Source organism: Pollachius pollachius (genome assembly GCF_949987615.1).
Source record: "Pollachius pollachius genome assembly, chromosome: 1".
Lineage (NCBI taxonomy): Eukaryota > Metazoa > Chordata > Actinopteri > Gadiformes > Gadidae > Pollachius > Pollachius pollachius.
This window is the reverse complement of record NC_136934.1, coordinates 34,026,287-34,085,366: the sequence shown is the minus strand read 5'-3', so window position 1 is coordinate 34,085,366 and position 59,080 is coordinate 34,026,287. Positions and strand designations below refer to the sequence as shown.

The following is a 59,080-nucleotide window of genomic DNA, read 5'->3' as shown; positions in this document are numbered from 1 at the left end:
CACTCTCCTACTCACACTCTCCTCCTCTCCTTTCCTCCTCACACTCTCCTACTCACACTCTCCTCCTCTCCTTTCCTCCTCACACTCTCCTCCTCTCGCTCTCCCCCTCATACTCTCCACCTCACACTCCTTCCTCTCTTCTTCTCCTCTCTTCTCCTCCCCTCCTCTCTTCCTCACACTCTCCTCCTCACATTCTCCTCCCTCCTCTCCTCCGTAAACTCTCCTCCTCTCACTTTACTCCTCTCCCTTTTTCCACCTTTCCCTCTCCTCCCCCTCCTCACTCTCTCTTCCTAACTCCTCGCCACTCCTCTCATGCCTCCTACCGTTCTACTCCTCCTCACCCTCTCCTCCTCTCCCTCTCCTCATCCCCCCTGTTCTCTGCGACCCTGGTGCCAAATGTCGAGAGCAGTGCTCTTAAGTTGTCGCGGTTCTGTCCTTCCCACCGTGGTCCCCCCGGACCTTTGCTCTGCACCTTCCTCATTAGTGCACCAGACCAGACCAACTGTACCCCCTTATTTTAACTAGAATGTAAAAGGTTGCGGTATGGAATATACATTTGGTATGAATGTAAAGTGTGCTGATTATTAGGACTGACATTAATAATTAATATTAACACTTACATGAATTATAATTGTTTATATCCATTATTATGAGTAGCAGTAGTAGTAGTAGTAGTAGTAGTAGTAGTAGTAGTAGTAGTAGTGGCACTGATAGAAGTGGTGGTAGTGTTAGTAATAGTAGTATTAGTAGTAGTAAGAGTAGTAGCAGTAGTAGTGTTAGTAGTGTTAGTGGTAGTAGTGGTCGTAGGGACAGTAGTATTCATAGTAGCAGTAGTGAGAGTCTAAATTTTAGTATCAGTAGTAAGAGGAGTTGTAGGAGTTGTAGTAGCAATAGCAGTAGTGGAACAGCAACATTGGCAAAAATAAAATTAGACCACAAAATGTATATGGGGTCTGTGTGTGTTTGTGTGTGTGTGTGTGTTTGAGGGGCAGAACATCTAGTTTTGTGAGGATGGCTGAAGAATGGGACAGTCTAACACACTATGGCCTTACCTTTATTTATTTCTTCTCTGTTCATTCCCATACAATGTCCTTTTGTTTTTTCTCCCCCCACCCTCCCTCTCGTTCTCTCTCTCTCTCTCTCTCTCTCTCTCTCTCTCTCTCTCTCTCTCTCTCTCTCTCTCTCTCTCTCTCTCTCTCTCTCTCTCTCTCTCTCCCCTCCCCTCTCCCAGGCCTAGGAGCATTCAGTGGTCGAGGATCAATGAAACTCTGCCCGAGAGGGCGGAGATCTCCGGCCCCAACCTGCAAATATCCCGCCTCAGCCAATCACACAACGGCACGTACCTCTGTCAGGCCCAGAACGACTACGGCTGGGCCGGGGACCACTACAGCCTCCTGGTCTACGGTAAGGATCCGCGGCTACCTATCGTCCACGGGTTGACAATTTGGCTACAATTTGCTTCAGATTCTGTGTTCTTATTTTTTAGATCCACCTTTGAGCCGTAGTTATGTTCCTCCGCTCGCAGACCGGCGGGGACTCATTAACTATTGATTGGATATCGCTATGGATCTCCAGGCAACAAGCCCCGGCAACAAGGGCTTTGTGCTTGGTTACTGCGACATGGCTCTCTGCCATGCCCTTTGATGGCCTTACCTAACGTCTGCGTTTCACCAGGGAAGCACACAGGGGAGATCCACCGGGGTGGCGCCCTGATAAATAAACCAGCAGGTGGTATCAGACCGGAGACATCCTGGTAAATCAAAGGGGGCTTGGCGAGACACGCCGACATATTCGGTTGCAGGGGAAGGGTGGGGGGGGGGGGGGGGGGGGGGATTTCAATACATGGATTAGAGTCCGGGCTTCCTGGGGGCCGCTGGTACTCTCTGCAACGATCACTGGGGCTTAATCTTCTTCCTCCTCCCTGGTTTTAGATACCTTGTCTGCGCAATGGAGCAGGTGCTTCCGTTTAAGATGGAGGAGGGATCCAGGGGATGTTTGGGAGCTGCGGCAGTGGGGGTCTCGCAGGAGATGAGATGCGGTTACGTTACAAGAGTTGGAAACTGCAACTACATCCTGTCTCTGGATGCAGTCGGTGTGGCCCTGGGTAGAGGAGCGGTTTGTGCTCTGTGTGAACCAGGGGGATCACGGGTACATTTTTTAAATCTCACTCCAGATTTCCTTTGTATCTAAACCTCAGTTTGTATCAAAGGGAGAGAACGCAGCCTTTCTTCTTGCGTACCTTTATTTTGGCACGCCAAGCTCCTTGATGCATTTGAAACAACAGCGTGTGTAAACATTATTTGCCTTTGTAGTCTCCTGATTTAGGTCAAGAGTGGAAGAAGTTGGTAGTGGTAGCGTCCTTGGTCCTGGTGAGGAGGCAGCCTCATTGTGGGGAGGACTCATCATTACAGTCTCGCAGGGATGCTAATGAATCCCGCAGCCATTAAGGGAACCACTCCTAAAGGCATATCCACCTACAGTGCTGCTTCTACCCCCCTACCCCCCCCCCCCCCCCCACACCCATTTATCCAGGGATGGTTCCTTCTGCCATTACACTCAAACACACCTGATTAACCGAAGAGAAGTAGGCAGAGGATGAGAGCGACAAAATGGAGGTGTGTAATGGGCTGTTATGGCCGAAAGGTTGCTTCGCTGCGCACTCTCCTACATGAACAGACACACACACACACACACACACACACACACACACACACACACGAACACACACACACACACACACACACACACACACACACACACTTTCATCTTTAACTTTCACACACATTTCACACACATTCAGAAGTACAAGAAGGACACAGGAAGTAAAATAGCACATGAATGCAAGCGAGATTTCTATAGAAAATGCTTAAGAAACCCTTTGAGAGAGAGAGAGAGAGTGACAAAAGTGGCGAGATGAAAGGTGACATGCCTTGCTACCCATTGCACCCTCTCTCTTTCTCCACCTTTGGCTCTCTCCAGCTCTCTGCCTCTTAGTCTCTGCACCTCCTGCTCTGCTTCTAGAAGGTTAAACATGTCTGCCTTTGATGTGCACTGCCTCCCCTGAAGAGCCTTGTCTCTCCTCCGCTTCCTTCCCGTCGTCCTCGGTCCTCTTCCCCCCCGCTCTTCATCTTGAACTTAGTTATTTCTTCCCATCGTTATTTCTCTTTACGTCAATGAAACCGCTGAACTTTCCATTTATTTCACTCTCTGTCTCTTTGAAACCAGATCCTTGTTCTTTCTGGTCTCTGTGTCATCTCTCTCTCTCCCTCTCTCTCTCTCTTTCGCTCTCGCTCTCTATCTGTCTCTATCCCAAACACACACACACACACACACACACACACAAACACACACATAATTAAACATACAGACACACACACACACACACACACACACACACACACACACACACACACACACACACACACACATATACAAACAAAGTCCATGCTCTAATTAACATAGCTTTAATTAACTAAATGTCTTAAGTTATAGTCAGTCACATGATTCTGGGAAACATAATTAGAAGCTCCCGTAGCCTCTATAACAGACCCTGCCCCCAGCTTCTGGACTGGGAAGAGGATTTCCAGAGATCAGCTCTTAAATCCCCCTGCCAAAGTCCTGAACTACGAGTGGCTCAGGTACTTAAAGAAACCCGCTCTACCGCTGACCCAATGATATTGAAACCTTTATTTCCCTAAAGAGGTTAAAATCGAAGCTTTGCTTTCAAGTGTAACACTAATCTGTTGGATGTATTATTTTAAAGCAGGTCTTTGTTTCTAAGCTGCGGCTTCGTCTTCCCTCTGTCTTCTGATTACTGATGATGTGGACTTCTGCTGCAGTGGTTTGGGGGGGCTCTCCATGCTTTACACTCTTCTGTCTGAGGTTTCAACACTCAGGACTCTCACACTCACTGCCGCACCAAACCAGTTGAGGAACAGACTGGCAGAGCAGTCAGTACATTAAAAAAGACATTGCATTAAATGAAAAAACAGACACTGTGCCATAAGCAGGTAAACAGCGGTGTAGCAGCAGTGAAATAATGGGCTGGTCCAACGTGAAATAATCAGTCAAACAGCATTCAGCATGACGTCCAGTGCTGTGGCAATAATTGGTAGATGATGGGACTGATATAGTTTATTATCACTGATAAAGTACAGGTGTGTCTTTCTAATATGCGGTACTGCCGGTGGGTAGAAGCAGTTAATGGATCTGGCTCCGTTCTGATCTCCTCTCAGATGGAAGATTGGTGGGAGAGTAGATTGCATTCTGGGTAACACACATACAATTTCAAAAGTGAGCAGAAGAGATTACCAATTATTCGATATCTGCCGTTATCAAACACATTTTTGTGTTGATATAAGATGAACCGTTTTGAAGAGATAGTGTAGCTACTTTGTAAAGATTATGATAATGAAGGCTCGTGCAACAGTGTGTAAGGTTTCAAAGTGAGGAAGATAATTGTTCAGGGCGGGAAAACAGTATAGCTATTTGTTGAGCAGTGGCTTAAAAAATGACTTTGGTAGCATATCATGAGTTTTATGGTAATGTCATGTCTTTTATTTTTTTCAACGTTTGACATATTGCTTTAATAATAGGCTCTGTGTTATGCACTTAGCTCTTTATTCCCCACTAAGAGGAGAACCAAAATAAAATACCAAAATAATGGTATTTTATCATATAGTCCCTGCTGTTTCTTCATCTCATCCACACATTTTTGGCAGTGGTCTCAGAGTAGATATATTTAATGACTATATGGTTTTCACCTTGCTCCCCCTCCCCCATCTCGCTGAACTTTTATTTTGAAGGGCATCTTGTACGCCTCCCCAGCGGGGGGCCGTGATGTTTGACAGGGCGGAGAGGAACGGAATGAGCATTGCATAATGAGCATGGGGAAAGTGTTGTGGGCCAGCACAGCAACACAGACAAGGCGCTAGAGATGGAGGTCAAAGTCAGGTTAACTTCGGCCACCGCAGGCAGTCAGATAAATGGGCTGATCAAATGAGTCATGTGTCTGCCTCCCCCAGTGGGAAATAACTTCAGACACAGCAGGACATGGGAGCTGGTCAAGTCTGTTAGTTGGGGCTTTTTTGCGTGTGTGTGTGCGTTTTTGTGCCCATGTGTGCGCTGGTGTGTGTATGTGTGTGTGGTTTATTTTGTGTGTGTGTGTTTGTTAATGGTAGAGGATTTTCTTCTGAAAGACACATGTTTGTATACATGTTGCTAGAGTTGAAGTTACAGTTGAAGAGCCTCAAAACAGAGAGAGAGAGCAAGAGAGAGAGAGAGAGAGAGAGAGGAAAGAAGGGAAGAACCTTCTGAAAGAATGATTCAGCAGAAACAGAATGATAATATTAAAATCAGCAGGTGCAGGAAGAAACTAATGCTCTATCTGGTGGCTAGGTGTCAAGCTTCCCTCTGTGACGGTTGCTTCCCATCTGGGCCCTACATGCCAAGCAAGGAATCAGCCAAAAGTAACTGCCAATTTGTCGCAGGTGCTTTGGGCACTGTCAGCTTGTGAGGGGAGCCAGACAAGATCGGGCGGAGGAGAACCCAGAGCAAAGCGAGAGACTATAGGGGCTCTCAGGGGAGACTGCAGTATGACAGAAACGTGAGCCATTGAAGCGAGGTGTTATTCTGCTCAACTTTGTGCATTTGTGGGTGTTTTGGGATCTGGATATCTGTGCTGTTGTAGTCCCGTGCGTTTGCGTGTGTGTTTATGTGTGTGTTTGTGTACACTCGAGAGCTGGAAAAAGTAGTAGACGGAAAGGTGATTTGAAAGTTTAATTTTGTTTTCATCTCTGAGAGTGTGTCTGTGTGTGCGTGTGTGTGTGTTTGTGTGTGTGTGTGTTGGAATGAGCATGTTTATGTATGCATACTTTTTAAGCTCGAAACCTTTGCAAAAGCTGAAAATCAGTAATCAGTGTTGATAAAGGCCAAGGATAATGCCATGGTGAGTATGCCTACACACACACGCACACATACACACACAACCACCTCAGGGATGTGAATGCACGCCAAAACCGTGCACATCTGATGTTGCTGTGCACAGTTATTTTATCTCCGCTGTCACCGTTGTTATGGGGAAATGCATTCGGGTTTGTGAGTGTGTGTTTGTTTGTGCACACGCATGTGTGTGTGTGCTTGTGCTTGTGTGTCGTGTGTGTGTGTGTGTGTGTTTGTGTGTGTGTGTGTGTGTGTGTGTGTGCTTGTGCATGTGAGTGTGTGTGTGTGTGTGTGTGTGTGTGTGTGTGTGTGTGTGTGTGTGTGTGTGCTTGTGCATGTGAGTGTGTGTGTGTGTTTGTGTGTGTGTGTGTGTGTGTGTGTGTGTGTCGCCAGAAGAGAATGTGGCTGATAGTCTGAGGAGAGCCCAGAGGAGCTGCTTATGTAATTGAACTGAGCTGCAGCACTCAGATGAATCACCAAGCCAATAGAAACCCATTCAAATGGAATTGTACGAGAGAGAAGAGAGAGAGAGCTAGAGAATGTGTTTGAATCTAACAGAGAGAGAGAGAGAGAGAGAGAGAGAGAGAGAAAGAGAGAGGAAATAGAGGAAAAAATGTGTTGAGGAAGGAGAGCATGCGAGATAGCAAGATAGCGAGTTAACGAGAGCAAACCTTTACACAATTTTGTATGCGTTGGAATTTAAAGTGTGTGTGTGCGTGCGTGCGTTCCCCTTCCCACCTGCCTGTTCCTTCGGAGAGCGTGTGTGGAGAAAAGCTATCAACAAGACACAGCGGGGGAGCGTGGAGCGAGGGAAGCAGATGAATGAATAAATGGTTTAATAGAGAGGGAGAGAGAGAGAGGTTGGAGGGATGTATGGATGAGTCACAGGGAGAGAGAGCCGTGTTGTGACCAGGGGATTAAGGTGTCTGCCCGGCTCTGTGTAATGAGCCATGGGCATAATTGCATTGAAGAAAAAAAAACAAAGACCTTCATATTAATGGCGTCGGGTCTCTTTAGAAAAAGGGAAAAAGGAAAGATTGAATGAACAAATGGGAACAAAGGTCGAGAATAAAAAAGCCTTGATAGGTTGGTCTGGCTGGCTGGGGTTAAAGGTTTACAACAAATAAGCGAGTGTTGAGGGAAGAGCTAAAAACTCCTGTGTGGCGCTGTCTACTGTGAGTTACAAAGTTGGCTCCGGAGGGGAATTCTCCAACCAATCAGCGATGACCTTGAGGGCCCCCGGCTGGCAGACCTGTGCGTTTCGGCCCGCTGATTTACAAGCGGACTGCGGCTGTTGGAATAGGCAAGGCGAGGCCATGAGAGCCAGGGAATGAATCTTGCTTTTAATGGGCTTTTGTGCCTTTATGGAACAGCACAGGGAGACAAGACAAGGCCTGTTGGTTGGAGGAGACAGAGAATGACCTGTAACATGGGACCGCCGGTTGCTACACAAGGAATGGCCTGTACGCAGTAAGCAGCAGCAAACAAGGGAGTTTTACCCGGTTGGTTTGAGAAGTGGTTCTCAAACTAATTAGCTTGCGAGCCCTGAAATTATTTGGGCTGAACCTTGTCTCTTGACCTCCTCCCCAGCTCCTCAGAAATGGGGCAGGCATGTATACAAAGACTCACAAATAAACACACACACACACATACACACACTCACACACACACACATATACACCCACTCATACACACACGTTCACACACCAGCACAGATGCCTACTGACAGAGTAAAATGATTACCCCTCCAGAAACAATGGGGCTTTCTACTATAAAATCCTAAAACTACGATAAAAAAAAAAGGATAGAAATGGAAAATGATACAATTTGGAAGCCATCTCACGCCCATCCCCCTGAGTGGGGGTCAGGACCCCCACTTTGAGAATCACCGGGTCAAGCCAACCAGTCACCCTGGAAGTGGATCCAAAAAGAGGGGCACGGATCGCAGCTTCACACACACCCGGAGAAAGAGAAGCACATGTGGTTTCCTCGGGCGCGCGGAAGGCTGCGGCGACGAGATACGAGGAGGAGGGGAATCATTATCGCGAGCGGCGCCGCATCCATCCTCCAGAAAGCACATGGGCTGCGTGCCTGATTGGCAGCCACACAGTGTTAATGAATAACAATACGATGTTACAGGGGGTGGAGGGGGGAGGTAGGCAGGGGGTAGGGGGTGGGGGGGATGGGGCTATTGGGCACCGCGGTGTCGCAGCTGCACGTCGTTGTCCTTAATTAAGCTGAAGAGAGCGGGTAAGGGGGCGGGTAGGGGAACGGGTAAGGGAGCGGGGAAAAGGAACAGGCTCGTCGAAGGAGCGGTAGAACGAAAGCGAGGAGCAGAGGAGGAGTGCAGAGGCGGTGCGACGCATAGGGAAGTCAGAGGAGAAAGAGCATGAGGGAGAGGGAGTAGAGAGGCAGAGAAGAGTTTTGTTGGTGCAACAGAGAAAGGAACGACAGGAAGAGGGATAGAGGCTGTGAAATAGTTGCCTGAGGAGTAGAACAAGGAGATAGGGAAAAAAAACACCAGCAAGCAATTATTTTTAGGTCGTCCATGTTTGTCCCAAGAAATTAATCAGCGGCCAATTAATTATGATGCTAATCCCGGTCATTAATCCTGCAGTGCAGGTGAGGACTGCCCATGAATACGCACACTTAACCTGCTGCAAACGCGCGCACACGCATACACATTTTCATGCTTGTGTGCGTATAACTGTTGTGTTGGTGTGGTGTTCAGGCTTAGAAGCACACAGAGGCGTAATTAGCGAGATTGAGCACAGAAACAATTAACACCACCCAATTCCTCTCCTCCTATCCACTTTGTCACTCCCCTCCCTTCTGCAGAAACCCGCTTTTCTATCCGCCTCTCCACCATTCCTCTTCCTGCTAATGCTCAGTCAGAATCTCTGTCTTCATAACATTGTGCTTCATTCTCTCTATTGCTCTCTCTCTCCATCCATCTCTCTTTCCCTCCCTCTCCCCCCCTCTCTCTCTCTCATTTGTGTTGCTATTTTTCTCTGTTTCTACCCACCCTCTCTCCCCTCTCTCTTTCTATGTATATCCTTTTTTTATTATTCTATCTACCTTTCTATAGGTCTCTCTCTCTCTTTTTATACCTCTGTCTTTCTATCTAGTTCTCTCTCTCTCTCTCTCTCTTTTTCATATAGCTCTCTTTCTATTTAGCTCTGTTTTTATCTCTCTCCCCTGTCTTTATGAAGGACTCGTGCAGCTCTTAAAACAGCTCTGTGCTGCAGATGCACAGGAGAGAGAGAGGGCGTACACAATGAAGAGGCGTGTGTGTGTGTAACCGTGTGTGTGTGTGTGTGTGTGTGTGTGTGTGTGTGTGTGTGTGTATGACTGTTTGTGTTTGTGTGTGTGGGTGTGTGTGAGATTGTGTGTGTGTGTGTGTGGCTGACTGTTTGTGTGTGTGTGTGTGTGTGTGTGTGACTGACTGTGTGTGTGTGTGTGTGGGGGGGTTGAGGACGGTATAGGTGGAGGTGGTGATGTGGGAATGTTATGCTCACATAAGAGGAGAACAAAAAAGCGATTGATGATCTCAGGGCCAGAGAGTGGAAGTGAAGGGAAGAGATAGAGGAATATTTACCAATAAATTACTGAACAGATAATGCAGCAGGAGAGAGAGAAATGGATAATGTGTGTGAGAGAGAGAGGTGGAGTGTGAGACAGGGAGAAGTAGAGATATAGAGAGAGAGAGAGAGAGAGAGAGAGAGAGAGAGAGAGAGAGAGAGAGAGAGAGAGAGAGAGAGAGAGAGGGGATGTGTGTGTGAGCATGTGGGCTCACACACTCGTCGACCAAACCTGAATGTATGAGTGAATGCTCTGTGACAACAATAAACTTCTGATACATGCTCACACACAGACTTCCACATACACACATACACATACACACACACAAACAAACACACACACACACACACACACACACACACACACACACACACACACACACACACACACACACACACACACACAGGTGCACACATGCACACACCCAGTCCTACCATCTTCCTTTGTCATTCCATTGTACTCTGAGATCTTTCTTCCTTCAGCAACAAAAGTCTCATTCTGATACATCTCCCACCCAACATTGTGTCCACGCCGGACTGTTCAGGTGGCGGTCAGATCCACTGCGCTATTGTTGTGACAACCTTGAGTGACACCCATCCCCGTGTGACCTTCTTCTTCTGGAACACGCATCTGTCATCACCCACAATGCATCTGTCTCTTCCTTCGTGCTATTGTGCTATCGGGTAAAAGTATCTGCATGCGTTGCCCGTATATTTTTACTGACAGCGTATTTTGGGTTCGAGTGTTGCTTTCCAGCGTGGCTTCATTCAGTGCCTTGCTCGTGTCTCTACCAAAGGTAGTAGTAGTGCTAGCCGTTGTTGGGGAGAATGCCATCTGTCCCTGACCTTATCAGTTGTCAGGAAGCGGGATTGATTCCATTTCAACGCACAAAGGATTTGAGCAAAAATAATGAACAGCATTCGTCTCTTAAATCTAAATGGAATCGGAGACCATTTTCTGTTCTATGTCTTTCCTCAAGTGCCAGTGTCCTACATTCTTGACGTCTACTTAAGATAAGGGGACTTCCATTTAAGAATGACATTCTGTTATTTAGGTGGCCCTCCAGGGAAAAAGCAAATCAAAGACCCCGGAGAAGAGGCCCTAATCTCAAAACTTTTGCATTGCATTGAAACGTTTGCTCACAAACTGCCTAATGAAGCCTGTGTTGAAATATATTCTGCATGATAGATAGATAACCCATGTTTGTGTTTATGTGTGTGTTTCATCCCATCCCCTTGTTTGTCTGTAGACAATGTGTCAGTCACCACCACCGTGGTCCCTCCCACTACTACCTCCCAACCAATCACCTCTCACCCTTCAGCCCCAACCCCTGTAGTACCCATCTGGGCCGCGGACCCCAAAGGTAACGTATGTAGACCCCTTCCGCTTCCTTCGCTCCCTTCATTCCTCTCCTTCCCAATCAACCGTCGCTTGCCTCCTTGTCTTCCATTGTTCTCCTGCAGGTAAAGTTTGAAAGATGTTTCGTCGCACCTTCTGTTACATCTGCGGTCTCCAATGGCTCCACACATCATGTTCAGATTCAGGAGCCAAGAGGAGGAGAGACTTCCTTCTCTTGACTCATCCTCTCTTCCCTCGCTCCCTCTCGCTCTCACTCTCTCTTTCTCTCTGTTTCCTCTCTTGTTCTTTCATATCAGTTTTTGGCTCGGGGTCCTTACACACAAACTGCTTGGTCAGCTATTTTGTTTGTGTGTGTGTGTGTGTGTGTGTGTGTGTGTGTGTGTGTTTGTGTGTGTGTGTGTGGCAGGTGTTTTTGTGTTGTATGGCAGGTTGGGGGCTCTGCTGTTGAACATGTGTTTACAGATAATGATTTAGATCAGCTCTTCTACCGTTGACTGGAAGACTCTGGGAACTAATCTCTTACACACACAGAGAATCACAAACACACATACACACATTAACACACACACACACACACATACACACACACACAGAGTAATAGAGCAGAACGTTGCAACGGGTTATTTCCCCTATGTTATTCATCTAGGGGATAGACAGGTATGTAATACTTTGATCCGTGCCTGTGTGTGTGTGTGCGCGCGAGTGTGTGAGTGTGCACGTGTCTACGTGTGAGATCCTGCATCTTTTATCCTTCTCGCTCCACCAAATCTCCACGACAAAGTCACAAACTAATAATTACTCCCTCGGGGAAACACATAGGGACAAATCCATGCACATCCTCACACACCACACATATGCACACTCAAATGCATTGAAATCTTTCTCCCCACTCAGCTCCCCGTGGTTCCTACCTTCTCTTTTAATCTCTGAAGCTGGAGAATGAGGTGGATGGAGAGAGAGAGAGAGAGAGAGAGAGAGAGAGAAAGAGAGAGAGAGAGAAAAAGAGAGCGTGAGAGAGAGAGAGGGGGGGTGAGAGAGAGCGAGAGAGGGAGAGAGAGGAACATTGTTCTTCTCTCTCTATCTCTCTCTCTCTCTCTTGCTCTCTCACTTTCTCTCTCTCTCCATGCCCCTAGCTGCAGTTAAGAGTGTGTGTCGGCTGCTCTGTGTGTTTCTGTGTGTGCGTGTGTGTGTGTCTGTGTATGTATGTGCATGTGTACGTATGTCCATGAATACATATGTGTATTTGTGCATGCGTGCGTGAGCGTTTGTCTGTTCGTGAGCTGGGGTTTGAGTGTGGTGGTGTCAGAAACAGATCAGCAGTGGTGGGGGAGTGTTAAGTCAATGTTAAGTCAATCCTGAGCCGTCGATGAAGGGTGCCGTCGCAGCGCACACACGCCAGACCCTCAGGTCTCGCCCACTCCAGGTTCATCACAGATGGGAGAGCATGGGAGATAAACTGGAAAATGTGGTGTAGACATGGGTTACATTTACATGCCACACAATCACACACACACACACACACAAACACAGACGCACTCCTCAGATGGTTAGTGATGAGAGTCAGCTGTACTCAATCACTGTTTACACTTACAAGTTAGCCGGGCACTATTTATACTAATGGGGTAGGACACACATTCATCGTTTACACCGAACATACACACTCTATGAACCATTGCACAACGACACACACAAACACACTCACAGATGCAGAGACATGGGCCCACCCCTAGAAGGCCCTCATTACTCAGAGTTCAGGCTTGGTGGTGGTGAACGTGAAGCCGACTGCACATAGCGGGACATGCATTACAGGACCTATCTCCTGTCCTTATTTATCAAATCCCCTTTTCCTCATCCCTCCTCCTACCTTCTTGAACCACTCCCATCCTCGTTCCCTCCTTGACTCTCCTATTTGGTCTATCTCTCTCTCCCAGGTGTGGATAAGTGATGCATGATTTAATCCCATTCCCTCAGGGCCTCTCCAGTTCAGTCAATAGGTCGGCCGTCCTTGCCTCTCTCTTAGCCCACTGTCCGTTCACACACTGCGGTTCCTATTGGGTGAACAGCCTCCCCCGGGTCGTCCAATCAGACTCCAGGGTCAGGCTCTGGGACTAGGTTTGGGGTCTAGAATGCAGAGACATTAATTGGGTGCATTATTTATTTCAGCGATGGAGTCTTGGGGGTGATTCTTTTCTCTGTTTTTCATTCGCCGTGCTTTCTCTTTCTTTCTGTGTCTCCTGGTGATTGGACTTATACTGTGACTGATGGCCTGTCAGCATTCAGCCAATCACGTATGGGCGTACATGCATGACTATGCTTACACACACACACACACACACACACACACACACACACACACACACACACACACACACACACACACACACACTCACACACAAAGGCTGGTGTTTTTCTCTTTGCTTGTTGTTTGTCTGCATCTGTGTCATGGAGCTCTGCATCAGTGTCCTGGAGACCTTGGGAATAGTGCTTATTTAAAGTGCTGCTCTATGAATACAATTTCACACAAATAATATACATATTACAATACAAAACAGGGCAGGAATTGAAGATCAGTCTTTGTTTCCCTGTTTGTATACCTCTCGCTATACACACCACTTCATTTTCCCAGAATTCATTGTGGGAAAAAACAATAACCCATACACGACGTGGGTGTGCATACACGCACACAAACTCAGGCGCACAAAGTTGTGTCCCATCCTAAATGCATGGTGGTCCTTTGAAGGTGCTTGGCTTGAGTGGCTACTGCTGCTGTAGTGGACAACACTCTTCTTTAATTGACTCTGTGTGTTGCATTTGTTGACTTGTCCTCTCTGTCTGGGAGTCTGTGATGTCAGTGTGATCATAGGCCTTAATGCTCTCTTTCTCTTTCCTTTTATATGATTAAATGTGTTTCTCTTTCCCAAGACCATCATCTCTCTCCCTCTGTCATTCTCTTTTCTTTCGCATATTCCAATATATTTATCTAATTTGTATGCTCTGTCTTTCCCCCAATACATCTTTCCTTGTCTCTCTACCTCCCGCCCTCTCCCTCTCCCTCTCTAATCAAGTCTTTCTACGTGTGTGTGTGTGTGTGTTTATCTCTGTTTCTCTCTGTCTCTCTCTCTCTCTCTGTCTCTCTCTCTGTCTCTCTCTCTCTCTCTAACTCTCTCTCTCTCTAACTCTCTCTCAATCTATCTCTACCTCTGTCTCAATCTCTCTCTCTATCTCTCTCTATCTCTCTCTCACACACACACTCCATTTCTCTCTTGTCATTTTCCTTGCTTTTAAAATATTAAAATACATTATTCTCAGATATTCCTTCGCTCCACAATACAATTTTGCCCCCCTCTCCCACCCTTCTCTCTCTCTTTCTCTCCACCCTTGCCTAACTTGATGGGTCTGTCTCCCTCTCTCCCCCAGACCCTGGTGCAGTGGTGGAGACACACAGTGCAGTACCGTATGCCGTCATAGGGGGCGTCCTTGCCCTTCTGGTTTTCACAATCATTTGTGTCCTCATCGTCACCATCTGGTGCTCTGTCCGACAAAAAGGTAATACACACTCTCTGTCTGTTGCACACACACACCGACATACAGACACACACACCGAGATACACACAGACACAGAGACAGACACACACAAATTACACTGTGTGAAAAGTAATATAATTTCCTTACGGCAGCTGTGCTCACCTCAGTGGCTCCGCTGCATTGCATATTTATAGCGGTTTTCACAGACGTGCACTCTCATTTCGTCGCCACTTTCTAATAAAACACACCAAGGGGGAAATCAGTTGAAATGCGTTTCCTGGAAAATAATCCTTTCTACAGAGGTGTAAAAGATGGCAGAGTAAAGTAGATAGTACAGGAGGCTGCGCTGTGCCAAGACGCTCGCCCGCCTGATGGACGACCTTGGCCGGGCCCAGACGGCGCGATGGGGCTGGGGCTGTGAAATGAGGGCGTGGCGTCAGTATTTTATGACTCTATATGTTACCACTGAGAGAGACCCGGTGCATTAAATAAAAAACAGGACTATCTCTCCGGCATTCCCTTGCTGTTGGGAAGTGCTGGCAGCTCACCGGCCGCGCACCACACGCTGCCAAGAGAGCACTAGGGAGGGTAGGGGCGGGGGTGGGATCTCAGAACCATTCGGCTCACAGAGTCCACGGCTGTGGCCGGAGCTGCTGTCAATCAAGGCTCCAACGGCCAATCAGGCGGGCGGATGGGAGTGTTACTACGAATGGCTGCGGCGACAGGGGGCATGAGAGCCCTGTGTTGGCGGGGGGGGAATGGGGGTGGGGGGAGACGTCGCTCGTTGCCGGTGCGGCCAGTCAATCTCCCTGGCGCGGAGGAGAATGAAGGTGTCACTCACCTCCGGCAGTGCTGGGGAGCGTGCCAGCACTGTGGCGGGAAAATGATTGGAACGGTTTCTTCTTACTCTCTGCTGAACCACGGCGGTCTGAGCTCATTCATCCATTAATCATGAGGGCGAGAGGGAGACGCCGAATTGTTTTCTTTACGTGGAGGGCGGGGGGTTTGGGGAAGGCAATCTTGAGTGACACAAGCATGCCATTTTTCTCTTGTACCTTAACTGTCCCTCCCATTGTTTCCTGTCAATCTCACCCTCTCTCTCTCGCTCTCTCTCTCTCTCACTCTCTCTCTTTATTCTCCCCGCTTCGCCCTCTTCCTCTTCCCCCGCCTCTTCCTCTCATGCTATTTTTTGTGTGTTTTGTGCGTATGAATTCACCGCCACCGCTGATAGGCTCGTACCGTACCAGAGAGCCTATCCTCGCCTGGTATTGACTCAATAATAATCAGTGAACTAATGAATTAATCCACCACAGGTATGACACTGGATAATATCAGCTCTCGTATTGGTTAGATAACGCTGCATGGCGCCGCAACGGTCATGACACTTTACTACCTAACCCGTCCCCATTTTGTTTCTCATTTTGCTCTCTCCCTCTCTCTCTCTTGCTTTTGCCCTCTCTCCTTCTATAATACTTTCTGTCTTTCTTTATCTCTGAATATCTGGCTTCTCTCTCTCCTTTCTCCACCCCCCATCCCTCTCTCTCTCTTCTCTCCTCCCTCTCCCCCCTTTCCTTCTCGCCCTCCCTCTATAACTCTCTCTCTCTCTCCCTCTCTCTCCTCCTCTCTTTTTCTCTCTCTATCTCTCCCTCTATCTCACACTTTCTCTCTCTCTCTGTCTCTCTCTCACCCTTACTGTCCGTCTCTGCCTCTCTCTCCCTCTCTCCTACTCTCTCTCTCCCTCTCTCCTACTCTCTCTTCTCCTCCCTCTCTCTCTCCTTCTCTCTCTCTCTCTCTCTCTGTCTCTCTCTCTCTCTCTCTCCCGCTCTCTCTCCCCTACTGTCCGTCCCTGCCTCTCTCTCCCCTGCTCTCTCCCTCCAGGCTCCTATCTCACCCATGAGGCCAGCGGTCTGGACGAGCATGGCGAGGTGCAGGAGGCCTTCCTCAACGGGAACGACGCCACCCAGGGGAAGAAAGAATACCTGCTGTAGCACCTCTTATATCTCCTCCTCTCCTCTTTCCTTATCTCCTCTTCCCTCATGCCCTCTCTTCTCTCTCCTCCTCCCCGCCTCCTCGATTCTGTCCAGTCGAAAACACACAAACACACAAACACATACAAACAAACACACGAACACAACAAATGGCCATAAGAGGCAGCCTTCTGAAAAACGACTGTGCTACACAGCTATAGTCAATCCATACCTCTCCATTCCAGCCCACAGCCTTTACTCAATGTCACCCAGGGAAACAGAGAGAGAGAGAGAGAGAGAGAGAGAGAGAGAGAGAGAGAGAGAAAGAACAAGAATCCAGACCCACCAGCCATTACCGACTGAGCCATACACAGTAGGTCAGAGAGACAGAGAGAGAGCAAGAGAGAGGGAACGAGGGAGAAGATAGAGAGAGAGAGGGAGAGAGAGAGAAAGGGAGAGAGAGAGGGGAGGGGTACAAATAGAGAAGAGGAGCGAGAATAGGTCAATGAAATGGAGGAATGAAATGATACTGTAATTATTTTGAAAGAGCGGCAGCGCGGGGGCACAAAGACCCACTGCCTGCGGTGGCATTCGACTGGAAGGGGAGTTAGAGGCAGATGACTACCATCATTCTCCACCCTGCAAAGAAAAATACCCTAGTCCTTTTTAGAGAGACCCATTTTTAACTGGACGAGGGAGGTTAGGGAGAGAGTGAGGTGGAGGAGAGAGGGAAGGGTGGTGGTGGGGGAAGTGGTGGTCAGGGAGAAGAGGCCAGGAGACATTTTGAGCTTGACGCAAGCAAAATTTAATTATTTAAAGTTTTATTGTTCTTAAGCGCCGCAACCCAACATCACAACTCCTGTAGTTCCCCAGCAATGCTGAGTGAAAGCGCAGAGTCTCTTAAGGTATTCATAGTTTATGAACCGGTTAGCGATCCTCCGTATTTTATCATCCCGCGATAGGCTAGCTGGCCTACCCCCCTAGAGGAAGACAAAGCGAGTCGATAACTTAGATTTACTGCAACAAAAGTGCAGGGAAAAGTTCCTGTTGTTGTTTAATTTTGCGGGTGATTCATATCTAATGGCGTCCATCATCTGTGTTCATGGTGGGGTTGTTTACCACAGCAACGCACGGTACGTCACGGTATGAAAAGCGGTCTGATCCCGTGGAAACGGGTCCACTGTGTGGTGTTTCCACGGCTTCAAGCAAACAGAGATGTGAAAGACGGGAGTGGCCTGTGGATGTCTACCTGTGCCCCTATAGCTGGACATAGGACCTTCGACTATATGGCCGAAGTGTTGTATCCATTGATGTTCACTGATTATATTCTGCCTCTTTGTGCTTGTGCTTGCCTGGTCTATTCTTAAGAACTGTTGCTGTGGCAGCCGACAAGGGGAAAAAAATGATCTAATCCTAGAAACTTTGAACGTAAAACTTTTGTGAATGCTTTGTGGACATGATGTTCTTTTCTCTCTCTCTCCCCCCCCCCCCCTCTCTCTCTCTCTCTCTCTCTCTCTCTCTCTCTCTCTCTGTGAACCGTTCTATTATGTTCAAAAGGCTTTTCATTTTATTGTTTTTTAAAATACACTGATGCCCACCCCCCCATGTAAACATTCAGCTGTTGATTTTGACAGTTGTGTATTTTTCCCATTATGCTTTCTTTTCCTCGATGTTGTCGTGTTGTCGCTGTCAGCCCTGTTCGACTCCCTGCTTCTCGCTATATCTCCTCTCTCTCTATATCTCGCTCTGTCTCTTTGCTCTGTCTGTCGGTCTCGTTCTCTCTCTCTCTCTCTCTCTCTCTCTCTCTCTCTCTCTCTCTCTCTCTCTCTCTCTCTCTCTCTCTCTGTTGGCTCATAATAATGGAAGGATTAGTGCTGGACTGCTTTTCAATTGAAGAAGAAAGAATACGACTTGCTGAGGTGTTTAAGCAAAGCGTTCATTATTTTAAAATGTCATTAAGAGGATGAAAAAGGTTCAAAGTATTACAAAATGGCAGTGGCGGGCTCACGATGAGATGAACTCCAATGAAATTGAATTGAGGGATATTTTTCTGAGCGCCACTGCATAGCTACACACCACAAACGCACTCACAAGCAAACACACACACACACATATACATGTAAACGTCATACCAGAACAAGTATACATATCTCTTTATTCCTTATTTGTATAAAAAAGATCAGCAAATATAAATTAAATGAAACTTTTAAGAAGACAGTTTACTATTGACAAATGCGTTATGAAGCAACTATACTAACAGAATATTAGCCTAGAGGTAAAAACCGAACAAACTATTGGTCCCGTGTTCTTTAAAGAAAAAAATGAAAAGAATAAAAAAATGTTTCATTTGTCTTTATGAAAAAAAACTGAGGTCTTATTGTGTTCTTTTTTATTAATTATTATCATTATTTGAACAATTATGATTGTTGTTACTGTTATTATTATTGATGTTGGTATTATAATTGTTAATGTTATTATAATTGTAAATGTTAAATTCTACAGTTAAACTGTACACTTTCCATGTCATGTTTAGTTCAATCTACTGTAGAGAAATTGTTGTCTTTTTCACTATTTCCCACTCTTTCCTGGCCTTTCTATCTCCTTCTCCGTCTTTTGTGGCTAATTGTCTTCTCTCCTCCCCTCTATCTTTTGCTTTCCGTTATTTTAGACTCCATGTGTCATTGTTGATATATAGCTAACTATTTCTTTATAGGGGAAAGATACAAAGCACGACAAAATAAAAAAAACATTCTGAAAAATGCACCCCGAGGGGATTGTCTTTTGTGTTTACAGGCTAATTAACGGGAGGTCTTCTAGAAGAGCTCTTAAAAGGCACAACGGGAGACAGAGCATACGATCGGATCAATGGGTAATAGGGGAGTTATAGGTGGGAGGAAGAAAATAAAAAGGCGGGCCGTGAAGCTGGTTCTAACTTGCTCTACAGCTAGACTAGACGGAGAATAAGCACAAACAGAAGGTGCTAATGAATCATCAAGACAGCTAGAAGCCAATAGAGCGAGCAGCTTTTGAGTCAGAAGCAAGCTGGAGAAAAAAATATGACTCCATCGTTAACTTTCCATGGGATCGATATAGAAGCGGTTCTGTCGGGAAGCACTCAACATGTCCATCTGTCTGCAAGGCCCGAGTTTGAAAAGCCGCTGGAGGTCGGCAGGTGATAGATCGATGTGTTTGTCTGCAATCGATGGCGAGGTTCCGCGGTCGCCTGTCATAAAGACAGACTGTCAAAGCACTATCAAAGTAATGGACTCCCTCAGACCCGCCGCGCTTCAGATGGCGCTCTGGGCAACAACTGATTAAACACACACACACACACACACACACACACACATACACACACACACACACACACCCACAGCTACAGGCCCTAATCTTAATACAGGGAAGATACGACTTCAGTATAAGTTGTCTGGAGATACCTCTGCTAGCTGGTGCTATCCGGCCCAGCGTTGTGGGGAGTAGGTTTTAAAATGAGAGAAGATTGCGTGTCGGTAAAAGCTAAAGCAGGAATTTGACCTTCGTGTAGGTGCTGTCTTCGTTGTTCTGCTGTTTCGAAAAAGACCACCGAAGGCTTTCTGCGGTTGCATCTTTGCATAAGCAATTACTTTAGAACTACACTTGGACTACCCAAAGTTGACCCATTGTTAAGGGCTAAAGCTTTGAGTTCAAGCAAACAATGCTGTATCAACAATGGGGGAAGGGAGCATTTGAAATCATTTGGCTGCACATTTTTAGAAGGCCTTTTTTTGGCTAGCTGTTTCACTGGCTGTATTGCATTCTGGGAAACTGGCCATTATCCGCCCGTAATGATGAGGCCGTTCTGCCAACAAACCTGATGACATTTGGACCACCACTGTGATCATGAGGGTTATTTTCAAATCGATAGACATAACAGAAAATGAGCTTGGAACAAAACAGATAACAGTCAATTATACCCCCCCGCCCCACTGGATTTCATAACACGCAACACATGGACCATAATCCCGCCAAAAAGGACCCCAGCAGAGGTATGACAAACTCTGTGCTTCGCTTCTAGCGCGCTCGCATCCAAATTTTTGCCTCGCAAATACTATAAAAAATGTCTTGTTTACGAGCAGTTATGACGTTCATATTTCACTTCTATGAGGTTGCAGTGGACACGCGAGAACCAATTGGAACATTACCCCCTAACGCGGCAGTGGGCCATGAGGCCGCATTACACAGGCTGTTAGACTCCTCAAGGTTCACCTTGTTTCATCCCCCCCCTCCTCCCGCTCCGGATACAGAGTGACCGCGGTCGACCTTGTGTTATCTTGGTCGTGTAACCCTTCGCAAGGCTCAGAGTGCGCATGGTTTCAGGCGGCAGCCATTGATTGAGGCGGTTGAGTGTGTCAGGGCCTGGGTGTTATCGGGAAACAAGAGCTTTCAGGCGGTCACAACGATTGAACAAACACCAGACAGAGAGCGAGAAGGAGGAGATGCAGGCCTGGACATGTGGCTTTTTCTCCTCACCAGGTGTTTCCATCGACGCCGGGCGTTCCACTCAGCAAGATTGTTTTTGCACCGTCTGAGAACCATCCGATATGATGAATCAATACAGCAACTATATTTCATCTGAAGTGGAGGACAGCCGTGTGTGTTGTTCCCATGCCTACCATCAGGCAGCACAAACACAATCTGTAATAGTTTTTTCTAAAATGAGCAAAAATATATTTTTTTTGTGAAGGCTCTTTCAGTTCTAGAGACGGGTTTATCTTTACTGGGTTATGTAGGATTCCCTTGAATAACTGGCAACTGTCTGATATACTGATTATTTATTGTGTTTAATCAAAGTATTACTTGGTTGGTAGGACAATAATATGGGCTTACAGCGAGATCTCAACAAAGGGTATTTTATGGACACCAGCATCTGTCAGTGGAGAAGTTGGCATTTGGAGTCTCATTTCACTCACATTTAATGTGATATTTTATTATCTACTAGCCTTTTTCATGTTGGATAGAAAGGCCATTTTTCAAAAATTTGTTGTTTACACAAAAAGTTAACTGAATATTATAATAAGCATATTTTATTTGGTCTCCAGATTTATTCTTATGTGAGCCAGCTTTAATGCACACAGAATAGAAGACCCCAACAATTACTTCTAATTAAAATTTTCACCCGATTGATGGAACACATTGCGTGGAGCAGCGGAGACACAATACTTCCAGGGGTTGAAGCAAGCTCAGACATCTGGGCCCAGTTTGGTGGCCTTCAGGGAGTGTGTGTCTTGGCACCAGGGGGCCCTCTGCATGGTGTCACACAGAGCCATACCCAGGGCCTTCCCTCTGGAAGGGGCCACCGCTGCAGATACCTGCGACACACCTAGAGGAAACGGAGGACCTCCCATCCATTTAGTACCGGGGGTGAAGAGCAGCGGAGGCACAAGACTGTACAACTGGGACAGGAACTTTGCCACAAGGTAAGCCCAAGTGTGGCTCCTGGCGTCTGGGCGAAGGAGCCACAGGAGGTGGGTGGTGTGGAGGGGCAGACAGAGCAGAACCAGGAGGAGCAGGGACAGAGCCAGGGAATGGGCAAGAGATAGGTCACCTTCGGTCGGTTCTGATGGATAGAAGTGGATCTGTCTGCGCCTGGTGCACAGGAGGTCCAGGTAAATGGAGAGCAGCCCTAAGAAGGGAAGCAGGAAGGTGGTCACACCGTGGACATACACCAGGAACTGGGGGCTGAAGACGGTGTCGGGGCCACAGACCCCCCAGTGGCTACCGTGGATCTCTGCGTAGGTGAAGTTACTCAAGTCCTCCATGTAGACCTTGGATAAGAAACCGCCGTACGGTAGGTTCTTCCCTATCACCAGGTAATTAAGGGGGTACCTGGGAGGCTTGGGAGTGGATTGAGGAAGAGGAGTAGCAGGGGACAGCAGGGGGGAGGTCCGGTTGTCCCCCAGACCCAGACCGGACGTGCCCCCTTCTGGATCGGCTGCACCCCTCCAGGTGTACAGCATGTCTGATCCCATCAACTGGGAGAAGGAGAACACCACTGAGCCCATCCAGCACAGCAGAACCACACACAGGGCCCGTCGACGGGTGACCACCAGGGAATACCTGGCCAACACAAGACATGGTTCAGTCCTATCTTTATTGTTACATTGATTTCTGAATAAACTGTATGAAATGAAATTATGAAAAGGCAACCCAAGGTCCACAATTGGTGTGAACCATGGCATTTATAAAGTTGTACTGTGACAATCTGAGATATTGTGTTTTTCGGTCGCTATTACATAGCTAGCCTTCCTTGAAAGATTATTTCACTTTCCTTTTGTAATTATTACCTTGAGAGCTCAAGGCATGACTCGCCGCCTTTCTTTTTCTGCTAATGAAAGAAAGTCTCTAAGAAAGTATAAATTATTTTCATTTAGAGCACTTGTTTTCGAATCAGTGATCTTAGACTGCCACTTCAAACCTGTGGTGGGACTGTGCTCATTAGCTGAACAGGTATGTGTCCTTGAGAGTGGCCTAAACAGACACGAAAGGACAGAGAAATTACCACACATTAGTGCATGCTGTGTCTAATTGTCTGGGGCAGTGGCCTTGAGGCCCAGTGCACATTAGAGTCTACTGTTCATTAGCTAAGAAAAGTGGAAAGTTATGGAATCAATTAGGATGTTATAATACAAGGCATGCACCTCTGACATGTGCATTAACCGCCTTCTGCAGAAAGCTTTAGGATTAAGGACTCACACATCTTCAAACCTATTTATGTCTACTCTCTCTCTCTCTCTTTCTCTCTTTCTCTCTCTTTTTCTCTCTCTCACTCTCTCGCCAGCGCCCTAAACCTTAGTAGCTAAACCAGCATTACTAAAACTCTAATGGCATGACTATGGCTATTTATATGTGATGAAGAGCCCTTAAGCCTTTAACAACCTAACTTTTTATGTAGCAATGATCCATACGGCTCACTGATGCATCTGTTGCCCTCATTTTGCTTTGCCTTGCATTGATTTCAACTTTTTTAATGCTTTTAAGTGCATTGCAGGTCATCCAAGCTCACATTTAGCATTTTGCGAATTCCCTGAGAAACCGCTAGCACAAAATATGAGATTCCACAGTTATAGGCCAATGAGCACTTCACCAAGCACTTCACTGCTCACAAAGCCTGAAGACAATCATTCGTTTTCAATCCTGCAGATACCACTTGTCCAACTCTAATAGAAAGGATTGATTGAACCTCTCAATCCATCTAAGAGAGTCAGACAAATCGTACCTGTAGCATTGAAAACTAACAAAACACATTGGTGGACTGTGGTTAAGGATTTGTGTCAATTCCACAACAACAACAACAACAACAACAACAACAACAACAACAACAACAACAACAGCCACAACCACAACAACACCAACCAACATCCCCTCCTCCCCCTCGGCTCACCGTTCGGCCAGGCGCTGCCGCAGGTGGCCGTCCAGGCTGAGCAGCAGCAGCAGGCACACGGTGAACTGCCTGGCCAGCAGAGGGCAGCACACCAGGATCATGCACGTGTACAGGCAGCGCGGGGAGCGCATGTCCAGCAGCACAAACGCAGGCACCTCCAGTGCGCCTCCAAGTGCGCCCACCCAGCCCAGGCAGAGGCGGAGGCTGGAGGAGACGATGCCCTTGTAGTGGCCGGAGCCCCTGGCTGCATCCCGGGACCGGGCCTCTGAGCCGGAGCCGGCTATGGCCATGCACAGCCTCACGCTCACCCCAATCAAAGAGACAGAGAGGATGCACTGGCACAGGGAGTAGAGCCAGGTGTAGTCCATGTCTAGGGGGTGAGAGAGAGGGAGACAATAACACGCACACACACACACGCACGCAGGCACGCACGCATGCACACACACACGCACGCACATGCACGCACGCACGCACGCACACACACACACGCACGCACGCACACACACACACACACACACACACAAACACTCATACACTCACACATGCACACATCACACAAACACAAACACACTCACATACACTCACCCACACACACATACACCCCCCCCACACAGACACACACACACAGAAAAAAGGCACACACACACACACACACACACACACACACACACACATACATACAGAGACACACAATGATAGCAAGCAACAATGAATATGTTTTCAACTGGTTATTACTGCTCATGAAATAGCAAGAAAATCTATGAGGAAAGGGGTTATGGGGCCTTTTGCAAATCCTGTCACATCCACATCCACTCCCACTTCCACTGCCAGCCATTCCCTGTTTCCAATTGACTCCTCCATCACTGGTTACCCCAGGAGACTAACTGGCATTGTCCAGAGACGCAGTCAGACAGAGCGAGCGAGAGAGAATAGAGTGAATACAAATAAGAACACAGGGAAAAAATATTATAAAAATAGGTAGGAGGTAGACAAGTATGTGAGACAAACGTCTGGGATTTCGACAGAATAGTAGAATAGCCTGTGAGCAAGGGAGATGCATTGATGGTGAGAGAGAGGGAGAGAGAGAGAGAGAGAGAGAGAGAGAGAGAGAGAGAGAGAGAGAGAGAGAGAGAGAGAGGGGGAGAGAGAGAGAGAGAGAGACAGGCAGGCGAGCTGGTGTTAGATGTTGTGATAGGTATTGGAGAGCTGTAAACTTGCCTGCAAAGTGAAAAGGTCAGGCCAGCATAGGCTTGACACTACTCCCCCACAGAGGATGTGAGCACCATGCAAACACAGTGAATAAGCGCCGGGCTGGGTGGCAAGCACTCCGTTAACATGTGCTGTGTCCCTCTCCCACACTTTCTCGCTCTCCCACTGTGTCTCTCCCTCTTTCTGTGACTGTCTCTCTCTCCCTCTCACTCTGTATTTTAACACGTCTCTTCCTTTCCCTCCCTTCTCTCTCTTTCTCTCCTCCCCCATCACTCCCCCTGTGTCTCTCTCCCGATCTTACCCTCTCTTTCTCTCTATAGATCGTTACCCTCTCTGACATGCAGTTAGTTTGCTTCTCTAATCTCCCTTTGGCCCCACACAATCATGCACACATATTCAAATGTACATTCATGCTCTAAAAATAAAAACCATCGATATAACAATGGAGAAACATTTCAAGACCGTGGTGAGCAATTTATACCTGCAAATGCATGCATTCAAATATGAATGGCAGGATATTTAATCAAATTCATGGGGAAAAACAGCTTAACATGAGCCGAGACTATGAATATTGAAATAGCAGATTTTCTGCTCAAATATGCTGCCTGTCATTTATAAATAATTTCTTTGACCTTTTCGGATCACCCACTGATGAGCGTCAGTTTTCTATAATGATCCCGACCAGCTGTAATATCTTCTTTATAGCACTTACTCTGCATAATCAGTCACACCGCACACTTCCGCTGTCCTGCCACTTAAAGACCCTTAGCTAAACTCATTTACTGCAATGATTAACGCTATTTAGTCCAGCTCGAGTTGGGTTTTCAATTTGAATTGATAGCTGATCACTCTGTGAAATTACTCATCTAATGAATCAATCATGTGCCACGATGCGCCACGCAACCGCTACTGCGGGTCCAAACCTCTTTCACACAGGTCCAAGGGTCACCTCCCACCTGAGTTGAGGTCTGTCCGTCTGTACCCCCCTAGCCCCCACCCCCACCTGTGGAGCTCACCTGGGAGTCTGACGTTGTGTCAAACACACTTGTTAAAGATGGACGAGGATGAAGAAGATGCTGTTGGTGGTGGAGGCAGTTTATACAACGCTGGGAGTTATGTCCTCGGTCTGGCTGTCTTACTGTCCCCCTCCCTCTCTGCCCCACCTAGGATCTCTCTCTCTCTCTCTCTCTCTCTCTCTCTCTCTCTCTCTCTCTCTCTCCGCTCTCTCTCTGACTCCCACCTCTATCTCATCCCTGTGCTTGCTGACAGAATCAACTCACATAAAAACTAGAAAGCAATAGCTCTCCTCTTATCCAGCCATCCCCTGCCCTCACTATCTTCATCATTTGTCTCTGCAAACATATCAATTGTGTTAACGTAGGAGGACACCTGCCCTTTTCGTCAGAGGGTGTGCAAAGGGCAACATCTCTGCCAGGCAGCTAAGTAAATAAGGGACACACACACACACACACACACATACACACACACATCGAAACACATACATGCATGGATGCATACATACATGTTCATACTTACATACATGTTCATAAATGCATGTACATACACGTGTATGCACATGCCGGAAGAGTGTGGGGACTGTGAGAGACAGAGAAGAAATTTTCTATAAATACGCAATATAAAAATGCGAAGCCCTGCGGGATGCTGCTAGTGTTTTCGTTTATGTATGATATTTGCAATAATTGGATTGTTAACATTCATCGGAAAAGGTTTCACTTTACTTGTCACTCTCGTTCTGTTTAGCTGTTGAACATGTGATGGGACTGAAATAGGTTCTGAACATGTTGCTTCCTGATGCAGGATGACACATGAAGGTGAGAAGAAGACATAATGAGTTGGCTTGTTTTATTAGATGTGTTACCTACATTAATTAAAAACAGGGAGCTGCTAGCAATATATATATATTCGCTTTCCTCTTAAAGATAAAAGCTCAAAGACATCAGACTTCAAAGCATTCTTTTTCTCCATAAGAATGAACTGGAACCTAACTGTAAAACTGTTAGTTTTTTGTGATTTCCTTTATACGTCCTAACGACCATTATTTCATTATAGGACTGACAGTTATGTGCCCATAATCCCCAAACACCCTTTGTGCTGGGACTCTGTAAATCCGTCTCCCATTAATTGCAAATGTAACAGGGTTCTCCGGCAATTCTATTCCTGTGAGTGTCTCCAGACAAACACGAGCACACGGCCAATCAATAAAGCCCTCAACAACCTTAACATTGTTATAGTCATCGCCAACAATATTTAGCTGGAGTTTGGAAAACAAGATTTTTTTGTTAAATAGATTGAATTTTATACTCTAAATCAATTCAAATAAATTGTTCTGAGCACTCTCTTAAACTGTCATTAGCACCAAAAATGTTACTCTTCTCAATTTGTTGTGGTACCCTCATTCCGACTTCTGCAGCTTTTGGGCTCATTTGATGGAATAAAAACATTTGTAACCGATTCCATTTTTTTCTTAATGGACTTATATATTACATTTCAAAATTCAACATTGAATAAAATAAAAGTCATAAAGAAATGAACATTTTGAAAATGTAAATTAAAAATTGGAAAAAATAATAATTCTGAGAACACAAATACTTTATTGAAGAATACTGTGTTCTGTTTAAGTTTGTGTATAATAGTGTTTCTACTTCGATGAGCAGAGGAATCGGTGGAAAAAACAACACTGACATCTCGCGTGAAAGGACGAGATTCGCCCGCGTTAACACGCGTTGGAAACCCCGTTTTACCCTCTTCCCTGCGCTGTCCACAAGCAAGGTAAACCAACGTCTCGTATCCCCTTAAATATTTGATAGTAAAACGGATAATTCCGCTACTATACAACAACGAAACATCACCGGGTAAACAATGAAATGCTGATTAACATCAGCGTGATTTTCGGTCGGTCTCAGTCTCGATTATGAGCGTTTATAAACATATTTCTTGCATGCTACGCTCCTATTCCTGCTCATAGCGATGGCTGCGCCCATGCCACCCATTAGAGGCCTGCTAGCTTACATGCTAACTACTATATCGGTATAGCTGGCTTGATGTTAAAATGCCTTTTTAGCCAAAGTAAACGATTAGGGTGCAATCCGGTCGTCATTTCAGGTACGTCAAATCCAAACTTTGCTCATTCGGAAGATAAGAAAGCCATGCTTTGAGTGCTAGCTGAGCTACCTCTCCGGGCATGCGTCGACTTATCACCGTTGAGTACCGGGTGGTACCCAGTAGGGCTGAAATCTCTAATGCCACTAATAAATGATCGTAATGTTCAATATCAGTGGATAAAAATGTGTATTCATTTGTTGAATGTCCGGGTTAGTTCACGTTTAAGTACTATCCCTCGCAATGAAAGTGCATAAGCATCGCTATCTTGATGCGGTCACGTCGGTTTCTAAACCTACAGTCGCATACAGAGTATCAAATTTATCATTTTTACTCTCTGTGTAGTGTATCCCAAACTTGGATTTGGTCTGTTTTTGTATAGCTCAGGATATAAAGATTTTCAAAAAGGCTTGCATAGATATGTAGACCAATACAAATCTATGTAAGAAAAATGGATGCTAGCTAATGGAATCACTTGGAGATTCTAAGTTACTAGACTCCAAGTTCAACATAAATCTAAAATAATACCTAATGTTCAAGTTGTGGATGTAAGAAACGAATACTACGTAACCCTACTCCATTTAACATGTGATTTAATTATTGGCTTCTGTAATTTAAACGATATCAATTAATTTGCTACTTTAAACTATATTGCTAATTGCGACCTGTGAACGACAACCAATGGATAAAAGCCTGACCTAGACGGCAGATATGCATATAATGGGCATCTTTAAATGCATCTCATGCATGTATTCATACCGACCTGTATTAAGTAGCTTGGCTGTCCACCTGGGTTAGACATTGTTTTTGGGTAGACGATGCCTATCGGACAATACATTTTAATTGTTATATTCTTTTAATATCTCAGATTGGTATATTCAAATAATTTGAAAACTAAAAGTTGTGTTGTGTTCCTCTTAGATGCCAGGTGTCACAGTAAAAGACGTTAACCAGCAGGAGTTTGTCCGTGCCCTGGCGGCCTTCTTGAAAAAGTGAGTGGCAGGCTGCTACGGTGATGGCTGTTGAGAGAAAGCTGTCTACACCATATAGCGATTGTTGGAAAGACTTAGATTTACACTATGCTAAAATAAAAATTTCTCTTCTCTCCCAAGATCAGGAAAACTGAAGGTGCCCGACTGGGTGGACCTTGTTAAACTGGCCAAGCACAAGGAACTGGGCCCCAGTGATGACAACTGGTACTACGTCAGAGCTGGTAAATAAAGCCCATTATCACTTTTAACATGACTATTGGCGTTTAGGTGTGTTAAGTGCTAGTTTTTCTACCTATAGACTCAAGATTCCAGTTGGAGTTTTGTATGTATTTGATGTGGTGATATGGTTGCGGAATGCACCAAAGCTGTCTTGATGTGGCACAAATTCTGTAAATGACAGTAACTCCAAGGTCACGGAAGATGAAATGTTGTAATTGGTCACCGATCAAGTATGACTTTCATAAAGCCCAGTGGAAAATCAAATGACTTTGCAACGTTTGTTGAAGGTGGCATTGCAAAGTGCACACTCTCCAACTCTGGTCAGCAAAGCCTTGATTTGTTGATGGTAACTGTTTTTCTGTTGCTAGAGTATCCTATGTTGGATATGTTTTTTTTTACCGTCGGGCCAAACCAATTTGAAATCGCAAATATTAATATATCCTGTAATGTAGGGGAAAACGGGCAACAGACGAGTATGCAGGTAATTGGTTGTCAAATGGAAAAAAACTAGGCAATTTGGAGCCATGCCGTCTTAACCTAATGCCAACAATCAATCAAGTTATCATAACAGAAGCCATGGCAGCTAACGTAATGTGGTCTTCCGAAACAACAGCTTGTATGGTTTAATATTTTCTGAAAAAATGATAGCAAAAGATAGCATTGCTAATGCCTCCTGAACACTGTCCACCTTGTTTGTTAACACTAAAGTCTAGATTTAGATTTTGAGATTGGCAAAGGTTCCTCTTATGAAAATCGGGACTGGGTTATTGTGGAATGGGATCGGTAGGAGTGTGTGTGTGTGTGTGTGGTATGCTGTTCGCCAAATCGCTTCCTTCCACTGACTAAACTGTTAAATGTAACCTAAGCTACCGTAAATCGTGTTGTCTCCCACTTTTTCTAAATTTAAAAAATCCGCTTTGTACCCAGATATATGGCATGTGTCAAAACGCAAATAATCCTGCTGTAGTTATTCACCAATAAAGGAGTTGATCAACCTTATGCTATTAAACTGTCAACCACCTAGTTTGTGAATAATACCGCGCATCCCCAACTCGGTGCTTATGTGTGTGGAATTTCTTTTTTTTTATCATAATCTGTCTGTATCTTGCTCATATTGAACATCATTTCCTTTGGTCTCCCTCAGCATCCACAGTCCGCCACTTGTACCTTCGCGGGGGTGCCGGTGTGGGCTCCATGACCAAGATCTATGGTGGTCGCAAGAGGAACGGAGTGTGTCCTGCCCACTTCAGCGTAGGATCCAAAAATGTGGCCCGCAAGGTGCTGCAGTCCCTCGAGCTGCTCAAGATGGTGGAGAAGGACCCCAACGGGTGAGCCCCATTTCACTGTTCCTATTATTATAATACTGTGTTACTCTACAACCGCACAACAATCTCCCTCTTTGTGTTTAGCCTAGAGGCAATTTTCTACCCGTTGGACAAAGCTTCCTTCCATTTGGGACACTTGTTTAACAGCGTGGTGAGATTTTAATCAGATCAGAAAAAACTGAGCCAAGATGTTCCCCAAAGCTCCTTTTAGTAGCGGTATAGAACACATGGAAAACGACTGTCTGTGGCCCTTCTTGGTATGCGGTCATTGAAATAGGTTGAAGTGTTGGTCAAGGCAAATAGGAAGATTTAATATTCTGTACTTGGAATGGTTAGCGTTGCGATATACATTATTAAAAAATAAAATGCTGTATCATGTTGACTAGTCATTTAGCAATTTACTGGTGCTATGTATATGTGAAGGCTTTCCACCTCTCCTCCACCACTATTGCTAGCTCTGATTCAAAGCTCTAGACACCCTAGAAGTATTGACTATTGTGGGTTCTGACAGTCCGAAAGACATCAGCGATGTACACGCCTCATGCATTCCCATTAAAGTACAAGTGTAGTTCATTCAAACTCTCCAATGTTTCCACAACGAAGGAAACGACTAACTTATTCAAACTATGTGAGTGAGGTTCACGGATGGATAACGGTTAAATTTTTATCCAGTTTTATCTCCCATGCCCCATTAACCAAGTTACATTTCTACATAGCTTGGTCAAGATTGAAAAGTTTAAATTGGTTTCTTATTTGGGCGACAATAACCTTAGGCATTGTATACATTTTTTAATTTAAACGTCTTTGTATGACGCAAGTACACTAAAGTTTATATGCTGCAGAAAACCAATTATGTATTGATCTTCAAGAAGTATAATTGGCTACAATTTTCATGTCTTTATCTCCTCAGCGGTCGCAGAGTAACCTCCCAGGGAACCAGGGACCTGGACAGAATTGCTGGCCAGGTGAGAAAATGCTGTTATTTTTAGGAGTGCTCTTGACAGACCTGAAACCTGGCTTTCTACTGCATTTGGTCTTGACGAGAGAATTGCATTGCATTGTTGGATGCTGATTTTATTTGGGGCAGTAGAGACGGGTCTTAAATATTAAATAATCCCTCATTGAGGCCTCCTAAAACCATAAAATCTGTTTTGTTTCCCCCGAGTGAGAATTGTACCATGAAATATTTAATACAGTACATGGAAGCAAGGCCTGGGCCCCCGGCCCTTTACCTCCAGCTGAACCAGCTCCGTGAGGCCTGCTATATCGGTGACATGGCCCCCTATGACCTAACAGAACCAGTCCCTGGACAGCCCTGCCAGTGTACCTTAATTGAAAAGATGGGAAGGAACATAGTGGTCGGCCCATGTAGTTACTGTCGAAAGCAGCTCTGGCTGCGGTGAGACTTGAATAATACATCAATATCGGATCCTTGCAGAAATGAGTGACATCTCTGGTTCTTGCGAGCGTAGCCAAGGTTGTTTTATTTCCCTGCCGGGCTGTGTCAGCAGCATGCTCGTAGTTTTTATCTGAAAACGCAGACTCACTCAGTGGTGCCCTGAAGCGGTTCCGATTAAAACATTATACTGGTGCTTTGATACAGCCACTTGTCTGTCAAGGGATTGTCTGCAAAAAGCCTGGTCAAAGCCTGGCATTAAATTCAGTGGCACTGTCCTTGAACACGCCATTTAACGGTTTTGTGGTGACCTATACAGAGCAGTCTGTGGGGCAGCTTGTAAAAATGGTCTTCTGACCTCCTGCTGTCCAAGAAGGGCTAACAAGAGTGAACTGGAAAGGACAGTTGTTGTCCCTCTCCAATCAGAAGAGGAGACAAGGCGGTGTGCAGAAGCAAGGGTAAAGGGGCAACCACAAGAACAACATTTCATGCTTGGCGTGCTGCCGTATGGCACTTGTGCTCAGGTTGTTTACACATGCTAATGAGCAATATGTGAGAAGGCCACAGCACAGTATTGCTATTTTTTTTTGCTGCACAAACCAGGGATAATGCATTGTTACTGAAAGATGTTTTCTATTTGATATGTAAACTGCGTTTAACTGTTTGCGCTTTTATTCACAGGTTGCAGCCGCAAACAAGAAACCTGTTGTTGTCCCTGCAGCTGCGGTTGTTGTTCCTGCTGTTGTTTAAATAAATCATTTTGGAGAAAGTAAAACCCTGTTTTGTCTGTCTCTTGAATCACCATTGTTCCAAGAAGTGATCGAAATGAAACTAAAGTGGTAAGCTTGGTGCTCTACAAGGTCTGTTAAGCTTCAGAATTGGGAAAGGTTGGACCTTGCTAAAACTTTTAGCCCCTGGAAAGATTGTGAGTTTGAAAGTATCAGAGGAAATTAATTTATAACGTCAGTCTGTGTTCAGGTCTCTAGGCCTGACTCAATCTAAACCAAATTTAAATTCTCTGGCTATCGGGTTAATATCACGCTCCTGAAATGGTTCTCAAGATGTAGAGCTGCATAATCCTATACTGCTGTTTGTTACAAACCTTGACATGAACAAAAGGTAGACGCAATTGGAAGAGGCACTGAAATTGAACCAACACTAGCTGTCGAGGTAAATTATGATCGGCCTGTTTCCCGGTGAATAAAATGTTGACTTGCTGGAGTAGGGAATTTCTATGTTGAACAAATTGGGTCATGTATTCAACTTGTTTAGGTGCAGCAGTGCCATCTAAAGGCCTCTTCATGTCACTGCATTAGGTCGTCTCTAGACGAGGCAACCATAGCCATTTGCTATAGCCATAGCTTTCTTTTTTTTTCTGAAGTTAAACACTTTTTCACACTTGCGTAGGTGTTAATGTTTGTTTTTTTTAAAAACTAAGTAAAGAATTGGTATATGTTTGAAAATCGGAGACAGGACTTATAACAGCATCCTAGAGCAGTGTGCAGGTGTGAGCTCTAGCCACACCGTAACCCAATCGTCATTTTACCAATTTGACTTTTCCAGACCAAAAGCTGACCTTGGGTACAATCTAACGGTAGTTGAATAAAATGGCTACGATTGTGATGAGGGGTATTTATTGTCCTGCAGGGGGTGCCAAAGCATAGAAAAAGGTCATAGTATTGGTGTTCATTATTCTGCCCAGTTGTAGGCAACAATACGTTTAAGGCCTTCCTTTAAGAACATAGAAAGGAGAACAAAATTCAGCAGTCTTTTATGTTGAAAGATACTAGGCCTAATGACCAAGAGCACAGTTAGGCCATAGAGTGACCCTCATTTCCATTATTTTAGGCCAAAGATCCCCAACATTTAAATTCAATCTATCCTCCATAGCGTTGGCCTTTAACCATTGCTATTGTCCCTTTAGTGCAATACTGATGCCCTTAACATTGTCTGTCCAATTTACACAAACAGCCAGGGGGCTCTTGTTTTCTGTTAGATCCATGCTCTGATTAACCTGTGTGTGTATGTTGGCTCCCTTGGTTTCCCAGATACTGAGTGTGGTGTGTTTGTCCACGGACAGTGTGCCTTCTGTGTTTACTATCCTCTCACCAATTGTATGCGTGTGTGGGTTGTACAGCACCAACGGTACCAATCTCCGAGCCAATGTGTTTATTCCCCGATCCAACTGTGTACATGTTTTTTTCTTTTGTACTCATAATGTAAACTCCAATCAATCATTCCACACGTCTCCAAGATCCACTTCGTGTGTATTATTTATTTTTTTAATCCGATAACTTAATTGTGTGTGTGTTGCGTGTTTTCTCTAATTTGTTATTTTCCTCCTCTCCCACTGATTCCGTCTTTATTTGCATTCTAATACCAGCTGTTCCTGAACACCTGAACCACTCACCCATCCCTCCTCCCTTCCCTTCCCTCACCCCTCCCTCCAGCCAGCCATTTAGAGGAGCTTGAGCTGGATAAACATGTCCTTGATTGATAGGCAGAAATGTGTGGAATGCAGGAGAGTTGTGCTGTGTTTATGCACTTGCTACCGGCAGTGAGTTCAGTGTGTGTGTGTGTATGTGTGTGTGTGTGTGTGTTTAATTGGGTGTTGATGTTTCCAGGAGTGTGCCTGTTTTTCTCTTTTTTTCCAGTCAATTTTGGTAGCCTTCTATCAATTTGTTTGTGCAGCCATGTGTCATTGTGTACAATGTAATTATCAGCATGCTGCAGAAACAACCGCAATGGAACAATTGACAAATTCACAGCCCCACATTGAGGCAGCCTGTCCTTTTGTCCCTACGTCCCCTCCACCACATGTGGAGAAGGTGTCTTTTTGTCTACAGCCAGCAGAAATATCCCTGTACTAGCTAGCTACCCTAAAAATACAAAGTATACCTCCCCCCCCCCCCCCCCCCCCCCACACACACACACATCCACACACAGGAAGACACATCCACACAAAGGAACATACTCACACACAAAAAAAAACAATGAACAATCATGCCCACACAGACAAAAACAATGACATATTTTGGCCTGCCTGCCCTCTTGACCCTCTTCTTCTTTAGAAGTTTAAATGTCCCTGCATTTTAGCACTTGCTATATTACGCCCATGGCTGTTTCCCTGTGAAGCCCACGCAGGTCACTCTGAATGCTGATCTTATCATAGCCCCGCCTGGAAAACATCAAGCTCTGGCTGTTCAACGTCACTCTGCCTGTCCTCAAAAACACTAATGTAGCTCATTAGTAAAGCAAATCATTATTTAGACCTTCTTCCATGCAGACCAACGAGTTGTGAGTGTTTTAGGAATGTAGCTGCCACTTGTTTAAATTGATCTTGACCATCTCAAGAGACAATTATTTTTGTTCCATCTTTTTCTGTGTTGATGTAGGTCTAAGAAGTAGGTTGAGTGTATTCCAATTCCTGGGTTTAAAATGGCACCCACACAGGGGAGATCAGCGGAGTGTCAGGGAGAGTGCGTTTGTGCTGTGGTGCGTAGCGTCAAAGCGGCCCATTGTTGTGTGTGTCTGAATGAGTGAGCGGGCAAAGTAAGGTCAGGGTGGTGTTGTGCTAAAGGGAAATTCGCAACTCGTCTGAATCCTGTCGGACTTGAGGTAAGACAACTCCCCGGCCAATCAGAGGCCTAGTTTTGAACATTATCTGTCCCAGTGGGTCTGTACCGGCTGAGTGCGTTAGAGAAAAGGGTTTGACCTCAGTATATCAGTTAACATCACTGATGGTTTTAGGGTCTATGATGTGTTTTTTGTGGTCTTTGGAGTAGCAGTGCAGCCCCCGCCCCCCCCCCCCCCCACCTGTCCCATAGGGTGGGGGTGAAAACACGAGGACCGGGCTGGCTTCGTGTGTGTGTGTGTGTGTTTGTGTCCCTGTGCTGTCTTTGACGCAAAAAGAGTGAGATTGTTGGCTATAGCTACGTGAGCGACAGAGTGACTGGCGAGCTCGGTGAGAGTGAAGAGAGGTAGAGGATGGTGTGCAAAGGTGTTCCTGGGTTTCATCATTTTGAGGCTGTCTGGCTGCATCTCTGTCTTCTATTTCTTCTTTTGTGTGTGAGTGGCTTCACCGCGAGTTTGCCTCTAGGTGTTTGCCTGTCTCAAAGACATGCCAACTCGTGGCTCAGGCAGTAACTGAGATCTGTATGAACTTGGCAAACATAATTTGGACGTGCCTGAATACGCTGCAATCACATTGCATTGGATCACCTTGAGTTAAACATCCTTCTGCCACATAGACCTCGCCAGCCATCATCTTACCTCTCTGTTTCTCCTGAAGAGGGTACGTTGTAATAAAGATGAGGCAAATGTATGACATATACGGGCAAGGACTTGGCTCTGGAAGGTGATTTGGGAGGGATTTGGGAGTACAACTTTCTCTTATTGGCTCTCTTTGGGTCACGAGGCAAGAGTTTAGGTCAAGTGAGAGGCAATTAAATCTCTCTATCTTCAACTTCAGCTCTTCTGTTTACTTAAATTAACGCCCCCCTCCTTGCTCTTCATCTACATCCCTGTTCTCCAAACACAAGCATTCCTCTGGTGTTGCTCGCCATTCTCACCTCTTCTTCTGCTGGGCAGAAAACATCCCTCTCCCATCGGTCCAACTCAATACAAATACTATCACTATTCAGTGAGCGCTTTTTGGATGGGGTCAGGCATCTTGTTGTTTCTCAAGACTGGGACGTAGTTGCTTGCACATTTTTTTGTTTTATTCCTGTACGTCTTTCCTCTATGTTCTATATTTGAGTAACCAGATCACGAAACCAGCGCCGGATCCAAAATACTTTGTCCAATCACAACAATGTTATTTTATACATAATATAACCCCCCCCAGATACATAACGGAGGCAGGGGATTTAATGAGTAGCTTAACATTCGTGGAAATCGTGCAAGCCACCAGGCATCTTACTCAAGGATCATAAAGGTAGACTGCAAGCCTGTGGTATCGAACCAAGAATCTTTCATCTGATAATTAAGCACCCTAGCCCACTGTATTTTGCAGATCCTTGTGTCACTGCAATGAATGGGGTCACCCTGCCGGCTCTGCACCAATCAGCTCCCCACGTTAAAACATGTTAGTCATCATCATTCCATTGCTATTTTGGAATTTTTTTGTAGGCAAAAAGGATTAATTGATATTTGCATGAGGATTTGCATACATAATAAGAGGGTAGAGAAATGGAACAGGCAAATCCCTAAGTCATTTTGATGGTAATGGATTGTGGTGATTAGTAAACAAGCAATAATTGGAAAATGGCTCACTGAAGGTTTGTTAAAACGGGAAATTGTTTTTATTATTTTCTGTAGAATGGACATGCACAGCTTGAAACACACAGAACTAATTCCCTCAGCGCGCTGGATCATAAACCCCGAGCTAGATATTATTTGTGAACCTTATGCTGTTATTCCTGTCGTCAGAAGTAGCTTCATGAATTCATCATCACCGTCTAAAGTAAAAGTGAGCCGGCGGCCTGGGTTATTTCTTGCCAGCGACTTATAGGGATTTTACTTTGGCTGTGAATATGCTCCGAAAGGATGTGGTTGATCTTTCACATGCAGCTTTAGAAGTAGACACTCACCACATACCTCCTACTAAAGCTTATTTAATGCTGACCTGCAGTTCCTCTATGTGGCAGTTTGGGTGGGTATATGTGTGTGAAGGGAGGTGCTTTTAAGGGAACTAGGACCCTGTTTTTGTTGACCTTTTGTGTCTCGTTATGTCTCCTGGCTCTCACATGACCCGATCCCTGACCCCGAGCTTTGGGGTCAGTGATACCGCTCACCTCGCTCCCACAACAACGTTGGGTTCACACAAGCACCGTTGCCTCACAGAAAGAAGGTCCTTGGTTCAATCCGTGGAGGCTTTCTGTGTCGAGTTTGTATGTTTGCCTGGTGTTCAGGTGAGTTGTGCTCAAATTTCCACTCAAACCAAAATACATCCATCTCAGGTTAATACTCCTGCCAGTACCCTTGACCTAGGCACCAGGTAGAAGACATAGAGCTGGCCCCCAGGCACTGCACTGTGGCTGCCCAGTGCTGCTAGTGATGGGTTAAATGAAGAGACGTCTTTTCGTGCATAATACTTACAATTGTGCAATGCCAAAATACAGAATCTTCTCCTTCTACATCTGTCTCTTTCCATATCAATGCATCTAATGTTTCTTTGTCGCCTTCTGTTTTTACTTAATTTCTTCCCTCCCCTCTCCTTCCCTCCATCCTTTCCTCATTTCTTGATCCATGCCTCTTTTCCTTTCCTAATTTCTTCCTCATTCCTCTTTTCCTTCCTTTCTTCCCTTCCTTCCTTAATTCTTTCATTCCTTTCCTCTATTCCTTCATACCTTTTGGGCTTCCTTCCTCCCTTACACCTCCTTGCCTCCATCCCTCCTTTTTTCCTTCCTTCTTTATGTCCTTTGTCACATCATCCCTCCCTCTGTCTCAGGGCCAGCCTCCTTCTCTCTGACCGTCGTATCTGTTCTTGCTCCTACTCACTCCAATGACATAAAGCGTTACAGTCTGTGTGTCCTTGAGACCAGGGGACGTCCAGACTGTCAAAAGGGTCCCTGTTAGTGTATCTCACCCTGTCTAGAGGGAGACTGATAAACCTGCCTATCACTTCTCCGCTGTCAATGGACCACTGATCCTGGCTGGGCTCTCGGCTGTGCGATGTGTGTGTCTGGCTGTGTGTGTATGTGTGTGTGTGACAGTGTGTGTGTGTGTGTGTGTGTGTGTGTATAATTGTTTCCTGTGTGTGTGGACACAACTCTATGTCTATGTCTTCATTTATTTATGTGTGGGTGAGAGCTTGTCAGATGGTGAAGGAAAGAGGTGGGGATTGTGTGTGTGTGCGTGTGTTTGTGTGTGTGCGTGTGTGTCTGTGTGTGTGTGTGTGTGTGTGTGTGCGTCTGTCTGTCTAGTGTGGGTGTGTGGCTGTCTGGGTGTGGGTGTTTGCATGTGTGGAGGCAGGTCGTGAATAAAGTAGAAAGAGAGATACTGCTAAATTGATTTTGTAGATGTGTGAGTGTGTGTGTGGATGTGGATGGGTGTATGTGTGTGTGCATGTGTCTGTGCAGCTGACAGAAAGGTGAGCCCATGTTAGTGGAAATCATATTAACCGCTGAACTGCTTTCAAAGCAATCTGTCATCTCCTGTTTTCTTGCGTTATTTTGTCAAAACACTGAAACACTCAGTTGACTCCACAGCCACTCTGCCTCTCATAGATGATACTTTCTCACTTTAAAACTGGATGCTTTTTGAACATTTGAATGCCATTTTAGCCGATAAAAAAACACAATGATAACAAGACATTGTCAATGTACAATGTGTACTATAACAATTGGGCCATTTTGTTTTAGACGCATAGATACTCACTGTAAGTCACTGTGTCTTATAAATTGACTACAGAGTTACCTGGTTATTGACTGCCTCTCTTGACTTCAGGGCACAAGACCATTAGCAGGTCCGGCCGATGATACACATCCATTGGTCGACCGTCCCCCAATTGCTCCAGCCACAGGGTTTTTCAACCGTTTATCTTTGTTCAAACCATTTAACAAATCTACACACTTGTATCTTCAATAATATCTAAACGGAATTTCGATATCATTTAAACTTTCTTCAGAATCAGTTTTAGTTTCATACCGGCTTCGTTTTCAGCTGTTTTCATTGAAGACGTCTGCCCATTCTGACACTCCTACTTCTTAAGACATCGTAACTCACTCATTTTTCAACCGTTTACCTTCGTTCAAACCATTTAACAAATCTACACACCTGTATCTTCAATACTATCCAAACAGAATTTCGATTGTTTACTCCATTTAGACTTTTGACTTTTGTTCAAATCCCTTCACTTGATTTAAGCCATTTAACGTTTCTTAATCGTTCTGGCTTTGTTAAAAAATATTTTCAACCTCACTTTGTAGGCCTACTACAGCACTCACCGCATTTTCTGCAGGAAATGCATTTTCTAGTTCTCCTCTGCATTCTCTATCTCTCGCTATCTCTCACACCTTCTCTATTTTGTCTCTCTCACCCCTTTCCCCCTCTATCCTGTCTATTTCTCTCTCTCTCTCTCTCTCTCTCTCTCTCTCTCCCCCCCCCCCCCAATCTCTTTCTCCGTAATCAGACAGCTCCAGCTGAGTTCTGTGTTCCCTGATCCCCACCAATTCTTTCATTTTTTACAATCTAGTGGAAGAACAGCAATCTCATGAATAGCAATGCATCCGCCCACAGCAAGCCCGCCAGACACGGTGACCAAGGACTGGGGGTACGCGTATGTGCCTGTGGGTCTCTTTATGCCTGTGTTTTTGAGACGCCTGCTCGTGCTTATGTGCTCACAAGCCTTTTGTTGAATGAGGCTTTTATTTTCTGGAATAGTAGAAACAGTGTTACAGAAACTGATAAGTACGACGCTTCTTCGTACTTATCAGACAGACTGTCCGCGGCCTGTCCCCGTGTGCCTTGTGTGCACAGAGAGGCCGTCTTTCATCTCTCACAGTGGCACTCCTCTGTGACACGCCAGCTGCTAGGACCGAGGCCTGCTTCTCCTGCACGGGTCAGGTGGAGTTTAATCACACACAACCCGTCTGCCCCGGTACGGCCGCGCGGTGTGTGTTTGTTCTGTTTGTGTGTGTTTGCCTCGGATCAATTGAATTGCGACGGGACATGTTATTGTGTGTCTCACACTGTCGATGCGCTGCACTATCGATCAGTAACATGTGACGTTCCCTGTCTTTCCCTGGCAGTGGCAGTCTGATCCAGAGGCGTAATCTGGTTCTCTCACTCTTTCCTATTTCCATTTTAATAACCACCGAGTCAGGGGGCGCACCGCATGCTGATCAGCAGCCAGTTACCTCGCCACACACAAAGAGGAGGAAGATAAGAGTAGGGGAGAGGAAGAAGAGGCGATGAGAAACACGTGAGGTGAGGAGGAGGAGGAAGAGGAGAGGAGGAGGAAGAGGAAAGGAGGAGGAAGAGGAGAGAGTGGCAGCATTGGTACTCTGAATCATGTGGCTTGGCAGCCTTGATGGGAAGAACCGAATGGATGTTAAATCATTACAAAGAACACAAAGAAGTTTGTGTTGGGGATTTAAACCAGTTTACTCCATCTACACATGTGTGACTCTTTGATCTGTGTTTCATCCATGGAACACCCTTTTTAATTGAATTCAGGTGACAAAGATACATTTAAGAATTGCCTCCGAAACGCTGAAATGAAAAATGGTTGTCTGTTTAAGGTTGAACCGAAGTGCTTTGAACATTATGCTGAGAAATGACATCATCGCTTTTGAGTGGTCATCACCATCCAGAAAAAGAGAGAACTTGCTGACTCATCTCTGTTCCTTTACAATCTCAATCAATACGCCCGCAAGATTTTCTTACCCGTCTTTCCACATGACGGCATTACATAAATCTGAGCCATCGTTATCATTTCTCTTCTTCTCTCTAAAGTCTTTAGTCATCCCTCTCCCCCTACCCAGATCACTTTGGCTATGACTATACACCCACATGGTCAGAATCATCCTCACAGGGCACATGACTTGGCATCCCAGGGCAACGGACACGATGACATCATATCCCCAGCCAATGATGGAAGAGCTCCCTTTGTGAGTCACAGCCGTGTGGTATCTGGTGTGTGGGTCTCTGTGTGTTGAATTGGCTGATTGTACCAGGACCTCTCGCTGTTATCGCACACAATCTGTCCCAGTATTGTCCACCATGATGGGCCGCGGTGGCTGTGCGTGCACGGTCAGGGACTTACGCTAATTGATGGTGATCAGCGCTGGCCGGGGCCCCAAATGCATTATGCTCGAGTAGCATCCAGCCAGGCACTCGAGTTTCGCTCGGATCCCATTTGGAGCAGGAACCATCTGCTGCCAATTGATTATGACAACAGATATTGATTTGAATGGGCATGCTCAGGAGGCCAAGTAAATTACCCATAAGGGGTAGGGCGGCCAAAATACGCTGAACACTTAATACAGCCTTCTTAATCATTAATGTCCACTACCATCCGCTACTAGAGTCAATGCGGTGTGATCTGTCTATCGGTGGGTCCCTCTGTCTGTATTTGCGTCTTTCTGTTTCTCTCTCTGTCCACTGGCTCCCTCTATAAATACAGGCTTTCTCTATCCATTTTTGCGTGAAGGCTATTGTCTGGTCTAGAGACTAAAAATAGCAAGTTCACCGTATGACTCGCTTCTGTTTTGCGGATTCAGTGAGAAAAAACATTGATTTAAGGTTAAGGAGCCTGTCTCCCTCTCTCAGCGTGTCTGCGCTCTGCTCCCTCTCTCTCTGCCACGGCAGCCTCATAAACGCCCACCGTGGTCCGTCCCTGCAGCCCACCTTAGAGGAGCTTTAAATCTCTTAATGCCAAGCTGCGTGCCCAGCACAGCAGGCCGGAATAACACACACCAGAGGGGTGGGGGTGGGCGAGACGGGGAGGAAAGGACCGGGGCGTGGGCTGTGTTTCTACCGCCGTCCCCCCCAACCCTAGTCTCCACACCTCCTGCCTTTGAACGGATCACGTTCTCGGCTATTCCTCTCTGGGTTTATCTCGCCCGTGCGATCACAATGTATCTGTCTAAGCATCTCTCTCTCTTCATCCCCGATTCGCCCCGGTGCTCTCTCTGCTCCACCTGTCCCTGTAACGCTGCTGCAAATCAATAATATAGCCGTTGTTTATATATATATATATATATATATATATATATATATATATATATATATTTGAACCGCCTCCTCCCTTTTTCCTTCCCTTTCACCTCCACTCCTCCTTTCATTTTTGACCCCCCTGCGGCGTTGAAGGGCACGTTCTGGCTATTGTGTGTGTGTGTGTCGGGGTCCCTAAGCCCCCCCCTCACACGACCATTGTGTCCGTAATTACCCCCCATTAGGAGGAGAGAGTGATAGAAAAGGAGAGGCTGGGTCCCAGGAGGGGTGAGGGGGCACCGAGAAGATGGAGGGGAGTCTGAAGAGTGTTTGTGTGTGTGTGTGTGTGTGTGTGTGTGTGTGTGTGTGTGTGTGTGTGTGTGAGCCCGCCCGTCTGTTTTGGGACGTGACTCAAAGGAGGCATACCCTTGGCTCTGTCTCGTGCTGGGGAAGGGAGGCGGGTGGTTGGGTTCACATCAATAGAGATGTGATGGCTTAAGCTTCACTGAACACACACAGATGGGTCCTCTTCACATAAAACAGTACGCACACACACCAACTAATCCCAAGAGGTTAATGTGCACAATTGATAGATGGGTAGGTAGCTGAAAAGAGAATTAAAGGTAATGACATAATAATCACTATGCCGTTCCTTTAACGCTGTGAACGCTTATATTCTGGTAAAAAATAGCATGAACATAGACGCACGCAATGCTAACAAACGGCTAAGTCACAGTTGAGCAGTTGCTGTCAAGTTCATCCCTTTGTCTGATTAACCCTGATGACATATCTGGGGCGTTAAAGTTTGATGATGACATATCTGGCCCGTTACAGGGTCGGCGGTGAAGGTTGATTCCCGGCGTCAGTCTCTAATTACCTGTGGACGTGTCTTGCCCCTCTCTACCCCCCCACACCAACCCACTCCCAGCCTGATGTGACGGAGAGTTGAAGTGGCAGGAAGTTGCTGCTGTAAGACAGGATCAGAGACATGTACGTTCTGCGCAGTGCAGCTTTCTTAAGGTACCTCCAATTAGGGTTTGAGTTGGTTTGGCTCTGCATCCCCGCTGCATGCCCTCCGTGGCGGTGGAATCCGGTTTGTTTATGAAGGCCTTTCTCCAGCTCTCTCTAAGGGCCTCACCGGGACGGGTCCAAATGAGGTTTGGCGGCAGTGCTGTGCCGATCGCCTTCAAACAGCTAATCAGAAGACACTTCTGGATACCTTGTGAGAATTTGTTGTGGCTGTTTATAATGTGAATATGTTACTGAGAGTTTGCATTAATGCAAGGTGAAAGGCAACAATAGAAAGCAATTCATGTTATTAATGTTCAAAAGCAAACAAATGCATACATTTGGAATCAAGCCATTGAAAGCCTTTTGGAATATAGTTATGGTTTAAAGTTCATTGGTTTTGTCCAAAACATGTTTTATTTTTTCCTAATGGGATTTAGATTGGTTGTAACATGAAGCTGTATTGACTTTATGCTTTAATGTCACTATACCAAGTACACCCTCCCCCCCAACAGTCCGTCTGTGTAGTGTATTATATTCCCTCCTAAAAAGAAAATTTGAATACTGGTTCTTGTTGCTCTTGAAATACACAATCTGCTTCTGCCTGGATTTAATTACAATTTCAAACCTTAGTGTTTCATTTAAATGGAAAATAAAACAGGGTTATGTTGCCATGGGTAACACCATCAAATTAAACTCAACATCCCAAACATGCAAATAAGGAGGCTTTAGTAAAGGAAAGTGCTGTGTTTTCATTTTAACCGAGGCATGAACAGTTCATATGTTTCCTGACCCTGAGGCAGACCCCACACACAAACACCTACACACACACACACACACACACACACAAGCACACACACACACACACACAGTGCAGTGGTGAGATAATTAATATTGGACTAAATGAGTTATGTGTTTGTGGTGTACGGCCTACAGGGCTGCAATGCGTAGGCGAAAGACACTAAGCTGGTGGAAGCGTGATGCGCTGCTCATAATGCAGCTGATGTATATTTATGATGCGGTGGGTGTGTATGTATGTGTCCTAAGCCTCTACATCAAGGTTTGATGTTTTAACACTTAAATCCTTTGTTTACTTTCCATTGACCAAGTTGTGTAATGGCAAGTGTCATGTGGAATTGTATGTATTTAGCAGATGCTTTTTTTCAAAGCAATGTTGTGTTTTTTATTCAATTTTGTTTTAATCTGGGATCCAGCAGTCCTACGTAATTACAGCATAACTTGTGGAGGAAGAAACGGAGCCTGGAAGGCAGAGAGCCTGGACCGGAAGACAGGAACTGATGCAGCAGAATTCTGAATTGTTTCATGGGAGATATCATACAGAAGAAAACTCACTTTCCGAATTTTTCGGAAAGTGAATTCTATAAAGTGAATTTGTACAGAAGGCAGTGAACATGGTATTAATTCTTTTTTATTATTATTTTTTTTTTACAGTTTACAACCGCTAGCCAATTATTTAATTACCCCCTTACAGATCCCTGTCTCCTGCAACATTATTGGTCAATACAAATCGATTTGAGCTAGTCTGATTTGTGGGACTAGTAGGGTTTGAGAATCATGCTCAGGGATGCCTCCTGGAAAGCTGGACACATTGGGGCAAAGTCCAGTAGCTAACCAGTCAACCGTTGACCACAGCTCACTGTCAGGAGTGCGTTCTGACAGGCGGAGCAGCCAGAGCCCCAAGGTTGCCTGGATTGTGAGACACTGTTTCCTCACCGCTCTGCCCAGTGGTTAGACCTACACAGTGTACAGGTCACATGTTACTCTCCCACTAGAGCTAGCATAAGAGTAGGTGGTACATTTAGCCTGGCAGGCACACACACACACACACACACACACACACACACACACACACACACACACACACACACACACACACACACACACACACACACACACACACACACACACTACTTAAAACACATTGCTACCCTAATCCCTGAGCTTTGAACAAAAACTGGCATTCAGAATACATACAGTTGCTTTGTTTATAGTTTGGAAGCACTAAGCTCCCACTTTTAAACTACAGTATGCAGTACATCCAACAATAACTAGTATGCCCAAGAGTTAGTTGTAATGCCAGACAGAGGGAATAAGATCAGAGAAATGATGACATTCATCTGAGAAACAGTGGATCTGCCAGCTCAGAAGGAATAGAATGAAGTGTTGTTTGCTTGTTTCTTGTAATGGCTGAGTAATGGATATCATTGACCCAAAAGACGAGTGTGATTGATCACGGTGCTGCTGATGGAGGAGGGGGGAGGTTGGCAGCGAGAGAGGCCAGGGAGAGGCAAGAGAGGGAAGGCTACTGTTTTCACCATGACTCATAATGCTGCATCACTGCCTGGAAGAATCTCCTGTCTTGTTTACAGGCAGAGATGAGTAATGAGTAATGGTTATTTAAAATGTGTCAGAAGAGCTATGGACAAAAAAGAATGAAATACAACAGTACAGTAATACAATGAAGATACAAATTATGAAACCCATCATGAATTGGTGTTTATTGTGTTATCGTTTTGCCCATTTTTTCGCAAATTATTTTCAATTTGATTTCTTTGTTACTTCTTCTGAAATGTGTAGGGCACTTTGAGCTGCAAGTTTTGTCTGAAAATTTAAATTAATTTAAATAAAGTAATCTTGAAACAAATTATGATCGTATCTTAAAACCCTAGACACTGCTCGATGCTTTATGCAAAATTAATTAATGCTATCCTCGAAAAAGACCTGCTTGAAAGATTCGCAACTCTATTTTTATTTTTCAATTAACGTTTTAGTACTAAACTTGTGGTTTGATCCTCTCACAAAAAATGACTCGCCATAGAGATCTAAACGCATACTAACACAGACACGTTTTCTTCTTTCTCAAGCTGTTTACTGGCAGCCATAAGAAAAGGAAGAAGGGAGACATAGAAAGATCCAATTAAAGATGTTGATGAAGAGGGAGGGAGAAGACAGGGGAAACGCAGATGCCTAGAGAATAGAGAGAGACGAAAGAGATGAAAGTGGACACGGGACCATAAGAAACAGATTGGGAGAGTACGAACGAGAGAGGCGGATGAGGAGGGGGATGAAGAGATGGGGGGGGGGGGAAACAAAGGGACACATCAAAGGGGAACAGAGGAGATGAGAGATGTGCAGCAGCACCTCCGTCACATCCTCTGCCCCATCACACACTTCACAAAACTCCCAGTAGAGAACTGTTAGCATTACACATACTCTCACCCGCACTCACTCTCTCCCATCCCCTCCTCCCCTCGCCTCTCCTCTCTTCTTTTCTCTTAGCCTATATATTCATCTCTTTCCCTAGGGGCCTGTGTTACCCATGCACTGACTTTGGTATTAAAGTGATCCCTCCCACGCTCTCCCCCTCTCTCTCTCTTTCTCCTCTGCTCTTCAACTTCTAATCTGCTCTCTTCATTATTCTTTCATTACACCCCTCTCGCTCCCTTTCTCTCTTCCCTTTGTGGGTCTGGTCCGGGTGTCTCTCCACTTATTCCCTTGCTCCAGGCTGATAAGTCTCATAGGTAACCCCATTTTAACAAGGGGCTGGGGACAGTGTGAGAAGCCAAGCAGTTCACGCCATAGTGTTGAAGGTGAATGCGTTAACTGAATGAAGCATAGTGTTCTTTCCTTCATCGTAGCTCGATTATTATGGAGTAACATACTGCAGTTTTTTACAACATGAATATAAAGTAGAAAAAGGATTTAAATCGAATCCCAGCCGAAAGCCCAGGGCTGCAAACGCATTTCCTCATTGAAATGTTTTCTCATATTGCTTAGTCTTAGCCACTGCAGCTGGGATAGTCTGGCTAATGCATTGACTCTGGACCGAGTGCCAGCGTCTTGTAAATCTTCTTTGATCTCGTCGACAGAGCACTCTTGCAGATGAAGGGGGCCGTGCCGCTAGCCCAGACCTTAATAACCCCGGCTCCCGGGCTGGTTTGATATCTGTAGGTTTGGATCTTAACAAATCACAATCCATGTTGCCCTATTACTCTTACCGGCGCCTCACACAACCACCACCGCACTGCTCTTAATTGGCAGAAGAAGGGCAAATGTACGAACCAATCAGAACATGGCATGTGACTGAGGAGACAGAGAGAGAGAGAGAGAGAGAGAGAGAGAGAGAGAGAGAGAGAGAGAGAGAGAGAGAGAGAGAGAGAGAAGAGATGCACCAATTTTTACATGCTCAACTGTTTCTGATGATGCTATTGCCTCAACACAGATACGACAGCTAGGCTAGTGCTACCTTTGCTCCTGTCTGTCTCTAGCCCTGCCAGGGGTTAGGGGTTTGATTTCCACTGCCATGCTGATATATACAGTCATGGTATTGTAATAGTCTCTGGATCAAAGCATCCCTCAAGGCATTTACATGATTGATTTGGGAAGATTCTGGAAGACCCATATCCTCACCAGGTTACCTCATTTTCAAAAGCCATCTTTTAACTTAACATACCTCCAAACAACTCCAACCGTATACCTAAACCTCACCATCTATTAATGCATCCATCTCCATTAAGGTATCCATGGATGGAATATCTCAACATAAGGGTTGGGTTTCTGGTTGCCTAAACCACAGGTTGATGGAGCCATCTCCAATATTTCTGTTTTGCTCTCTTTGACTACACTTTTGTCATTTTTCCCAGAGATAACCACTTCATAACATTCATGCTGATACCTCATTTGGCGATAGTTAGTGACTAAACAGACATTTATTTACATGAAAGTCATAGAGATTGCCACTTTAAGACATATGGTGGACCAACTCAAAGCAGCTTGTACTCTCATGCGAAATACCAACATTTTAGCATGCATAGGGCTAAAAACAAGCAAGCATGAGATACCCTTCCTTTGTCCTCCCCACTCCCTCACCCTCTCACCTCCCATCCTCTGTTATTCCAATATCTTATCCTGTCTCATCCTCTCCTTGTCCACCCTCCGCTATCCTTTACTGTCTCCTTCATCTCTCATATTATTCTGTCCTTCCTTTTCTCCCAGTATCCTCAGTATCCTCCTCTCCTTTGCTTGTCCTTGCAATCACTCCCTTCTCTATTCCCTCCCCCCGTCCCTCCCCCTCCATCGGCTCCTCACCATTAGGTAATGAGCCAGGTCAGTAAATCACAGCCACCCCAACTGTAGCTAAGCTATTGCATAAGACTCACAGCGCTAGGCTAAATCAGCATTAGCCACGGCTAAGTGCTAAGCCATTGGGCTTGATGCGAGGCGATACTGCGGGTCACGTACAGATATGCTAAGTCATTCTTCATGGAGGGGGTTATAGCGGGAGGTTATCACGACGGCCAGCACAGCACTGCTTCTAAGTGTGCGTGTGTGTAAATCAGAGGTGTGTGTAGGTGCATGTAAATCAGTGGTGGGTATGACTATATTACTGTGTGTGTATGTAAATCATGCGATATTGTAGGACTGTATACTGTCAGGGGTTTCTGTAAGGACACGCAGAAGAAGAGAGTAAGAGAGCGAGTGTTTACTAGAGAGAGAATGTGAAATCCGAGGGTCTGGGCTGTCACACAGACATCAACCTTGGAGTAGCCTATGAGAATGACACGTGTTCAGTGCAACAATGCCCTTCTAAAGTGCTGAGCTCTGATTGGTTGCCTGTCCATAAACCTCATAAAGAGGCGTCTACTTGTGAGTGGGTGAATTGGAAACATAGATAAGGCTTCCCCATGAACTTCCAACTTCCAACTGGGGCAAAATAAAATATATTAACCAGCTGTTTTAGGAAAAGTTATGCCTGGAATGTTTGTGTTCAAAGTCAACCGGTGCGCAACACACTATTATTACATGTAGGGACGGGCAATTATTCAGTGCAGGCCCACAGTCAACCCTCCTGAAGGGGACCAGAGACTACACGTTTTTATTGTTTACCTAGACGCACAGTCGGGCATTGCAGATATTTAGTCATCTAATATTATACTGGGGTTAAGTTTGTGCCTGCCAAGATCACATCTTATGAGATTTTGTCTAAATTATCAAATGCCTATGGGTCAGCGACTGACCAGGCAACTGCTCCCAGACTGGGATTACAGCACAGCCTGGTCAATAAGCCACTTAAAACCACCAGGATGACTGAGTATATGCCTGTAGATACCCAAATGCAATCTATATGGATTACATGTCTAGGAATGTATGGTATGTCGTTGAAGTCTGCCAAAATGTCATGTTTGATTGTGATGTTCACCAAACTAACTTGTCAACACAGTCCTATTCAAATAAGATAAACAAATGCTGTGTTTCTTAGGTAGTGTGGTAAAGCCCAAAACGGATTATGGCCACATGTGGCACCTAATTCTTTTGAGTTTACAGTCAGAATTCTGACTTTTATCTCTGAATTTTGACTTTAAACCCAGAACTCAAAAAAAGATCCACATGTGGCCCTAATCCTCTTTCGTATAATATTGATAATCGTACACGCTTATTATTTTCACAATTTAACTGGGTCACAACGACGAAACGAAACACTTGGAACTTTTAAAAGTCCCGCCGGGTTTCTACCACTACGCGATTAGTCAGTCAGGTCTTTTCACGACCACTGATGTGTGGAGCGGCAGAGAGGGAGGAGGAGGGCTTCCGATATAGGGGGAGGGAGGAGGCTGGGGACGGGTGTGTGTGTGTGTGTGTGTGGGGGGGGGGGGGGGGTACCTTTTGTGCAAATATATCAACCAAGACTGCTACCGGCATCAGATTTCTTTCACTGTGTATGTGTGTGTTGTGTGTGTGTGCTGAAGAAGGGGCTTGCTTTACTGAGTGAGAGAGAAAGAGGGAGAGAGCTCAAGAGGCATTGAAAAGACGCGCTGTTCCTAGATTTACACATTCTTCAGCTAAAACAGACGGCAGCGACCCGAAGAAAAAGTTCAAAAGAACCATGGACGGGATAACGTTTGGACGCTTTTCGCTCGTGTGCACCTTGCTACTTGTGACCATGCGAGGTAAGTTGCATTGATTTAATCACTCCCTCAATTATTTGTCTGCGGCACCAGTTCATTTTTTACGGAACTTTGCTCTATTTATCGTTGATACTTTTTTAGTAGACTTCTTTGCGTTTTGTTGCGTCAAGAGCTCTATGTGGAGCTCTAGCTCTATGTACCTCGCCACTAAGAGTCATCACACCTCCTTTACTTTGGTCAAAGTTGTTTCCGCGCGATGCACTTGTGTCCAGCGTTGATTTTTCGAACGGGACACCTTCAACCTGTTCGTGTCGACTAGACCTGAAAAAAATAAAGACCATGGAAGCAGGTGCAAAAAAGGAAAAGAAAAAAAGCGTCCCGCTCTTCTTGAAAAAAAACAACTGCGGTGTATGTGTAACAGTTAGGCCTATGTGTAACAGTTATCTAGGCACAACTGAAACGGAGTTATGTCTAAATAGCGGAAATAACTGGCAACCTCGGATTGCACCCTTGTAAAACTGCGTTATGATGAAAGGGTGGATTTAGTTGTTTGTAGTCAGGCTGGGAAGCCCCCTGCACCGGAGCTGCGCTCTGTGAATCCAGCAGACCGCAGTTCACGGTTCCCCTCCTCATGCGCCCGGCGAAGGTCCGCTACTAGACCAGGAACCTGATCTATGATCTCTGCGAGCGGGACCTTATAGCGTTTTTTACAACTTGACTTGGTTCTTTCCTTATTTTTTTCTTATAATTTTTACATTTTTAATACAGCCAATATATACAGTCAATGCATGTGTTTTTTTTTTGTTGCCCTTATTGGTCCAATTGTGCTGTTTATCCCTCCGTATAACATTTGTTGTTTAATCAGTCAAAGGTTTAAACTACTACTACAAAAGTCAAACCGTGGACAATCTAGGGTGTGATTAGGTAGCTGGGCGATTCGCCTCTGAATACACACAAACCTCAATATAATTGAATTTTTCCTTTTAATTGGTTTTAGATTTTTGAAATCCGTGCTTTCCAAAATGTCTGTCTGTCTGCACAGAAGGGTTCTCTCCCTCCCTCTTGTTCACTCCCCCCCCCCTCTCTCTGCTTTCTGTCTAAGGCACACAAAAATGTTTTGCCATCCTTTTCATCCCTCAGCCCCCGTCCCGCTCCCTCTCCCCACCCCTTCTCTCCCCACCCAGTGCTCACCTGGTCTGGGAGGCGGGCTACGGGCGTTCTGTCTGTTCTTTGTGGAGCCTCTGTATGAGCCTGTCCTCATAAAAGGCCTCCCTGTAATTGAAAGACATGTTGCACCCTGTATGTCTCTCTCCATACAGCTGTTCAGTGCATTGATTTAATAGTTCATCCGCACATCTCTCTCTCTCTCTCTCTCTCTCTCTCTCCCTCTCTCTCTTGTTTTTTCTCTCTCTCTCGCTCTCTCTCTCTTCCTCTCTCTCTCCCTCATTCTCTGTTCCTCTCCCTCCCCCCATAATGATCTTAAATGTGCTTGGCAAGCAAGAGTACAGCCGTACAGTGAATAAAAGAGCTATTTTTTCCCTCCCAATGCACTTTAGAAACAAAGACAAGATAATGCTAGACAAATGACCCTCTTTGGTAAAATCACAGCCTATCCCTCTCTCTCTCTATCTGTATCTCTCTCTGTCTATCTGTATCACTCTCCCACTCTCTCACACTACCTCTATTTTGCTCTCCCTACTCTCTCCGCTGGCCGGGGTCTGCTCTAAGAATAGCCCCTAGCTGGGAGCCGGTAGGACTCCCAAAGCCCCGCTTTCCCACCAGTCCCCAGATCACACTCACACGCTCACGCACTCCCAACGTCCACGTTGCATGACTAAAGAGGACGGGATACATTTTCATTAGTGGTAAACAGGATAGATCATGCACACATCCTTCCAGCAAGGCTCCATGTGGATGTGGACCATAGGGCGTGTCTCAGGTGGTAACTCAGACACTGCATCTCCCCGGTTTCTTTTTGAGTGCCTGAACCTCGACCCTTGACCCTTGACCAACTCGCACAGGCACGTCAGTGAATGTCTCCTTTTCTATATTCCTGACATGCCAGGGAGGCTTTCCCACTGGTGTCAACCAGAGAGAAACACCAGCGACATCATGTAATATACGACTTCATCGCAGAGGGGGCTTCCCCCTCTCTGCCGGTCTGATCTGAAAAACATCTTGCAGTTTGTAACACACATAGTCATAAACTTTTCAACATAACAACTTCAACATCTCATATTCGCGGGGTTGAAGAACACATTTGCTAGCGTTAGAGAGAGATAGAAGAGGGGGAGAGAGAGTCAGAGATAGAGGGAGAGAGAGGCAGAGTTAAAAGTAGTCAAGTGGCGGCGGCCAGAATCACAGCGACAAGCTGAGGTCAAGGTGTAACCCTCTTAACGCACAGCGCCGGTCTCATTGTCTGCCCCATCCCTGAGGGTCACACCCATTTCCCTCCTGTTTAATATCCCTCTTCCTCCATGCACGCACACACACACACGCACGCACGCACGCACACACACACACACACACACACACACACACACACACACACACACACACACACACACACACACACACACACACACACACACACACACACACAGCCAGCCCAGCATCAAACGCTCGCCCCCTGCTGCCATGTGTAATTATTATGGTATTAGGCCAGATAAACAGCCATTTAACCAGGAGGAGCTAAACGTCAAGGTAGATGGGGGCCTCTTTCACCGGCCATCTCCGGGATGAGCTGGTGTGCGTTTCTGTTTCCAGTTTAGTTTTCCACTAGTGAGCAGCCAGACACGCTTAGGATTCTGGATGAGAGCCAAAGCCATGAAGTCTTCTCGGTTAGGACATGTTTGCGCAAGTAGAGGACATAGGGGTCTGCTCCAAGACACAAGAGCTTACTTCCCCCCACTATACACACACACACACACACACGCACATGCACATGTTAAACACACACACTCACTCACACAAACACACGCACAGACACACACACGCACACGCGCGCGCACACACACACACACACACACACACACACACACACACACACACACACACACACACCCACACCCACACACACACACACACAAGCACACACACAAGCACACACACACACTGACTGGGTATACTTACATGTGTGAACCCCATTAACAAAGTACATTGTACATTGAAGCATACATCTGCACATACACACTAAGCACGCCCTGCAGAGATGCATGCCTGGCATTGCATAAGGGTGTTACTCTAGCAGGCTCGGACTGACAGATTGATGGCCACTGCTTTAAGAGTGCTAGTTCACATTGTGACCCTTGTCATTTAGACTATGGGGAGAGGGGCGGTGGGGAGGTAATTATTGAGGTGATTCATGCCTTGGTGTACACCAACACACACATTATGTGGGTGTGTGTATAGGTGTAGGTGTGTGGGTCTGAGTCTTTGTGTGTGTGTGTGTGTGTGTGTGTGTGTGTGTGTGTGTGTGTGTGTGTGTGTGTGTGTGTGTGTGTGTGTGTGTGTGTGTGTGTGTGTGTGTGTGTGTGTGCGTGTGTGAGAGATTGTGCTCATTCCATATTCATTCTAGTGGGGGACTTAGTGGCATTCCTCCGGACATGTAGAAGCTTGCTTGAGACCACTTGACCGTGTGTGTGTGTGTGTGTGTGTGTGTGTGTGTGTGTGTGTGTGTGTGTGTGTGCGTGTGTGTGTGTGTGTGTGTGTGTGTGTGTGTGTGTGTGTGTGTGTGTGTGTGTGTGTGTGTGTGTGTGTGTGTGTGTGTTTGTTTGTTTGCAGGGTGACTGTGGTCCGTTCACACATTGGGTGCATTTTTGTGGCTTGACTGGGTTTCGCTCAGCTGAACACGCAAATGATGGCCTGTTTAACGTTGGGCTGTTAAGGAAGGGCAGCAGAGTGCAGTCAATTAGTAAGAACAGCTTGAATCAGGAAAGAGGAATTTTGTCTTTGAAAAGTGTCGATCTCTCTCTCTCTCCCTCAGTACACTTGAGGTCTAATTAGAGGAGTTTGATAAGGTTCTGGTTTGTTTGTTGAGCTGGCAGTTGGCGCCGGAGGGCACCTAGGCATGGAGCGGTAGTCTGGAGCCCGCACGTTTAATCCCAGTTTAAAGTCATCTAGCCGGGGTGATTTACCCCACCGCTTCCATTTAATCCTGCTACCCTCCTCCCCACAAGCTCTTCAAAGGAGGAGCTGAAGCTGTGATTACGGCAGGCACGGACACGCACACACACATGCATGAACAGGCACAGACCTGCACATGCACAAACACACACACACACACACACACACACACACACACACACACTCACAGGCCCACAGGTACTCATTGATATCCATGAGTCGTTTTAGTTCAGATTAGCTTTATCTGTGGTCCCATCGCGCTTATCCTGAATATCTCTGCTCCTTCCTTTGTCTGTTTCTCTGTCTCCCTATCGGTCTGTTTCCCTTCCCCTCTGTCTCTGTCACATTAACATGCCACCTAGATTTTTGTCTTTTCAACCCTATACATGTTGTCAATGGATGTGTGTGTGTGTGTGTTTCTGTGTGTGTCTGTTTGTGAACGCTGTGTGGGTGCCACTGTGCCTTTGTGCATGGTGCATAGTTTACAACCCGGCCTCTTGTGAGGAAGGAAGATTGCCCGCTGTGTGTTAAGAGGAGGAGAGGAGATAGAGTTTGGGGTCAGAATGTGTTTTTTCAACTGCCACCCCGTGGGGCTGTTACAGCAGCAGATTTATTGCCAGTGTTGATGATTTTTAAATAATGGTGACAGCCCCTTGCCATTCAAACACTGAGGGTTTCATTTTCCAAGGCAAACATTCCAGCGCGCTGTCCACAGCATCTGCTGCCTTTTGTCCACCACTGTCTGCTTTCTTTGTATCTTAATGCTGCCTGGTTTAAGCAGCTGGTTGGCACCGTTATTATCACCGCACAGACGCGGGTCTACTCCCCCGGCGCATGACCGTATCACGCAGCACACGACCACGTTCTCACTTAAAAACAGCAAATGCTATTTCATTAGAGGCGCACACGAAATTGAATCATTTTCCAATGGCAATTATCCAAACATGTGCTGTATATAGGCTTCATGGTTAACATCCCCGGTACTGTTTGCTGGTGAGGGAGATACATGGGAAACAGCAGCTGAGAGAGAGCGATAAATAGACACAAAGAGACAGCGAGAGAGACTAAGAGAGAGAGAAAAGGGATGCAGGCGGTTTCTTTGGTCCAAGGCTGTCCCGATTCAAATGGAGGTTGAAGAAACAGGAATTATAAGCCGGGGAGCATGCTGGGAAAGGCAGATGGATCCTGGATGGGGTCTGTTTGTGTGTTTGTGTGTGTGTGTGTGTGTGTGTGTGTGTGTGTGTGTGTGTGTGTGTGTGTGTGTGTGTGTGTGGGTAAGGAAAGGAGAAATGATAGAAATGATAGAAAAAATGGGTAATAGTAATTATTAAGTGTAGCCTTGAAAGGAATGGTTGCATTGTGTGCCTGTGTGTATTTGTGTGTGTGTGTGAGTACACCTATAATACTAATGGGTGTATTCAAACCCCTTTTTGGAGCTGTGTATGATTTGGGTGGATACTGAGTAGGACGGAAAGTTGAAAATCTCTCCGGGCGGACAGGGTTAAGTGCTGCCATTGCATTTGTGGGAGGAGAGCAGTAGCAGGAGGAAGCTTAGAGCACTCTGTGGGCCGTCCATTGTGATAAGCCCTGCACTACAGCGTTGGACAGATAGGCACGCAGTAACAGATTTGGGCAGCAGCTCTCCCCACACCTGTCCACATAAACTGGCAAGTGTTATCATTAAATGCTTGTCTCTCCCACCTCCGATAAGGGAGGAACTAGCACTGCTCAGCGCGCTGTGTCTGCACAATGCAGGACAGGTGGTTCTGTTCATCAAAATGGCGGCCATAATGCACTTCATTCTACCACTGTATATCTGGCCCACTTGTGCTTCAATCAGTCACATAGAATGGAAGAGCAGGGAGTGGGAGGGGGACAAGGGGGGAATGGGCATTCAAATAATGAACGGGCAAATATGTCAGGAATGATCGCTGCCAATTAGGAATGGGGAATGTCGTGGAAAAGCCTGGATCTGAAGCCAGAGGGTCGTGGTGGTGGTGGTGAGGGGGGGGGGGGGGGGGGGGGGGGGGGGGGGGGGTCGGTGGATCATTCTCCTGGCAGCCTAGGAATAAATCCTAACCCCTGCATGGCTCTTACCCCGTCTGCGTGCTTGGCTGACTGCTGGGCCCGTCCGCCGCTCCGCCAGGAGACGCACAAGCTGTTGCTCCACAGACGTCAACAGTTGCCCCCCCCCAACAGCTGTTGAGGAACACAGCGCCCCCCGAATCCAAGTCCACTCTCTGCCCCGCCACCCAGGTTTTTGGGTTCCATTACCATCCTGTGTCTTTCTGCACCACTGGTTTGTCCTGGTGGGAGACAGGCAAGCAGAATGTGGCTGGCTGGTTCTTTTTCCCCGTAGTATGAGACAGACTTGTTTATCGCTTCAGATAGTAGTGGTTGAAAAGCGCAGCTGGAAAAACACGCTTCAATCTTCAGAATATCAATGAGAAAAGTCATGAATGCCCGAATTGATTTCGAGCAAACCAGCGATGTTACATTTTTCAACAAGCTTCCAGAGACGTTCTTGTGAAATAATTTAAAACCGTAGGCTTCAAGAGAGGATCGTTTGAAATAACTTAAAACTGCCAGCTTCAAAAGATGCTCTTTTGACTCTATTTACTGTGGGCTTCCTGAACATCCCCCCCACCCCCCATACCCAAGGCCTGGTAGGGAGTGGTTCTATATTGAATGCGTTTGTGGTGGGGGTTTGCTGGTGTGAAGGGGTTTTGTGTTTCCCTCCTCACCTTGGTCTTACAGCGATAACAACCAGGGACAACAGGTCTCTCAGCCACGGAATAATGTGTGTGTGTGTGTGTCATACATGCACGCTTGGGCACACATGAGTTTGTGTGCGCGTGTGTGTGTGTGTGTGCACAGCGATTGCACTCCCACAAAAGATGGCAGGAAGAAACAGGCGATGAGGATTGCTCTACAGAACTCGAAACCCCTGTATCAGCTCCAATCCCCTCTTCTGTGTTTGTCAGAGAACATTCCAGCGCTCCCTGTCTTGAGCCGTGGTTTTTAATGTAGTTAATGGTTAAGCAGCCGCAGTTAACCTCTTTGGCGACGCTGGTCACTGTTTGACAAAGGTTCTTATTGCTTTAACGGGGCCGGGGGGACTGGTGTGGGGGAAGAAAAGGACAGCACTTTATGTGTGAAAATTAATTCTCCACGCTGGAGTGAACGGAGGGAGAGGGTGGTTGTGGACGCTGGAGAGTGTGGGTGGGTTTTTGTGTGTGTGTGTGTGTGTGTGTTTGTGTGTGTGTGTGTGTGTGTGTGTGTGTGTGTGTGTGTGTGTGTGTGTGTGTGTGTGTGTGTGTGTGTTGAAAAAAGGCTGGCATTTGCTTTGGGGTGTTTACCCACAGTTGGAAGCTGTTGTAAGGCTTCTTTTGGGTGAGTGTATGCGTGTGTGTGTTTGTGTGTTCATGGTGGTTTTGTTCCTCTGCATGACTTCATGTCTGCGTGAGATTGCGGGGGTTTCCCCGGTTACCTGAGAGCTAGGGGGAGAGCATCAGAGAGCCGATCTGCCTCCGCTCTCCCCCGCACAGCGAGGCGGTCAGGTGATTGGCCTAAGGATATAGCCCACCTTTGTTTTATTTTTTACAGAGGTGTCACTTACCCACGCGGCTCTGGAATCAGGACCACACCAGCCAATGTTTTTTCTTTCGCCTGACGTGGTTTGTGTGAACTTGAATTTGAGAAGCAGCAGGCTTCAAGTTACTCAGTGTTAATGTGCCTCCTTCAAGTCTCATCGTGATCTCGGGCTCAGCATTCAGCCTTCATTTTTCCTTCTAGGTCGGTTCTGTCTTAAGTTTCAACGTTACCACATTTTCGTATACATTTTGTCTTTCCTCACCCCTCGATTATTCTGTTTCCATAACTGTTCTGGAAATTACCCCATTTAAACGCCTGTCCTTTCTCCCAATATTTCACCCATGTTTCCTCCTCCTCCACCTCAGCCTCTAGCCATCCATCCATCATCCATCCCTCCTCTGTGACAGAGACGTCCCGACCATGTGCTGTCTAATCATCATCACAATGGCCTTGCCAGAAGGAGCCAATGGGGGGTCTCGAACAGGGTGTGGGCCTGATTTTAATATGCTTTTGTTTGACTGACTGATCCAGTAATCAGGGAGCTCCAACCAAATGAGAGTAAGCACCTTGTCAGTTCCCTGCGATGAGGCGTAAAACTGTCTTTGTATGGCACGGTTACTTTATGAAATCAACCTTTGGGAGTACATTTCACCGTTGTTGATAGTATCGACTATTGAGAGGTACTTATCTTTTCCATTTTGTGATCCTCCTCAT

General features: G+C 45.9%; 4 protein-coding genes across 4 annotated transcripts in view; 3 read left to right on the top strand and 1 right to left on the bottom strand.

The window, feature by feature from the left end:
* Nucleotides 1–946: 946 nt before the first annotated feature.
* Nucleotides 947–19,136, top strand: cadm4 (cell adhesion molecule 4; the record flags this gene model as incomplete). Its single annotated transcript, XM_079752086.1, has 5 exons — nucleotides 947–951; nucleotides 1,232–1,404; nucleotides 10,772–10,885; nucleotides 14,299–14,427; nucleotides 16,285–19,136. The coding sequence occupies 5 exons, from the start codon at nucleotides 947–949 to the stop codon at nucleotides 16,392–16,394; spliced, it is 531 nt and encodes a 176-aa protein (XP_079608212.1). The 3' UTR covers nucleotides 16,395–19,136.
* Nucleotides 19,137–21,592: 2,456 nt separating this feature from the next.
* On the bottom strand, nucleotides 21,593–24,161 carry LOC307086674 (uncharacterized protein; the record flags this gene model as incomplete). The annotated part of the gene is made up of 3 exons (XM_079751971.1): nucleotides 21,593–21,855; nucleotides 21,958–22,469; nucleotides 23,794–24,161. 3 exons carry the CDS (start codon nucleotides 24,159–24,161, stop codon nucleotides 21,593–21,595), a joined length of 1,143 nt encoding a protein of 380 aa, XP_079608097.1.
* A 3,610-nt stretch (nucleotides 24,162–27,771) lies between these two features.
* Nucleotides 27,772–32,829, top strand: rps19 (ribosomal protein S19). The gene is made up of 6 exons (XM_079754807.1): nucleotides 27,772–27,792; nucleotides 29,044–29,114; nucleotides 29,235–29,335; nucleotides 30,478–30,661; nucleotides 31,569–31,623; nucleotides 32,736–32,829. The coding sequence occupies exons 2-6, from the start codon at nucleotides 29,044–29,046 to the stop codon at nucleotides 32,802–32,804; spliced, it is 480 nt and encodes a 159-aa protein (XP_079610933.1). The 5' UTR covers nucleotides 27,772–27,792; the 3' UTR covers nucleotides 32,805–32,829.
* A 17,632-nt stretch (nucleotides 32,830–50,461) lies between these two features.
* bcam (basal cell adhesion molecule (Lutheran blood group)) overlaps nucleotides 50,462–59,080 on the top strand; it is a 50,471-nt gene continuing 41,852 nt past the window's right edge. The window contains exon 1 of the mRNA XM_079758668.1: nucleotides 50,462–50,689. Coding sequence (XP_079614794.1) covers nucleotides 50,626–50,689 — 64 coding nt within the window. The 5' untranslated portion in view covers nucleotides 50,462–50,625. The remainder of the gene's footprint in view (nucleotides 50,690–59,080) is intronic.

Bases quoted from the DNA above. Each gene is read 5' to 3' on its own strand.
- rps19 (XM_079754807.1), top strand. From the start codon at position 29,044: ATGCCAGGTGTCACAGTAAAAGACGTTAACCAGCAGGAGTTTGTCCGT. The intron at 29,115-29,234 runs GTGAGTGGCAGG...TTCTCTCCCAAG, and splicing joins CTGGCGGCCTTCTTGAAAAA to ATCAGGAAAACTGAAGGTGC. The intron at 31,624-32,735 runs GTGAGAAAATGC...TTTTATTCACAG, and splicing joins TGGACAGAATTGCTGGCCAG to GTTGCAGCCGCAAACAAGAA.